The following is a 72,089-nucleotide window of genomic DNA, read 5'->3' on the forward strand; positions in this document are numbered from 1 at the left end:
GCGTCTCCTCTTCAGCGGCGAGAAACAGAAAAACAAAAAACACAAAGAGAAGACGGCCTCCTCTGCCTACTTTCATCGACGGAGATTTATTTATTTAGTTAAACACAGAACTTTACGGCAATAATTTAGGACCCAAACGTGTTCGGAGTTCGAGCATCGTTCTCTCAAGTCTCTGTCTCTGTCCCCTCTTCCTTCACCCGCACCAACCCCAGCGCCCCCCCCCTCCCCAAAAAATAATAAACTAAAATAATAATAATAAAAAATTATCATGAGATTGCAATGTTCACAGTGAATCTTTGTTTCGCTCTACCCATTTGTACGTCTTTTTTTTTACTTCTTGTTGTTGTTAAAGTGACAAGAGTTTTGAAAACACCTTGACCGTACCGCAGCTCCTCCTCTCGGCGTGACGGCAAGACAGTGAACGTGACGGCAAGATCGTGAACGTGACGGCAAGATCGTGAACGTGACGGCGAGATCGTGAGCCTGACGGCAAGATCGTGAACGTGACGGCAAGATCGTGAACGCGCGGCAAGATCGTGAACGTGACGGCAAGATCGTGAACGCGACGGCAAGATCGTGAGCGTGACGGCAAGATCGTGAACGTGACGGCAAGATCGTGAACGCGACGGCAAGATCGTGAACGCGACGGCAAGATCGTGAGCGTGACGGCAAGATCGTGAGCGTGACGGAAAGATCGTGAGCGCGACGGCAAGATCGTAAGCGTGACGGCAAGATCGTGAGCGTGACGGCAAGATCGTGAGCGCGACGGCAAGATCGTGAACGTGACGGCAAAATCGTGAACGTGACTGCAAGATCGTGAGCGTGACGGCAAGATCGTGAGCGCGACGGCAAGATCGTGAGCGTGACGGCAAGATCGTGAGCGTGACGGCAAGATCGTGAGCGCGACGGCAAGATCGTGAACGTGACGGCAAAATCGTGAACGTGACGGCAAGATCGTGAGCGTGACGGCAAGATCGTGAGCGTGACGGCAAGATCGTGAACGTGACGGGGCAAACTCGTGACGGTCGCCGGCATTGCACGGTTCCGTCCACGACCGACGACGAGAGGGGTCGCCCCCCCCCCCCGCGTGTCCCCACCGTGACGCAGCCATCGTGGGCGAGGTGCGCGCCCTCGTCACCCATCCCGCTACCGAAGCCACGGCCACGTTCCTGCTTCGTCTGTCCACAACCTCCTTCACAGCCGCCTCGCTTCATCTCACCCTTCCTCGCCTCTTCATATTGTCGCTTGAGTTATATATATTCCCCCCCCCCGCGCCGTCTTGCGATGAGCGCCTTTTGTTTTGTTCAGAATGCAAAACTCAACGTACACCACACAGCACCACACACACAGCTCTTCTCTCGTAGCCTACACACGCCGAGAGACTGCGTGTTCACGAGCCGTGTCCCCGCACTCCCCCACGCCAAGTGTGTGGAGCTTCCTTAATGAGAGGGATACAGAGAGCACGCTTCAGAGTCGCGAACAGGCGAGGGGGGGGGGGGGGGGCTGTGGGGGTCACGGCTTCCAAAGCGCTCCCGTGACACCGCGGGAGTGACGGATCACGGAGGCATGGCAGTCACGCTCGCGCGGCAGTTCAAAGGTTCACGTTCAAATATCGGTCGGGTCTCATCAGCGAAGCTTCAAACACCGCTGACTGACGGCGCGAGACTCACGTCCCGGACAGGTGGAGGGCGGAGACTCGGGATGGATGCCAGCTCTGTGTCCGATGCCGTCCTTTGACGGTCACGGGACTTGGGGATTTGTCTTCACGATTCCTTTCTCGCATTGAAGTTTGAACCAAGTCACTGTTGCTTTCTTTCTCTCTTTTTGATTTATTGTTTCGGGTGTTATGCCCTCTGTTCCATATCTTCTCGGTGCTATACTCACTGCGTGGCTTGTGTGTGTACAACCAATTACAACCTCGTCAATAATCGCCCTCCACTTCCTCCTACCGACCCTCCTCCTCGACCATCTCTCACCTTCTTCTTCTCGTGCCAACGTACAACAAGCAGGTCCATCCCTCCGTCTGTGCGTGTGTGTGTGTATATATACTATAGAGTAGAGGGCAGGCCATCCTACGAACGGTGCGAATCTTCTTCTTTGTCGGCTCCAACCCCTTCCACGCGTCCTCACAAGTTTCCACCTCGCCTCGTTTTCCACCCCCCACCCCCGCCCCCCCCACCCAGGAGTTCATCTCGTTGCGAGTCTCTCCGCAAGTCCACCGGAGACACAACCCACCCCCCCCCCCAAAAAAAAAAACCTATAAATATTGAAGCGCTCTGTGTTGCGCAATGACGCTGTCGCTTCCATCTGCAATGACGACCGCGCGAGACGCCCCCTCTCTCAATCGTCGGAGGTGACATCGATGTCCTCTGAGCTCGGCTGCTTCGTGGCCATGCGCCACCGATTCACGTGATGCGTGCCCTTCTTCTTCTGCTGCTCGTCGGGTCCCTCCTCCTCCAGCTTCTGCCGCTTGTGTTTCGTCCTCCTGTTCTGGAACCAGACTTTGACCTGCGGAAGAGCCGGAGGCATGGGGTCGGGGGGGTAACGAGTGAGAGAGAAAAAAGCAAGGTTAAGGGCGGAGATCGCTGCATTGCGTGGTTCACATAGACAAGGGGTCGGGAACCAATATAACAAAAAATAGAATTTGGTGAAAACAATAACTCAATATTTCAAGATCCGCAATGCCATGTGAAGACCAGACGGTGAGTCCTTGATAAATAGCTGTCACAAAGCCCTCCTTAAAGAGCCGCATGAGGCTCCGAAGCCACAGGTTTCCGGCTCCTGCCCATGCTAAACTGAACTGCCATGGTAAACGGGACTCCTATGGTAAACTAGACTTCCATAGTAAACTAGACTTTTCATAGTAAACTGAACTTCCATAGTAAACTAGACTTCCATAGTAATCTGAACTTCCATAGTAAACTCGACTTTCATAGTAAACTGAACTTCCATAGTAAACTAGACTTTCATAGTAAACTGAACTTCCATAGTAAACTGGACTTTCATAGTAAACTGGACTTTCATAGTAAACTGAACTTCCATAGTAAACTAGACTTTCATAGTAAACTGGACTTCCATAGTAAACTTGACTTCCATAGTAAACTAGACTTCCATAGTAAACTAGACTTCCATAGTAAACTGGACTTCCATAGTAAACTGAACTTCCATAGTAAACTTGACTTCCATAGTAAACTAGACTTTCATAGTAAACTGAACTTCCATAGTAAACTGGACTTCCATAGTAAACTGAACTTCCATAGTAAACTGGACTTCCGTAGTAAACTAGACTTTCATAGTAAACTGAACTTCCATAGTAAACTGGACTTCCATAGAAAAACTGAACTTCCATAGTAAATTGGACTTCCATAGTAAACTGGAATTCCATAGTAAGCTAGACTTCCATAGTAAACTAGACTTCCATAGTAAACTAGACTTCCATAGTAAACTGGACTTCCATAGTAAACGGGACTCCTATGGTAAACTAGACTTCCATAGTAAACTAGACTTCCATAGTAAACTGGACTTCCATAGTAAACTAGACTTCCATAGTAAACTGGACTTCCATAGCAAACTGGACTTCCATAGTAAACTGGACTTCCATAGTAAACTAGACTTCCATAGTAAACTAGACTTCCATAGTAAACTGGACTTCCATAGTAAACTAGACTTCCATAGTAAACTGGACTTCCATAGCAAACTGGACTTCCATAGTAAACTGGACTTCCATAGTAAACTAGACTTCCATAGTAAACTATACTTCCATAGTAAACTGGACTTCCATAGTAAACTGGACTTCCATAGTAAACTGAACTTCCATAGTAAACTGGACTTCCATGGTGCATGTGAAGACGAGACGGTGGGGTCCTTCATAAATAACGGTCACGAAGCGGTCACTTAAAGTGGCACCGCACGCGGCTCTGGAGCTGCAGGTAGCCAACCCCTGGGCACCGTTGGTGAGGCAAGTGCTGTTGAGCGAGCACCTGTGAAGGCGCTGCGTGGTCAGAATCACGCCCAGCCGCCTTTGTCTCCCGCAGTGCCGATTATAGAACGTTATTTTCTTTGGCCAGGTGATAATTCAAGAGACGGGATTAGCCTCGTACGCAATACTTATTTATGCGCTCTGAAGAAGGGCCATTCCCTGAAACGTCGGGCTATTATATTCATATGGTAGTGTTATTGAGGAATATGTTGAGTTTGTTTTATGTCATTTGCAAGAGTGTCCAGGTGTAAAAAAAAAAATAGCGACGAAGGTGGGATTCGAACCCACGCGTGCAGAGCACAATGGATTAGCAGTCCATCGCCTTAACCACTCGGCCACCTCGTCTTACGCACACACACGCACATACAACCAGAACCAGGATGAAGACTTGCACCCACCAACATACAAACAGACCCCCCCCCCCCACATAGCCATATCAGACTATTGGGGCAAGTGCAATTCGCGAGCACCTATTAAGGCTGGAGCGGCAGACGAGAGGATGGGTGGCCAGCATCACGCCCGGCCGTCTTTGTCTCCCCAGTGGCGAAGTTAACACATCGCACCAGGTACTCATTTGAGGCTGAGTCGACGTAAGGGAGGCCCAGGACCGGATCAGACAATCGTCACTGACGTTGGCCGTGAGCTTTAATCGAATTCGGGATGCGGGATTCGCAGTACAGCACGCTAACCACTGCGCCACCGCTCCCCATACAAAACAACAACTGCCGCTCGCCACAAAGTGGTGGTGACGTAACAACTGCGCTTGTGCCAGGCTAGGTACACACACGGGCACGCAGTCAGGGGCACACAAACACGTATACGGTGGAATAAAAAAAAATATATCCGGTATTACGTGCATTGTATGATAAGCCGCATGAAACAACAAGACGTGACGATTAATGCTTAAATTCGAACTTGACTGTTCTATAAAATGAGTCCTTCTGAGCCTTGTGGCTCGTATAGGTATCGCCTGAGTCAGAGAGGGAGTTTTGTATCCACTCCTCGAGGCTGTGTTCGTCAAGTGTCAACGTTGTGCGACTGCAAGGAGGAGGATCTGCACTCCCACGTCGCCCTTGACAAATGGACTCTCAATGGATGATTCGTTGACTGCATCACAGTTCGGTAAGTCCTCGCTTAACGCGGGCTCACACGACGCGTTCTCGCTATAACGCGGCCCCTTCCGTGAGAGGACACTTCGCACGACGCGGAAAGCGCCCCTTATAACGCGTTACAGTATGCCGCACGATACATTCGCGCGGATGCGGCGGCGTTCACCTCATTTATTTATTCGGCCATCTGACTGTGCGTGCACGTACATCGTATCTCGCTGAACTGTATCGTTACATTCAAGGCTGTCTCCCCAATACCCCCCACCGCAACCATGCCCCCCACATCTCCCCCCCCTCCCCCACCAACGCCCTTTCACAGCGAGAGGCGCGTCCCCTGCCTCGCTGCCGTCTCCCGTTCTCTCGCGATAATGAGGCCCGCAGGAAATAAAAAAAAACCTTAAAGACCCAATTAGCGGCATCCACGCATTTTGTTTCATCGTATTGTGTACTGTAGTCGCAGTAGTCGTCGTAGTGAGGTCATCCAATTCGCAGGTGTATTATCTAACCCGTGTTTGTCCGGAGTTGTGTTATTTAAAAAAAAAAGTCAACGGATTGTCGAATATTTTTGAGTCATAACATTTGCCGCTCGTTGTAGCGCCTCTAGTGGCCGCAGGGCACGCGCGTTAAACGACGACGAGTCGATAATAATAATGTAATCGATTCGTTCTCACTAATTACAGTGAGGGGAAAAAAAGTATTTGATCCCCTGCTGATTTTGTACGTTTGCCCACTGACGAAGAAATGATCAGTCTATAATTTTAATAATAGGTTTATTTGAACAGTGAGAGACAGAATAACAACAAAAAAATCCAGAAAAACGCATGTCAAAAATGTTATAAATTGATTTGCATTTTAGGAAATAAGTATTTGACCCCCTCTCAATCAGAAAGATTTCTGGCTCCCAGGTGTCTTTTATAGAGGTAACAAGCTGACATTAGGAGCACTCCCTTTAAGAGTGTGCTCGTAATCTCAGCTCGTTACCTGTATAAAAGACACCTGTTCACAGAAGCAAGCAATCAGATTCCAAACTCTCCACCATGACCAAGACCAAAGAGCTCTCCAAGGATGTCAGGGACAAGATTGTAGACCTACACAAGGCTGGAATGGGCTACAAGACCATTGCGAAGCAGCTTGGTGAGAAGGTGACAACAGTTGGTGCGATTATTCGAAAATGGAAGAAACACAAAAGAACTGTCAATCTCCCTCGGCCTGGGGCTCCATGCAAGATCTCACCTCGTGGAGTTGCAATGATCATGAGAACGGTGAGGAATCAGCCCAGAACTACACGGGAGCATCTTGTCAATGATCTCAAGGCAGCTGGGACCATAGTCACCAAGAAAACAATTGGTAACACACTATGCCGTGAAGGACTGAAATCCTGCAGCACCCGCAAGGTCCCCCTGCTCAAGAAAGCACATATACATGCCCGTCTGAAGTTTTGCCAATGAACATTTGAATGATTCAGAGGACAACTGAATGAAAGTGTTGTGGTCAGATGAGACCAAAATTGAGCTCTTTGGCATCAACTCTATTCGCCGTGTTTGGAGGAGGAGGAATGCTGCCTATGACCCCAAGAACACCATCCCCACCGTCAAACATGGAGGTGGAAACATTATGCTTTGAGGGTGTTTTTCTGCTAAGGGGACAGGACAACTTCACTGCATCAAAGGGACGATGGACGGGGCCATGTACCATCAAATATTGGGTGAGAACCTCCTTCCCTCAGCAAGGGCATTGAAAATGGGTCGTGGATGGGTATTCCAGCATGACAATGACCCAAAACACACGGCCAAGGCAACAAAGGAGTGGCTCAAGAAGAAGCACATTAAGTTCCTGGAGTGGCCTAGTCAGTCTCCAGACCTCAATCCCATAGAAAATCTGTGGAGGGAGCTGAAGATTCGAGTTGCCAAACGTCAGCCTCGAAACCTTAATGACTTGGAGAAGATCTGCAAAGAGGAGTGGGACAAAATCCCTCCTGAGATGTGTGCAAACCTGGTGGCCAACTACAAGAAACGTCTGACCTCTGTGATTGCCAACAAGGGTTTTGCCACCAAGTACTAAGTCATGTTTTGCAGAGGGGTCAAATACTTATTTCCCTCATTAAAAAGCAAATCAATTCATAACATTTTTGACATGCGTTTTTCTGGATTTTTTTGTTGTGATTCTGTCTCTCACTTGTTCAAATGAACCTACCATTAAAATTATAGACTGATCATTTCTTTGTCAGTGGGCAAACGTACAAAATCAGCAGGAGATCAAATACTTTCTTCCCTCACTGTATGTCGGGTGCTCAATTTACGCTCACGTATTGGACGAACGCCTCGCGAGCAGTGCCGGATGAAGCTAGTGCGGGGCCTGTAGCATATGTTATAAAGGGGCCCTACATAAAAACACACAAATTTCAAAACATAAATTTTAATTTGGAGCGGTGAAATCGGTTAATGTTGCTCGGTGGTGGATTGCATCCCAGGATGGTGAGAGGAGGAGGCGGCGGTGGCGACTCGAGGCGGCCTTCATCCAGCATGGCTGATGATGAGTCTAGTGATAATGACGATACACGTGTACATAAACACAAGATGCATTGCAATGCATTGTTATGCAATGATCCTTGGATCAATGTACATTGTGTAATTCGTTGTAATGCAGTGAACCTTGGATTTATTTACGTGGCGCATAATCCCAGGTTCATTGCACTGCAATTATGCAATGGACCTTGGATTTGCCTACATGTAGTAATGCGTTGCGATGCATTGAAATGCAATGCATCTTGGATTTACGAACATGTGCACGTGTGATGCATTGTAACGCAATGAATTTTCGATGTATGTACGTGTGCATCAACCCAAGGCTCGTTTGCATTGTAACAGTCGACAAGATGCGGTGGCAACCGCGCTGTGGATCGCAGCGGCGGCTACTCTCCTGCGATTTACAAACGCGGGTTCTTAGCTCGTGCCGCGGAGTCAGCGAGTTGGCCTTCGGGGCCTGTGTCATTATTACCCGCACTTCCAGAGAGATAGAGAGAGACAGAGGAAAAAAAAGGGAATTAAACTTTTTGCTGTTAGGACGCAAACAATCGCGACCGACAATGCCGCTGGATACGGCTCGTTCGAGCCGTCCGCACGAGCGACACCACGTGACACGCGCGCACGGCCGAGTCTTATGACGCTAATCAACACTCGCGCGTGCTATTATTCTATGCCCCCCCCCCCAGCCGCTATCCTTCCTCCCCCGAGCACAGACTTTTTGATTTATGCAGGAAGATAAGGGCGCAAATGCTCTTTTTAATGTATTTACTTGCTCACTTGCTTCATCGCCCATAATGTTAGACCACACGGTGTGTAATGATATTTGTGTTAAACGTCACACCACGTGTCACGTCATGTTTTTTTTTGGGGGGGGGGTCGCGTAAGTCAACTGTGTGTCGTAAGCCCTCCTCCAACCCCGACACAACCGATTAATAAAGTTGACAATGTGAACAAACGTGCCCATCATAACATTGGTCGCGAACGTCCGCGCGTTAACTTTTTACAATGCAGCGTTGCTATTCTTGGTTCTTTCGGTAAAGTCACGTAGAAGGGAAACAATAAAATAATACAAATACAAAACAATTAAATTCTCACGACGTTTCGACTGCAACACAAGCAATCATCATCAGATGATGACGTTTCGACTGCAACACAAGCAATCATCATCACCTGATGATGATTGCTTGTGCTGCAGTCGAAACGTTCCCTTCTACGTGACTTTACCGAAAGAACCAAGAATATGAATCCCTGCAGTCACGAAAGCTTTAAATAAAAAAATGCAGTGTTGGTTTATCATTGCCTGCGGGTGATCGGGGTTGAACGGGGCTTGTCACGGCCCCGGATGAAGCTTCAAATCCACCCAGCGCGTGCAGCGAAACTTGGAACAACACCCGGGTGCAAGCCGATATTGTTTCATTCATTGCGATGAAGAGCAACAGCGTCGCTTGGTGAGAGTGATCTCACGAACAACATTTGGGTCAATCAGCATTGGTCGCTTAACAGGCCCGACTCTGCTGATGAGACCCAAAAAAGGCAGAACTGGACGCAGAGTTTGCGAGCTCAAACAAATGCTGCTGACCAATTAAGTAAAACATGTGATCAAATAAAATCTATGCGGAGATACAGTAACACATATGCCATATTAATACGTGGAGTTTTTTTTTTATATAGACGATCGTGAGTGATGTGGGTGATATAACTAATAATGTTCTGGAGCGGCTAGAAAGCTGACACTTGCCACAAATATAAAGTACATATTTGGAATTAGAAAATGTTTGTAACTGATATTTTGGAACTTGCCCTTCTAGCACTTACGGTGGGTGGATCAATGTCACTCATCGGGCAGGGTCAGTCAGCCTAAACGTTCCACATTACTTCAACTCAAGTGCTAAACACTTAAGCCGGAATCAGATAGCCAAGCAAATGAATTGGTGATGCTGCTGCTGCGTTGGCAGTGTTGCACAAGCACAATTAATAACAACAACAACTTAACACACTCGTCAACAAACTGTCTTGAAAAGAAATGTTACTTACAATCGGCGAGGTTTCAGACAATAGCGCTTCCGAATAATCCAACAGGCAATGGCCTCTTCCTCACAGCATAACAAGCAAAGAGCTATTGCCAGAAACATCGTTGATTTTTTAAAATATATATTTTTTTATTTTACGACCGCTGTTTTTAACGAGTGTGTTGAGATCAGCAAGCGAGGTTCGTCTCCAGTGGAGTGTGACGCTATAGCCGTAAAAAGTGGGCTAAGCTCACTCCGCGGTTACTGTCGTGTTATACTCTGCATACTGTGAAAGGCGTACTGCGTTTTCTTTGTAAAGCGGATGTTAACCAATCTTCAACATCATTCGCAAAAATCATTATCTATAGTATATATATAGGCCACATCGCACACGCTATAAATAAGGGCCATTGCCTGAAACGTCGAGTATAATGTCTCTTTTAGGGCAGTGCTATTGACGAATGTGCCACAAATCACAAAATGCTTGATCGCACAGCAACACGTCGATCGGAGGGATCGTAGCCGGTGGTCGAGACCAACGATGGAGTTGCAGCCAAAGGAGGGAAGGGCACGTGGGATGGGACCACGCCGCGAAGATGGAGCGACGGTTCCATTGAGAGGCTGGTGGGATCGTTGCATCGCAGGCCCGTCGGGAATTGGATGGCGCGACGATTTGGTGAGAGGGAGTGGATCGATCATAGCTGCTGCTGCTGAACATCGTCATGCGCTTATGGTATTTGGTTGCTATAACATCTCCACGTGATGAGCCACTTTGTTGAGCTATCATTTGTGGCCAGGTCACTTTTGAAAAATAACCTAATAACTTAGTGGGCCTTACCTGGTATAATAGTAAAAAAATAAAGTTGTTTAATCGCTGTAATTGTTTAATGCTGATGACGACAGCGCAGACAATGGAACTTGCGGTATAATAAATAGACGCAGGTAATTTAATTTTAATGACGGCGGGCGGCGGCGGTGAGGGGGGGGGTGGTGGTGGTTAGTGGTTAATCCTGGCCGCAGTCGCCCTCTGCTCAGCTTACGACGGGCGGTAATTACGGGGCATTGGTGAGGCATGTCCCACGGCAGCGGGGCAATGCAATACGACGCAGTGGGCGGTGATGGGAGGGCGGACAGAGCAGCGCTCGGGATAGGGCAGCGGTAGCAGCAACAGCAGCGGGTGCGAGGAGGTGGCGACCCGCTGACTCAACGCAAATGAGAGAGAGGGAGAGCGAGCGCGCGCGTGTGTGTGTGTGCGCGCGTGTGTGTGCGTGTGTGTATGTGTGCGCGTGTGTGTGCGTGTGTGTGTGTACGTGCGTGTGTGTGCGCGCGTGCGTGCGTGTGTGTGTGCGTGCGTGTGCGTGTGTGTGGCCTCGTACAAGAAGTTGCAGAGTAGAAGAGCGGGGATGGGTGGGGTGGGTCAGGGTTCACAGTGGACGTGTTAGAGACACTGAGCCGTCGCCGCAGAGGCGCTGGGTTAGAAGCCAGGGTTCAGCCACCCACGCCCCCCTCTCTCCCGTGAATGGTGGTTACACTGGGGTTCTCGCGTTAGAGCGAGCGGATCGGAATGGGCCTCAATCCGGGCACCAAAATGAGTGCACGCAAAACAAAATTTCGTTAATAGCCTGGGATCTGCGACTTTACTTGGATAAATTCCAGCGCTGAGAATGAAACAACTTGCGACAGACGCGCGATGAACGCTGTTCCTCGGGCACATCTAGAAATGCGTGCCCTTAGTGTGGGAAAATCTCGAGTCATTTGTCAATCCACTGCTGGATGAAGGCATGCCACTAGTCAGTGTTGGGTTTGTGAATGGGAGTAGGGGGGGGGGGGAGGTCGGGGAGGGGGGGCAGGACCGGTGCAGTCACCGCTCTGCACTGAGACTGAAACTCAGGTTGTCTGTCGGGTTCATAGCGGAGGCGCGCTAACCACTGGCACCGTCGCTCCTCCAGTCGGGGGCTGAAGGGGGTCTATTATGGGATTTCAGAGAGTCCGTGTTTGTTTTTCTTGCGACTCAATCGTCCGGGTGCCCTTCTCTGCCACAGAGTGGTGCACAGCTCGCTTCGCGTAGGTGACGCCGCGCCAGGTGGACGGCAGTTCCGTGATGAACGACGGGGAAGAGGCTGCACGGGGCGAAGATAACTGGTCCCGTGCGCGCGCTCAAGAGCCCAAATGATGGGTCATATGAAACAAATTGTGTTTCACGTACAGCGATCGGCGCACACCGAGTCAGAAGGGCTGCGCCTCTTGTTGTCACGAATTATGTCAAAGTGCGCAACATTATCTTCATGAGTACTCGTGGAATATACGGTGGGGTTGGAGGGCAGAGCGTAGCTATTGGAGCGGTAGGACCAGTAGGCTAGCGCACTGCACTATGAACCTGGCGACCAACCCGCATTTTGACCTGTTTGGTGAAGTATTGTCCAGCACCCCCCCCCCTCCCCCGACAACTCGCAAGGCGTGGGGGTTGTGGATTGGCAAAGCGCTTCATCTGTGCAGTATAACGATGGAGCGCGTGGCCTTTGTGTGGTGGTACATCAAAGACGGCGTGTGCACGATGCGCGACGTGACGGCACGTATACAGTCGTGTACACATGTGAAGGTCGTGCTGGGGGTGCACGCTGAAGTTAGTTGGGGGGGGGGACACGCGGGGGACACGCGGGGACACGGGATGAACATCGGGGGGGGGGGACACGGGGTGGACATCGGGGGGGGGGGGACACGGGGACCGCACCCAAGTGGGCGGAGGGGTCACGCGGGGACACTGGACCACACCCAAGAGGAATAATGAAAGGGGACGGTGGTAACGAAGGCGCTTTAAAGGGGATAGGGGATTGGAGTAAACCCAAGGGGGGGGGGGGGGGAGAGATATATTTGGCGGGAAACAAGGAGAAGGAGGAGGGGTGGCGAAGAGGAACTTGTGTAAGGTTTCAGAAGGTGGGCAAGTGAGAGGGGATGGACACGGGGAGCGAGCGAGCGAGTCGAGCGCGCGGAGCTCCGTGAGAAGAAAGGGCTCGGTGCAGAGAGAGAGAGCTTCATACTGGGAGAGTTCTCTTCATGCTGGGTGAGAGCGCTTCATACTGGGAGACTTTGACTATTAATCAACTTTTATTGCCGCCAGCAGCAAAAGCACTGGAGGCGATTTCGATATGAAATACACAGACACCAGCAAACAAATGAAAATAAACGCTACAAATCCACGCGCTGTGGCGCTAAAAAGCACCGCGCACAACATGAAAGAAAAGTCACGTGGGGGAGAGAGCGCTTCATGCTGGGAGCGTGCGTTAGTGGGGAGCGGTAGTGCAGCGAAGCCGTCGACTCAAGTTCGATTCCCGCTCACGGTCAACGCCAGATACGATCATCTGAACCGGTCCTGGGCCTCCCCTAGGTTGACTCAGGCTCAAATGAGTACCTGGTGCGGTGTGTAAACATTGCCACTCGGGGAGACAAAGGTGGCCGGGCGTGGTGTTGGCCACCCGCACCCTCGTGTAACCGTGCCGGCCTTTGTTGGTGCTACTCGCTAAAAGCACTTGCCTCAAAAGTTGGTTAAGGCTATACGGGGGATCTCTGTCATTGTTCGTTGAACCAGGACGACTCATGCGGACTCCCTTTCACGTATATATATACAGATGGTATAGCACATTCCACGTATACCCACGCACACAATGTACTGTATCCGCGGGGTGCAACGGCGGAGCAGTGGTTCACGAACTGCGCTGTGAACCCACCAACCTAAGTTCATTCCCTGGCCACGGCTCACGTCATGAGTTGCGAGTTGACATTCGAACCGGTCCCGGGGCCCATACTTCGCTCACTGACTCAGCGCGCAGTTGTATGGTCAAATCCCGTGACCAACTCGACTTGGGCAGGCCTTTTTCCAGCAGTGGATGGTTAAAAGGCTGTAAATGATTGCCATCAATTGCTACCCGTATATAAAACGAGTAGCCGGTTTCCCCTTTGCTGCTCGGCTTTAACTTCAAACTCCACGCCGAGTTGGCTTAGTGGCAAGTTCATAACGCAAGACTTAAGCATAATATAGTTTTTTTGGACTAAGATCGCGTAAATATGAAAATGTGTCGTTAAACCCACCACCATCCGACGCAGCCAATTAGTAAGGGTTGTCACGTAAACAGAACGTGCCAATTCGTTACTAGTACAGCACACCGGTGTGTTGGAGAGTAAACCCACAACATTTACAATTAGAGTAGGACGTTTGGCCAGTAATTACAACTAGCTGCATCATGCAACAGCAGGATGTTGGCTGTCGCCTAATGATGCTATATTTACCTGATCTAACCCAAAAAAACCTCTATTGTGGATTATATTGGTCGCGAAAGCCTACGTGTTAAACAGACTTCAAGCCACATGAATGAAAGCAATCACTGCGGGTCTTAAATTCTTGGGGACCCAAATTAAGAAAATGTTGGCTTATTTCAGAGTTGAAGCAGAAACTTGACTATATTTCCGCCATAAAGCTTAACTATGAACTATAATTATAAATTTACACCACTCGCTCACTTGCTAGTGTGCGGGTAATCACATCTGTAAATTGCTTGAAAAAGACAAAACAAGAGAATGATAGTGCAGACAGGAAAACCATAGGGTTAAAACTGATTTGATTATTTTGGCATCAGCTAATGGGCCCACAGTGTGGGAGTGATGACTCCACACACTGTATGTGGTTCCCAGAGGAAGACTTTGCATCAGTGAGCGAGCACTTTGTGACTATAATGTGCTGATGAGTCCTAATGAGAACAAAACTGGTCCCCGGTTGTCTATTACGACTGTTGTCAGTCGATTATATGTGTTCATCATTACGTGAATATTGGACTAAGACAAGAGCACCACAATGCACTTCTTCAAGAAATGCCGACGGTTTTTCGATAATGCACAGAGGCGGTGTGAGCCGTTTTACTCACGTCTGCGTGTGCTGTTTTAAAGTCTGTGGGCGATTAGACGATGTGTTTTTAATGTTTGATACTGTAAGCCTCGCTCACAACTATTACCCAACAAACATGCCACACCTGCGGCTCGTGTTGAGTGTAGCTATAGTCGCCCCTGTATCGTCGTTCTCACGCCTTATCTTTGTTAACATCTCCCCACTGATAACCCTCTTGCCTCTGACCAAATCATCCGGAATGCGCGCGACGCCGTAAGATCTCGGAAGCCAATCTGGTGTGAGCCACACCCTCTGGTGCGCCTTGCTGACCTTAAGAGACGCTCGCTAACAGCACTTTGCCCCAACAGTCTGTTCCAGAGACTGTACGGGGGAACTTTTGCACTGTAGGGTATGTGTCCTCTGCGCCGTTGATCGCTGCTTCTCTTCACTCATTTTGAGGGGGGGGGGGGGTGGGAGGAGCGGGGCACTGTCGCCGATAAGACATCTTCAGTGCGAGGGGTCGCCGCACCGCCTACAAGGGGCGTTTTAACAAGTTGCGTATCGTCCGGGAGGCCGCACGTCAGGGGCAGTGCCGGATGATCCCAGTAGCACAAGTAGCTACCATATGTAGTAGCTACGGGCCCCGCACTTTCAAGGGCCCCGCGCTAAACGCTTTCAAGCTATCAATTACGGTTCAGTGATTCTGCACTTGCTCTATTACTATAGTACTATGCTGCCTTCAACTTCTATGAACGACTGGGTGTTTAAGGTTAGCGTTTTGCCGTATTATCTGGCTGTATAGCAAATGAATAAATACAATTACTTTACTATGCAATTTCAAATGCATGTGATTTAATATTTAAGTGTGTTTTTTTTATTAATTTAGGGCCCCTTAATAACATACGCTACAGGCCCCGCACGAGCTTAATCCGGCACTGGTAGGCAGGTGTCGCTATCAAGGCCACCAGCGGCCGCGGGCCATGCAATGAAGAACACCGCCCTATAGATTGAACGTTCAGGCGCACGATTAGGTGCACGCATTTTGTCTACGCAAGAACCGGAATGAGACCAATGAATGAGGCCTTGGGTTGTTTTGGGATGCCGCGCGTGCCAATGCTGTGTGAGGACGAGTAGGTGAGTGGGCGGGATGGTGAGTAGGCGAGTGAGTGCGCTGGTGGATGACTGAGTGGATGTGTGAGTGATTGGGTTGAGGGTAGTTGATTCAGCGGGTTAGTAGATGAGCGAGTGAACGGGTGTATGTTTGAGTAAGTGGATGCATGAGTGGATGGGTGGGTGGCAGGGTGAGTGAATGTATCGGTGGGCGAGTAGGTGAGCGGGTGTGTGTGAGTGAATTAGTGGATGGGTGGCAGGGTGAGTGAGCGTATCGGTGGGTGAGTTGGAGTGTGAGTAGGTGAGTGAGTGAACGGGTGTTTGTGTGAGTTAATGAGTGTATGGGTGGGCGGCAGAGTGAGTGAGTGTAGAGGTGAGCGAATTGGAGTGCGAGTAGGTGAGTGGGGGAGTGAGTGGATGGGCGAGTAGGCTGGTGGGTGGTGGGTGGGTAATTGAGTGTGATGGTTCGTGAGTAATTGACGGAGTGGTTGAGTGAATAGGTGGGCGAGCGAGCCAATGGTTGAGAGAATGTGTGAGTAAGCGTGTAAGAGAGCGAGCGATAGTGAGTGCGGTTGGGGGGGCGCTAAAGGAGGGGGCTCGGGGCGGGGTTAGAGGGTGGCGAGGAGGTGTCGGTGATAGCCGTAGAAGCGGTTAGATCCTTGGCAGCAACTGTCAACTGTCATCACAAAACTCATGCTGGTGCGGCCCCGCGTAGCCTTGTATCTCTACAACAAAAAGATCCCCCGTGTAGCCTTAACAGACTGTAGGGGCAAGTGCTATTAGCGAGCACCTATGAAGGCCGGAACGGTACACGAGGGGGTGGGTGGCCAGCACCACGCCCGACCGCCTTTGTCTCCCCAGTGGCGATGTATGCACACCGCGCCAGGCACTCATTTGAGGCCGAGTCGACCTAGGGGAGGCCCAGGACGGGTTCAGAAATCGTCACTGGTGTTGGTCGTGAGCGGGAATCGAAACCGGGTGGGCAGGTTCATAGCGCAGCGCGCTAACCGCTACACTACCGCTCCCCACACACTCACTAAACGCGCCTCCGAGTTCAAATCGAGGTCGGGAGTTTACCTGACCTTTCAAATCATCCGGGGGTCCATCAAATAAGTATCACTTTATCGGAAGCCGACAGCGTTTTAGTCGACTTAACTAGACTCGCTCTCGTCGCATGAATGTGGAATTTCCACAGCTGGCACGGTGCTGTAGAGAGGTGATTAGTGTCGCTTCCGCTGGCTCCGTTGTTCGAGGGCAACCGCTCCGATCGTAACTTGCAAGTCGCCACACCGCGTGGGAAGTATTTGACGTCGTCGCCGTGTTATTTTGTTGTTGACGCGTGCAAGGAGGCGCACATTACAAACGGAGACAACTCGAGTCGTTGCGCGCTGCCGCACGCGCATTGACGATTGATGAGCGACAAACCCCTTGCAACTGTTGTACCGACTGAGCTCTCTAAGCTTGCGTGGCATGGACACGTGCGTTGTTACAACACACGATTGGTCTGTAAACTATAAACCCGGACGAGAGTTGTACAACGCTCCGGTCTCCTCGACGCACCACTCTACGTACGTTTACAAATGCGCCTTCCGTCCGAGTTAGAAATGAACCCGTTCCACGCTGCACGCGCCCGATGCTTGCTAAACGCGTCCCGCGCGACGTGGAGAACAGCAGGTTCATTTGGAGCGTCGATATTACGTTTTGTATGGCGCAAAGGCAGAGATCTCCCGTGTAGCCTTGACAGACTGTTGGGGCAAGTGCTGTGAGCGAGCACCTATGAAGGCCGGCACGGCGCACGAGAGGGTCGGGGGCCAGTACCAGGCCCGGCCGCCTTTGTCTCCCTAGTGGCTACATTTACACATCGCACCAGGTACTTATTTGAGGCTGAGTCGACCTAGGGGAGGCCCAGGACCGGTTCAGATAATCGTCACTGGTGTTGGCCGTGAGCAGATATCTTACCCGGGTCGCCAGGTTCGTTGCGCAGCGCGCTAACCGCTGCACCACCGCTTCCCACACGCACTCACTTAACCACGCTATTCCCTCGACCTAAGTTCAAAACAGCGATCACTGCGTCCCGTGTTGAGCAATCATCAGACGCGTGCAGTGGCTTGCGACTTCATTTGCACTTTAAAGGTGGCGAATTGATCAAACTCGAAAATAAATCGCGAGGAACCGAGTTGGAAAAACTTCGGTCTGGAAAGCCGAGTCGGTCGTGTTCATTGCGTGAGAGGCGTAGCACTCATAACGCACTGCAGTGTACCTCTGGTATGAAATACACACGTGTGATTTTGTATCCAGCGTGGACTTTAAATCTCACCTGACATGCTTTCAAGAAAATCCGTAACGTCACCACCCACCACTGGTACGCTTAATATAGCCAATACAAAGTACACTCCAGCTGTCAAACCAACGAGGCAGAACTGAAATAGAGACGAAAAGCATTGCGCTCCGTCTTGGTCACAGCACTCTGCTCCATGTTTTATGATGAAATGAAGTCGATTGCATAAAAAAACAATATCTTTTGAAAATGTAACGTCCATTCTAGTTTACCGAAGATTAACTATACTGTGCGTTCACTTGCAGTGCGTGACGCAACAGGCGAGGCAAATGCAGAAGCAAATCATCCAGAGAGTAATGACGACCGATGCGCAATCAACAATCATCATCTTCATAATATTACCATGTCTCAGTATCATCGTGTATCGGGATAATAATCATCATCATCGCAGTCGCCTTTGTCTCCGGATATTAAACATCATCATCTGGTTATCATCATCATCATCATCTTCTTTTGAAGGGGGTTACAGAGCCACGAGCCACTCCCGTTACATCGCGACGACACGGAACTCGCGCGAGCATCACCCCTCCTCGTGCTCGCGACAGCAGAGTCCCTAGGCGATGATGTCACGACTCGCAGGATACCACAGCCCCGCCCCCCCCCCCCCCCATACAATCCCCCCAAGTCAGGTACTGCGCAAAATACGTGCAACTTTAAACTCTTTGTTTTATTATACCAGGTAAGGCCCACTGAGCTTTTGTTCAGAAGCGACCTGGCCACAAATGATAGCTCTACCAAGTTGGGTTATCGCGTGGAAATGTACAGCGGCCAAATTCTCTAAACGCGTGTTTCTCAACGTGGAGGGAAAACCCGGAGGGAAAAAAAAACACAAACACGCGACCACGGGGAGAGAGAGACACGCAAACCCCAAATATACAGCAGGCGTTAGGGGTCGGAATGCGAACCCACGACCTCCCGTGCACCGAGCGAGGTAGTTAACATCACCCCCAGCCGCCACTTTACACCGCTCCCTGCCCCCATTTCAATACCCCCGCAATCCCAACAACTCCTCTCCACTATCGCCATCTCCCCGTGAGTGAGCGATGCATAGCGCCTTGAGGCCACGAGGTTTGTTACCACCATGGCCGCCACGGACGGTGTGAAACAGAAAGATTGATCATAGCCACCCAGAGGATTCGATTCTGTAGATTTGATTCAGATTCGCGAATCGATTCCTTATCCTCTCGTTTGTATTGTTTTGAGGTTTGTTTGTGTGTTTAATTCTCCCCCGGTATCGTTCTTAAAAGTTGCGTTCATCGCCTTTTCCGTGAGCGTAAACGCAATCGGAGCATGATCTCAAACAAACTTCCACCTCGCGCTATTGATTAATTTATGTTTATAATTCCGTACATATATGAGTGTCTTTCGTAAAGCAAGTGCGATCACATTGAGATAGCGACTCCTTCATCGGGGGATAGGTTGCCGTGCTTCCTCCGCACCGCCGATTAGCACGGCTGGCTACGTACGGTGCGAAAGAAGTTCAACGTACATACACCCACGGATTTACATTACCAAGAGAGATTCATTGCTCAGCCAGAATCGCCGTCTATAAAGGGAAGTGTCTTATCCGCGTCAAGTCAGGGATTCGTCTCCCGCCATATCTCCTGGTCCACTGGAAGATTGAGAGGAGGCACGTGACTACTAGCTTGCAGACAGAGCAAGGTGCATACTGGATGTGGTGTGCCGGGTATGGTATATTTACCTTCCGGTAGCCCACCTGGCAGGGCCGGGTATAATTAAGCCCCCCCCCCCCACCCCATCACCTGCGGGAGATTATATCCAATTTTGTTTAACTTTTGACCACATGTCGCATGTTGGAGCCAAATCGTTCACGCGATGTCTCCTTTGCACGCCTTTCACTCTCTGTGCTGTAAAAGCTCGACTGGCTTTAGCAATGCCAAGACACTTGTACAACGGGGTACTTATCGGCTTAGCCACCACATCATCGGCACCGCTTAAGGAGAGAGGGGGGAGTCAATGTTTAGTTTGCATGCGTGGAGATGTCTTTACACAGCAGTGGAGAGATCATGGCTGATGACGACGATGATGGTGATGACGACGATGATGACAAGTGAGACTTGGATAAATATATATTTTTTTAATTTACAGTTTCACAACAAGTAGCCTACTCCCACGGAAACGTGCGAATTCGGATCGGCGATGCTAAGTCTCAGAGAGGGTGAAGCTCGCTACGCCCTCCGCACCATCCACACCGACTTCGTAACCAGCGCAAGTGGGCACGAGAAACGCGCAGAGGGCACCTGTTGGCTTCCCCGGAAGCATCCATTTACGCGTCACAAGTAACGACGTCACAAGTAACGACGTCACAAGTAACGACGTCACAAGTAACGACGTCACAAGTAACGACGTCACAAGTAACGACGGCGCAAGTAACGACGTCGCAAGTAAAGACGTCGCGCGCGTGCCCACCACGCACGCGCTAACAAACACACGTGGCGGTGCCCAGCGCGCGTGTACGGCCCTTCGTCAATCCACTGCTGGATGAATGATCTCCCTATGACCGTGTCGGTAATGGGAGGGAGGGGAGTATGGAGGGTGGTGTTTGTTTGACTTCAACCGCGCTGGTCAGTAAGTTTCAAGTTTAATTGGTTTCACCACTGGATAACTCAAGAGACCAGGATGCGTCTCATGTGCAAGAGTAATCCGGGGTATGAGTCCACCAATAGAGGGCAATGAATGGTATCGATATACTGAACGCTATTATGGCTGTATAAACTGTAATCTTGATTTGAAGCTTTCGTGACTGCAGGAACCCATACTCTTTGCTTCTTTCGGTAACACAAGCGTCCTTCATCAAGCGATGACGGACGCTTGTGTTGCGCCCGAAACGTCGTAATTTATTTTATTTTATACCTTCGTGACTTTACCGAGAGAACCAACGAGTATGTACTGTAATCCCAATTGAGCAATTACTCGCCGACACAAAATGGCCTGCTTACTCCTGCGAATGACGTCGGGAGGATCTTTAACGTTGTCTGTGAAGCAGACCGCTTGCCGTCCGCCCAGTAGCACCATTACTGGCTATCGCATGGGCAAGTATTAATCGGGGTGGCCGTTTGGTTTTGAACCGCGAACACCTGCAACGGACGGCGAACGCGAGGCCACGCCCCACACTCGCGCGCCCATACGGTCGGTGGCGGGTTGGTGAAGACGGGGAGCATATATGCGGTCACGGGAGCGTAGGACGTGCTGCAACAATGAATATCGTATCCACATCGGCCGGTGGGAAGAAGTACGGAGTGTCCCGGGTGAACGTGGCGTGAGCGCGGGTTTGCTGCACGTCTGCAGCGTCAGCCAGAAGCGAGCGGCTGTTCACGAGTTCTCGTTTCCCAGAGACTCAGATGCAAGGCACCGCGTTCATGTACCCTCGGACGCAGGCGTGCTGTGTGGTTATTATTAAAATCATAATTAACAAAACAATGCAGCGCATTGTTGCCTTTGAAATATAATATTGGCCGTAGGGACCTCTCTCTCTCACACACACACACAAAACAAAGATCCCCCGTGTAGCCTTAACAAACTGTTGGGGCAAGTGCTGTTAGCGAGCAGCACCTATGAAGATCGGCACGGCACAAGAGGGGGTGGGTGGCCGGCACCACGCCCGGCCGCCTTTGTCTCCTTAGTGGCGATGTTTACACACCGCACAAGGCACGCGTTTGAGGCTGAGTCGACCTAGTGGAGGCCCAGGACCGGTTAAAATTATCGTCACCGGTGTTGGCCGTAGCGCAGCGTAGCGCTAACCGCTACACCACCGCTGCCCACCTACACTCACACATGCACGCACACCCACACACCCTCCCCTGTCTACATACTTGTGCCTCTCACACTCCCTTCTCTGTCTCTCCGTGTATCTCTCTCACACAAACAATCCTTCTATCTGTGTCTCCGTCACACACGCACGCGCACACGCACAGACTTCTCTCCGTGTCTCTGTCTCTCTCTTCCCATTAGCCCCGCGCTTTGTTGAGAAGCCTCGCCTACCCCTCTGGCATGCATCGTCCGCAAGGCCGATCGGTGAATTGATGTCTATTAACCCCTTAATTGCCAGGGACAGAGCCCTATTCAAGGAGAATTTTGTCAATCGCAGCGGAGCAGGGCGGAGGAGTATGAGGAGGAGGCGGCGGTTGCGGAGGAGGAAGGATGGAGAGAGACAGAGGCTGGCTGGAAGAGTGCAGATGGAGGGAGAGTGGAGAGAGTGGTGGTGGTGGTGTTGTGAGTGCGAGTGGTTGGGAGGGTGAGCAATTGTTCAGCTCCCAGGTTAAATCTCCCGCGGTTAATCTCCCTGGGTCCAATGGTCAAAGCTCGTGGGGGGAGGGGTAGGTTAAATGCTTAGGGGCCATCCATTGAGTATCTGTCAAAACCTGACCCCTCCCTTTTTATCCCCCCCCCCCCACCTGCGTACGTACGGACGCTTGACGCACCCTCCCCGAATCCTATAGAACGGCCGATATTTAATCCAGGCAGAAACGATAATGGATAAATAATGTTAACGTGTTTAAGCAAACAGATAGTCCACCGCCGGACGGTCTAACTCATTTGAAGGCCAATGTAGACAAATTATTATCGAGGCTTCACCCCCCCCCCCCCCACGTTTCCTATGCGTACGCACATTGTCAGTAGATCCACCATACGCAAGCGTACGCATTTGGGTTAACCCCCCCTCCATGCGCACGTCCTAAATGGATGGTCCCTCACTCACATCCCCTGGTCGGGGACCCCGCGTGGAGCTCGCAAGAGGCGCTGGGTCCTGGGCTCCCACCCCTCCTTCACAACCCCCAGCCACACTCACTACAAAAACACAAAGATCCCCCGTATAGCCTTAACAGGCTGTAAGGGGCAAGTGCCGTTAGGGAGCACCCATGAAGGTCGGCACGGCACACGAGGAGGTGGGTGGCTAGTACGCCCGGCCGCCTTTGTCTCCCCAGTGGTGAGGCCGAGTCGAGCTAGGGGAGACCCCGGACCGGTTCAGATGACCGTTTCACTACCCCACACATACGCAACCATGCCCGACTCACACAAAGCCACACACACAGACACACACACAGGCACACACACAGACACACACACAGACACACACACACAGACACACACACAGACACACAGACACGGTTCCCAACACCCACCACCCCCTTTCACATCTCGGTCTGGCTAATCCGCCCACAGCTCTCTCTCTCTCTCTCGCTCGCCAGATTCCATGCCATTATATCCATACCATTATATCATAATTGGCCAATATGGTCTGGATTCCCGTTCGTCTCTAATTGCCGATTTCACAATTAGTGGGGCGTTTATTTCAACATAAAAGCATTCTCTTTAAACTATACACATATATATACACACATAGCCTAGCCTATGAGTTGTGCTCATTGCGTTGAACGGGCGTCCCATATTCCGTATGGAGTGCTCTTGCCGATAATATAACATGCGGTAAGCTATCATCAGCATTTGTTTAACAGGCCTGCCTCTGCTGATGGCATCCAATAATGACGCAACTTTTCCAGAGTTTGCTAGCTGAAACATATGCTGCGTGATAATATTTGTCCATACATGCCAATAAGCCGATGGGTGAAGAATGTGTTCTGTTCACACGTGGATACTTTGAACTCTCTTAAACGGTAGATTCAATGTACATCGAACTTTTTGTCACGCCGTACGTAGCCAACCGTGCTAATCGGAGTTGCGGGGGAAGGACAACAAACACAAAAAAACGGCTCTCAAGAAACGAGTTCTCAATCGAGATGGTGAAAAAGTGCACAGCTCCAGTGGCTTCCTCATATCGGAAGGAAGAACGTTCCAGACGGCCGCAGAAGCGCATCTGAAAGCGCGAGCGATGCGGCCGATCCGTCGATCAAAGCTGTGTACATCAACACCCGCCGTTGTGAGATCGCGTGATATGCAGGGCATTACGGGAGGACGGATCCGAGGGTCTCTCACAAATTTACCTGTTTCCAAAAAAATCCCCGGTGCGCTTGAATAATGACTCCGACATTCCGTGCGCGTGTGTGCGCGTGTGTGCTTGTGGTGAATGCGGTTTGCGTGTACACGAACATCATACACCCCACTGTCAGCCTCGTTTATACAGCCTATATGCTGTGCAGTATACAGACTGTCGGGACAAGTGCAGTGTATGGTACGGTTACAAGTACACTCGGCCGCCTTTGTCTCCCAAGTGCCGCCGTCAACACTGGGCCCGATGTATTTTGCTTCTGCGGCGTAGTCGACCTAAGGGGGAGCCAGCATCGGTTCAGCTACCACTCAAGTACGCGTCTCCACGTGTGCGATGAGAGACAATGTGTGTATGTGTTTGAGTGTGTGAGAGTGTGTGTGTGAGTGTGTGTATGTGTTCGAGTGTGTAAGAGTGTGTGTGAGTGTGTATGTGTTTGAGTGTGTGAGAGTGTGTGTGTGAGTGTGTGTGTGAGTGTGTGTATGCGTTTGAGTGTGTGTGTGTGAGTGTATGTGTGTGAGTGTGTGTGTATGTGTGTGAGTGTGTGTGAGTGTATGTGTTTGAGTGTGTGAGAGTGTATGTGTGTGTGTGAGTGTGTGTATGTGTAGCGGTTAGCGCGCTGCGCTATGAACCTGGCGACCCGGGTTCGATTCCCGCTCACGGCCAACACCAGTGACGATTATCTGAACCGGTCCCGGGCCTCCCCTAGGTCGACTCAGCCTCAATTGAGTACCTGGTGCGGTGTGTAAACATCGCCACTAGGGAGACAAAGGCGGTCGGGCGTGGTGCTGGCCACCCACCCCCTCGTGTACCGTTCCGGCCTTCATAGGTGCTCGCTAACAGCACTTGCCCCTACAGTCTGTTAAGGCTATATGGGGGATCTTTGATGTATTTGAGTGTGTGAGAGTGTGTGTGTGAGTGTGTGTATGTGAGCATGTGTATGTGTGTGTGTGAGCATGTGTGTGAGTGTGTGTGTGAGTGTGTGTGACGCTGCTGCTGAGACTGCTGAGACTGGAGCGTGCCACTAAGAGATGGGGCCTTACCATCAGCCCCACCAAAACTAAGCACCTGTCTGGGTATTTTGTGCCATCGGACACTCCACCCCCACAACTCCCAGTCGTTGATGGGGTAGTTGTAGAGAGAGTGGAGAGTTTCCCATACCTGGGCAGTGTGCTTATGACCGGCTCCAGTTTAACAGCAGAGGTTTCACTCCGAATCAGTCGAGCGGCAATATATTTTCTTCGGTTGCATAACGCTGTGTGGAAGCTACCTGGTCTGTCGCTCCGCACTAAGCTTCAGGTCTTCTCGACCACGGTCATTCCCTCCCTTCTCTACGCTTGCGAAACGTGGTCCCCCTAATGGAACATCTTCGCCGGTTAGAAACATTTAGGCTGGCCTGCCTACGATCCATCCTGGGTTTAACCAGGCTGGATTGTGTGAGGAGCTCACAAATCCTTGAAAGATCTGGGCACGGTCCCATCGGTGAGCTCCTCCGGCAGGCAAGGCTGCGTTGGCTGGGTCATGTAGCCCGCAAGCCCAGCCGCCGCATGCCGAAACAGCTTTTGTTCGGCCGGATCGAGGGGGCTAAACGGGCGCGGCACGGGCTAGAGAAGAGATGGAGTGATGTGGTACAGGAGGACGTGGAGCTGAGTGGACTTGCCGATGACTGGTACCAGCGGAGGAGGCTCGTGAAGGACGCTACTGGGCAGTTGGAGGCAGTCGCCCTCCAACAACAACGGAGGGCGGAGGAGCGACGCTCACAACAACGAGCGGAGCACCGGGCGGCTAAGGCACAGCAGGTTGGCACAGTAGCCAGTCATCTCAGTCAGTCGACCCGTGGCACCTGGGTCTGCCCCGTGACCTCCTGCCAGCGGGCGTTCGACACTCCACGTAGCCTCAAGGTGCACATGGCCTGGCACAAGCGTCGTGGTGACGTCACCGCCACTTAGTGGCGAATGGCGGTTGTTGTTGTGTGTGAGTGTGTGGGCGCCGGCGGTTGCAGTGATTCGTGCGAAGCTCCAATAACCCATCAGTAGCGAGTGGTGTCATAAAAACCGGCACCGGGCATCGCCTAAGTCCGCTTAGGTGCGGTGGATACAAAGACGGCCACGCGTTGTTGCCACATCCACAGCGCTCCATCGTGCGCCGTTTTGACCAATCAACATCGCGCCTGCTCACGGCACTTTCCCCAACACTCGAGGCGCCCGAGTCTTTAACGTTCCACGCCGGGGGGCCCTACAACTGCATTGGGTGACTCGTAATGAGTAGATGGCTCCAGGGGGGAGCAGGAGGAGGAGGCGTCGGCGTTGGGACCCACAGCTGCAGCGAGTGGGGGGCGAGATAAAGACCCCCCCACCGACAGCGCACGAGAGGACTCGGTAGTCCGATCAGCCCCCGGGGGCGAACCGCCGCTCACTCGCGAGCTTGCGGGGGCTCACCACGCGGCTTGACCGCGTGTGTCCGGCTCGCTCTCTCTCTTCCCTGTCGTGCGCTGGAGACCGATTTTAACTCGGAATGGCTTTTTTTTTGTTCTTCCGAATCGTAAATCGCGAGAGAATAACCGCGCCGAGGGCGATTGCGGAGCGGGGGGGGGGGGAGTTTGGGGGGAGGGCTTTCATCCAGCAGTGAATTGATCATGCCGGATGGTGAATACGCGGGTAAACGATTTCGCAATGCAAGATAGTTTTTTTTTTGCTACGGATATTTACGGAGCGCAAAAGTAAAAAAAAAAGAGCGTGGAAAACACGGCTGAGAATTCATTTCATTTGAGTCGTACAATAAAATAACAACAAATCATTGCGGTGTGTTTCAGCGGCGACGCAGCGATTAGCGCATCGCGTTATAAACCCGGCCGTCTCGGTTCAATTCCAGGCCACGGCCAATTTCGCTCGGCGGTGAGTGATATCTGAACCAGTCCTGGGTTACCTACCCCTTTCGTCAACCCGCGCTTACCAGCGTGGTGAAGTATGGTCAAAACAACCCCGTGTCTGACGCGGCGTGGGGGAGGCCTTCATCCAGCAGTGGAATGACAAATATAACTTTAATTAGTATTCTCATTATGCTGAATAATTTCAAATTTGTTAGTGGAACGGACAGAAATCTTCACAAATGTCCTCAATTAGCGGCGACCTCCCGCTACCACTAAATCCTTCATCCCGCCACAAACTGAAGCTGCCGTTGTCATTTAATTAATCCCAGCGCTCGTGTCTCTGTGATTAAACGGTGCGAACTCGCAGATCAGAGCTCTGTAAGACGCGCAAAGATATCCGAGTGGTAACCTCCGATCGACAGTCCTACGATGAGTGGTCCGCACTTGATGATTTTATCTATGATCGACATTCCTGTGACGAGTCATCCACAGTTGATGAGTCGTACACAGTGCACAATAGCTCCGTGTGCTGTAGGTATTGGGCACATGATGGGTACCAGCAAGCATGCTATTCTGCGTAGATATGCGTTCAGTTATTAATTGTAATACTGGATACCGGTGTGTGAGTGTGTGTGTATATATACTAACGCGAGTATATATGCGCGTGCATTTATGTGAGTACTGTCGTACTGCATATGTGTCTGTGTGAGTACGTACTCATATGCCTGCTTAACACTACTCGCTTAGTACCCTAGGCTGATGACGGACGTTATTGTATACTGCAGCAGCAGCAGTAACTCGGGGGAGGGCAAGCGATTGTCAAAATTTGCAGAGCGCTAAAGCCCCTATTTGATCGAACAAAGACGGTCACTGCACCGCGCGCTTTCAGATGCGCTTCTGCGGCCGTCTGGAACGCCCTCCCTCCCGACATTAGGACGCCACTGGAGTTCGGCACTTGTAAATTTAAAACGAACTCTCTGCTTGTTGCGTTTAGTTTGTTGCCCTCCGATTTGCACAGTTGGCTACGTACGGCGTTGAATAAGTTCAACATACTCAACATCCATTTCCAAATACGATCCACGAGTTTCCTCCTGATGGAGAGCATCTGTCTCCAATGTGGAGGGGCAGAGGTGGGTGATGAAAACAAATATTTGTATTTATTTATCCAGGAGAGCCACGCTGAGTCGGAGGACTATTTTTCTGGATGGTCCTGAATTGGGTTTTTATTTTCAAAGTGTTTTTTTTTTTCAAATCAAAATAATGGGGGGGGGGGGGGTATAGACTCGAGCGAGCGAACAGGCCCGGGGCCACCCAGCCAACTACTGGACCACTGTTAAAAAAAGAGCTTCATAGCTCATCGGATTCCTCCAGTATGAATACATATTCTGATTCTGAATTGTACGTGCGAAGATAAAGCCATATTCCCCCGTGTAGCCTTAACACAAACTGCAGGAACAAGTGCTGTTCGCGAGCAGTACCTATGCACAAGGCCGGCACTACACACACGAGGGGGTGGGTGGCCAGAAGTGACGATGTGAACACATCGCACCAGGCACTCATTGGAGGTTGCGTCGACCGAGGCGAGGCCCGGGACAGGTTCAGATCATCGTCACATGTGCACACACGTATGCATTTTACATACGTACATAATGTACGTATGTTGAACTCCTTTCCGTACGTAGCCAACGGTGCAATGCAAATTTTCAAATTTCGCCCACCCCCTCCCCCCCCCCCCAATTCACGGCCGACGGAGGCGTGGGGGAGGTCATCGTCCAGCAGTGGACTGATTGACGAAAGAGGCAATCGGTGTACAAATTGTGAAATGCATCACCCACTCGAGCCGCAGGGCCGGGTACAACAGGGCAATGAGCAGGACACGCGTGGTAATTACTTTGGCTGACCGAGCTATAGATTTCTAAAGTTAGCGCATTCGCGATTTCCAGCACTGCGTGTGTGTGATGCGCTCACTCGATGTTACTGAGAAGAAGAAGAAAAAAAACACGACTCTCCATGCTTAGGACTAAGTGGATTTTCCGTAAGTGCTGTGTGTGTGTGCGCGCGCCTGTGGGGAGCGGTCGTGTAGTGGTTAGCGCTGTGCTGCGAACTCGGCGACCCGAGTTCGATTCCCGCTCACGGCCAACACCGGTGGCGATTATCTAAAGGCGTTCCTGGGCCTCCCCTAGGTCGACTCAGCCTCAAATTAATACCTTGTGCGGCGTGTATACATCGCCACTAGGGAGACAAAGGCGGCCGGGCGTGGTGTTGGCCACCCACCCCCTCGTGTGCTGTGGCGGACTTTATAGGTGCTCGCTAACACCACTTGCCCCAACAGCCTGTTAATGGCTATACGGGGGATATTTGTGTTTGTGAGTGCGTTAAGTTTACGAAGTGAATCACAATAATCCCCCTGAATAACGCGACCAAGAACATGCTCTCTCTACCGCTGCATACAATACGCATTCGACCTATTAATGCGTCACCGTAACAAAATATACAACTATTAAACTGTACGTATATATATAGCTCTCCTCTTCCAAGACGTCCGAAAATAGAGTAAGCCAAAACGATGGAAGTATTATCCAGAGTTCCCTCTGTAGTAGAGGCTCTTCCGGCAGCAGTGGCGTTTGCAATACACTTTAGGCTTGCACCATGACCATGTTTATAAATCTAAGTTTGGACCTGCATACGTGTGCCGGATATCACGTTTAGCTTTAAACTTGCCCTGTATAGGTGTAGAACACATTTCCGTCTCCCCTTTGATGGTATATCATTAGTAGCTTGTATTGTTGTTATCGGCTCGCTCCAGCCATAGGAATGTGGAATTAACACCAATATCTCATAGTTGTAAGCTTGCTACGAGCGTTTTTTTCACGCTCATTTAACGAGCAAACCACGTGTACTATATATATACACTGCAGTGTATACAATTAATGTGCGGGCGTGAATGTCTGTGTACGGCTTTCCGCCACAATCCCGAATAGCCTCGGTTCAATCCCCGGCCATGGATAAAAACGAATATTGGTCATGCATTATCGGATGAAGTTCAAAGTAGTTTGAGTGAAACGTCCTCGATATTGATGTCAAATTCAGTGGAGGAAAGTCTTAAGCTACAGGTAAGCTGGAGCTTTATCGATGAGAATTGGATCAACACATTTGGCTGAGTAAAAATAATACTCTCTGTGTAAACGTGACAATCTCGCCGGGTGGTGGAGGGTTCACAAAAATATTTGTTGGTATAAAGCTACTCACCACGTGTGGCCTAGTCCGAATAAAACATGGATAAATAATGGCAAGTGGTATCTAACCCTGCCCTGGCTCTCCCCTAGATCGACCCAGCCTTAAGCGGGTTACCCAGTGTTTGCTCGTTGCGCTCACTATTTAGGCGTGGAATCGCGTGAGAACCGATTGATTCACGAGTTACACAAAATGTGTCCGAATGTTACATCTAGAGCTAACGGCGCCAACACGAGACAGCGCGAGATATTGAATCGAATCGTCGCCCCTAAACTGCAACCCCCCCCCCCCCACATTTAATAAACCCGCTGTGGATCAACGGGCGGGGGGTTCGCGGTGAGGATGGGGGTGAGTCATCTGTGTTTATTATTTTCACAAATGACTGTGGTAAATGATGCCGCTGTTGCCGCTGTTGCCGCTGTTGCCGCTGCTTCGTTGGCACAATTCACAATGAGACATCGACCCAATGCTCAACGGTGCCCTTTCATCACAGCGCATGCGCCATGCAGAAGGACCGTTTCCCAAAACGTCGTCTATCCTACACTTTATTATTATTTTCAAGGCCGCACGGCTGTTATTGACGAATGCGTTCAGTTGCATCGCTATTGTTTGGTATCTCGCGACTAGGCCGCTCGTACGTTACGAGTCGAGAATGTAAAAAAAAACGAACGCTAAAAACTCCCCCCATAAATACGCCATCGTTTGTCTCTCTGAGCCTGTGGCATTAAAACTGAACCCCGCGAATCACGAAACAAGCGCCAGCCTCGCTCTGTAAGCCCCGGGCGTTGAGATTAAACCCTAACGATCCTAAATCTGCCTTAGTCCGCCTCTCTCTGGATTATTGCGTGAAAGGGTACGTGCGTGTATGTGTGAATTAGGGTTTCGGGGGGTGAGGTGGGTTGGGAGTAGTGGGTGGTGCAGCGGTTAGCGTACTGCGCATTGAACCGGGTGAGCTGAGTTCGATTCCCGGCCACGGATAGAAACGTCGTTGCCGAATTATATCGCAATGTGAGCCTCTCCTAGGTCGACTCACACTTCTTAGTCGTTGAAAGACGTTAGCTTAAAAGCACTTTCCCCAGCAGTCTTTTTGGCTACACGCGGTTCTTTATGTATATACAGTATATGTGTATGCTATGGAGTATATACGTGTGCTCATTGACTGCGTATGTGGATCATTATTGTGAATGTATGATTATTAGTGTTACGTTTGTTGGCCGAGTCTCGTGATAATATAAATTAGACACGAACAGCTTCGGGGTCGTCTGCTCATCTCAGCGCTGCGCCTGGAAGGCGCTGATCCTCGGGCAACATTTGATTCGCTATTTAAACGCGAAATGAATGGCCAAATGCCTTTCAATATACCGACGGTGGTATTGTAAAGATAATGCTTAGTCAGTCGGAAGATGATGAGCTTACAACACCTTGTGGTTAAGTGGTCTGCCAATAAGGCATCTCTAGCGATCAAATCACAACCAACCAATCAATCGGTGTGTTCTTAGACGTTTTTCCCGCTCTCCAGATCAGACAACCGTTTACATTTCGGGAATTAACTCATTGTGTTAGTGCTGCTGCTGCCGCTGCTGCGTTAGCATTGGTGCACAAGCGCAATTAACAATAACAACAATAAACACAATCGGTGACGTTTCGGGCAATGGCCCGTCTTCATAGCACATCACATTTCGAGGAACGTTGCTGCTGATTTCCCTGTTTGTCGCTCATCCACATGCAACTTGCTTTGTTTCTCGAATCACCGACCGTATGGTGATGATGATAATGACGACGATGATGATGACGGCGATGATGATGATGATGGCGATGATGATGATGGGTGTAGTTGCGATGATGATGGGTGTAGTTGCGATAAATTGGGCCCTCATTTCAGCCCGGTCTGTCGGTTTCAGTGACCTGGGAATTATGTATGCACCCAGCACACCACATTCAGTATACCTCTCGCTCCGGATGTGTCAACTCTAGGGACGTGCCCATCTAGAGTCTTCCAGCGATCCGGTAAAAAAAAACTCAGTGAGAAATCAAGGCCCCCGTGATAATCACTTGCCCGTGACCTAATTACCCCGAATATGCCGATCCCATCACGCATTATTATCACCTATTTATTTATTTAAAGAAATCCTCACCGAGTGTCATGACTCGTTTTCAGGAAGGTGCTGCCATGTTTTCGCAGTAGGAGTCATTCGCGGGCGATTCTTTTCATATTTGGTGAATTTGCGTTCAGACGCCTGCACACAAGGGCCCTACTCCTGCACATTACATCAGGGATCTTTAACGTCCATTGCGGAGTAGAGGGCGCGTATTTATACGGGCAGTACACCTGCAGTAATAATCAGGGTGGCCGCTGGAATCGAACCGCGAAACCTCTAGGACAAAGAGGCGAACGCACCACCGCTGGGCCCAATCACCGACCTGGATAGCGCTTGGATGAGTGGCAACCGCCACCACACAAAGAAACCACAGGTGTAGTTGTTAGGTGTCGAAGAACCCCACCTGCCAAGGTCCAACCAGCAGTGACCAGCGTGCTCCACAAGTGTGCGTTCAATCGACCCCTTTTGCCAAACCAGCAGCGGATTGGCAAAAGGGGACTGGCGCGTACGTGGTAGTAGTCACGATGGCGAGATGTTATCTCCCTCGCCTGGTGTACAGGAGCGCATGGGTTCCATCACGACCCTGACGCCTGCTACATATGTCTGGAGTCTGTTTTTCCATCCACATTTAAAATCAACATCACGCGTTTCAGGTATTTGGCTGCTGTAAATTTCCACGTGATAAGCCACTTCGTTGAGCTGTCATTTGTAATAGCCAGGTCGCTACTAAAAAAAGCTATCTAGCTCAGTGGGCCTTACCCGGTAAAATAATATAGCTAAATAATTAAATAATTCCCGTGCGTTACGTGTATAGTTTGGAGCGTGATGATCACGAGTCGGCTGATCGAGTTGTGCACATCGCAGACGATGCAGTCATAATAATACTGTAGTAGTTCTTTACAGCCCTTTGTTAATCCACTGCTGGATGAAGGCCTTCCTAGGGAATGTAGGCACGATGCTAGTTTCCCTATAATTCAACCACGCTCGTCGGCACAAGCTGCAGAAGGTGGGTGGCGCGGCAGGGACAGGTTCAGATACCGCTCGCCGCCACTGATGTGAGGCGCGGCCCGGGAATCGAACTCGGGTTTATATTCCGCTTCAGATCAAATCGCGTGCAAAGCTACAAACAAAACACAAAACAAAACGAGGCCAAGGCAGGGCACCTGCGTCTCGGTGAGGCTGAGGCTGCTGGCGAGCTGCTTGCGCTCGCTGCCCACCACGTAGTGGTTCTTCTCGAACGCGTGCTCCAGGCGCAGCAGCTGCGACGGCGAGAACGCCGTGCGGATGCGCTTCGGCTTGCGGGCGAACGGACCCGGAAAGAGCAGCCCCTCGTGGCCGGTCTCGGGCCCTGAGTTGTGCGCAATGCGCGGGGAGGGAGAGGATGGAGGGAGGGGGGGAGGGGAGGGAGGGAGGTGTATGGTCGGGGTAGAGGGGTGGGGGAAGGCGGAGGGAGAGAGAAACAGAGTTGGTCCACGCAATGGTTATTGAATATTGCATGGACAGACATGATTCGGGCTAAGGTATGAGAACGTGAATTTGTTCTGTGTGTGTGTGTGTGAGAGAGAGAGAGAGAGCTATCGCCTGTCCATCGCACGCACCGTTCACGTGAGTAATTTCCGTCTTACAGCGATCGAATGAGAGCTCATTCTGAGCGGGAGCAATCGGTGGCCAATGGCCGAGTACTCCTCAACCTCGTTCATTCCACGGCACGCGACACGTTGGAGCTTGCTCGATCTTCCAGGCTCACCGAATCAACACACATCCCAAATGTGGGTGGCTGGGTGGGAGGTAATGCGGGGCTGGGGGCTTCTGCCGCACTGCGCGTGCACGGCCAATGGAGTGGGGAGGGCGAGAGATGAGAGGTCGGGGCCTGGATCGGCCACTGCACAGCCCGGTGGGTTCGTTCATCCCGAGCTTGCGAACAGCGAGGTGAGCTCCGTTCGTATGAATTTTGAAAATACCACGGACCACCTGTCGGTATTTTATCTGAGACGCACCGACTACGAAGCACTGGCCTGTGGTGTCGATGATGATGATGATGAAGAAAATGACACGACCTAGGAACTTTAACCTACGTAAAACAAACTGTGACCGGATGTTTTCTACATGATAATAGTTAATGTATTTACTGTTCCAGGAAAGTCACGTTGAATCCTATAACTATTTTTAGGAGGGTCCTGCTTCGGGTTTTTTTTATTTTAAGATGCCTTCTTAAAACATTAATGGTGAGTGCTTATAAAAGTGAGCAGAAACCGGGGTATCCGGAGAAAATCCCACGCGCGTGAGGGGGAAACGCTCAATCCCCCGCGCAATTGTAAACAGATGGAGACGTGTCAACTTGCTGTACTGCCTTCTCCTGGTGAGCCAGGGTATGGCACGTCGATACCCACACGAAGGCGTGTTTCGTGATATTATCGGGAGGGGTTTAAGCCTCAAGGAGGCTGCAGGTCACTCGTGACACTCAGTTTGTTTGATTGTTATTTCCTCTAATTAAGGGCTGTATTTTAGAAATGTAAGTTTCGTACCGTCCGTGGGACGGTCTGGTACGAGCTAGTAAGGACGTAGGGCTGACTATACAAGCAGACGTCAACTATTACCACTCCTGGCCTGCGGGTGGGCGATGTCGGGGGATAAGTAAGACGATCTCTTGGGATCGCAAGACCATGAGGACCTTCATTGCGAATCGTTGAAGGCGTAATTGTGTAACGTTGCATAACGGGTGCGTGCACACACGCGCACAGATATTCTGTGTGACGTTGCGAAGCTGACGAAGATTCGAGATAATTCTGATGACCGCAGGAATCGCGAAATTCGCGGAAAGGAAATGGAAGCGGCACTTACATAGAGTATAACGCACCATTTACACATTAGATCGCATCCGTTTGTCTGCGTGCGTATATGTGCGCGTAAACATACAATTACACTACTTTCCCGATCACCAGGCTCAGTTGCAAGCCACCATAAACGACACCATTGATATATGAACGTGGTCTGGGCCTCCCCTAGGTCGACATAGCCATGGACGAGGTGCGCTAAATTGACTGCGTGAACTTCGGCAGCAGAGAGAATATCCGACGGTCGTGTGAGCGTGGCGCTGGCCACACAATCCCCGAGCGCGCATCGGTGCCCTTAATAGGTGCTCGCGAACAACACTTTCCGCAACACTCTCTAAGGCCATGTACAATTAGTCTTGCCTTTTTATTTAATGCGTATGCCTGTAATGCGTGCCCGTGTGTGTGTGTGTGGTGTGTCTGTAGTTGTGGTTGCCATTAGTAGTTGCGTGTTCCGACGTGTACGTTTGTGTGTGTGTGTATTTGTACGTTTATTTCCGTGTGCACGCGCGTTTTGATATGTTGCGGTGTGTACGTGTTCTTGCGGAGAGACAAAGGCGGTCGGGCGCAGTGTTCGTGGTGCTGGCCACCCCTCGTGTACCGTTACACAGCCTTTATAGGTGCTCCCTAACAGCAGGAGCATGATCAGGCAATAACGGGAGATCTTCGTTTGTTGTGTGGTAAGAGTGCGTGTTTAGTGTGGGGAGCGGTGGGGCAACGGTTAGCACGTCGCGTTAATCCCGCTCACAACCAATGACAGTGGCGAATAGCTTTCACCGGTATCCTCAACCGGTTATAGATAAGCATCATTACCTGTTTCATCCTCGTGCATTTACCTGGCCGCGCATATGTCACCGCTAATTCGAGCGCATTGAGACATTTGAATGAACTAGTTGTGGTTATAATTACATTTCGTTTCAATTATATAACTCAACTGATCTGTAAAATATTATATCCCAGTACGACAGTTTTTTTTTGGGATTAGATCGTTTAAATATAAATGTGTCGCTAAACCTTTCACCACCCGACACAGCCAATTAGTAAGGTATGGGACGTAAACAGAGCATGCCGATTCGTAACTAGTACAGCACACCGGTGTGTTGGAAAACAAATCCCCAACAAGTAATGAATTGGAACGTTCTGTTTACGTGACAACCCTTACTAATTGGCTGTGTCGGGTGGTGGCGGGTTTAACGGCACATTTAAATATTTACTCGATCTAACCCCCCTCCCCCCCCCAAAAAAAAACCTGTATTATGGATGATATTGGTCGCGAAAGCCTGCTACTCGTTAAACTATACAACTACGTTGTATATGCGGAGCGGTGACGCAGCGGTTAAACGCGATTTGATCTGAAGCTCAATCAACCCGAGTTCGATTCCCGCGGTCACCTCTATCGACGGTGGCGACGAGCGGTATCTGAACATGTACTGCCGTCTTGGCTTGCAACGACTCGCGTGGCTGACGTATATGGTCGAACAACCCTCGTGCTGACACGCCGCAGGATGGATGGCCTTCATCCAGCAGTGGAATAACATGGGGCTGTCAACAACGACCGCGGTATTATTGCGACTGCATCGTTCGAGAAGCGCGGAATTCAAGCGCCCGGCTCGAAATCACCACGCACCGCACTCCACGTGTCATTCACGGAAACTATTTTCACTCTTTTTGTTTGACCTGGTAAGGCCCACTGATCTATGTATATATCGCTTTTTCATAAGCGTCCGAGCTAAAATGATGGCTCAACAAAATGGCTTATCAAGTGGAAATTTACAGCAGCCAAATACGCTAATGTTCATTATAAATAGCGTAACAACCATCTACGATATCTTAATATTGATTACAAAACGGTGTAGAAATATTACACAGTCTTCTGCCTCCACGGCAAAGACAAAGAGCACCCGAATAACCTCACTGGACTGTTGGGGCAAGTGCTGTTAGCGAGCATATTTGAAGGCCGGCACGGCACACGCCCGGTCGCCTTTGTCTCCCCAGTGGCACATCACCAGGTACTTATTTAAGACTGAGTAAACCTACGAGAGGCCCAGGACCGGTTCAGATAATCGTCAGCGGTGTTGGGCCGTGAGCGGGAATCGAACTCGGGTGGCCCAGGTTCGTAGCGCGGCGCCCTAACCACCGCGCCACCGCTCCCAACTTTACAGCGCGCGCACGCACACACAAACACACGCACGCGCGCACGCACGCGCACGCACGCGCACGCAGGCTGTGCCCCCACGCAAGTGACGTAGCGGGGGTCGTATTTAGCGACAGCGGCGAGCAACATTCAGACAGCAGCGATGATTTAGACGACGCATTGATAAGCCCATCAGACCAAAAGACAGTCGACGCCGAGATTAATGACTACCCCCCCCGCCCCATGGCACCCACGTCCTTCCCAGCTTCGCACGACGGCCGCAAAAGGCACCTAGCCTGGCACAAGCGCCGTGGTGACTTCGCCGCCACTCCGTGACGAGTGGCGGATACGTTGTTGTCGTTGCTGTTGAACACGCGTTCGCGTCCGCGTGCATTCCCGCGTGTGACGTTGCCATACATCAGTCCGCCTGTTGTGTGCAATACAACGAAGCCGTTAGCAATGCGCATTGTTGTTCTGCCGTCGTTACTATTGTTGTTGTTCTTTTTTTTGCGAAGTCCTCGTTCCCTATAACCGTGCGTCCCCCAGCTCGTACGTAGCCGTTTGCGGTGCTGGAGGAGGATGCGTGGTAGGGGGGGTGGCCGTGGATCGCGGGTTGTGTGAAAGCAAAGCAAGCAAAGCAAGGCGAGATAACAGCCGTGAGAGCCCAGGGGCGATCGGCTCGCACAGAGAAAGAGAGGGAGGAGAGAGATTGCAGTCGTTGATCGCCGCCCGTACAGATCGACGAGCGCGCGCGCTTACACACCTACAGACAAAGATTCCCCACCCCCCATATATAGAAGCTACACGGGACTGTTTGGGGTAAGCGCTGCTTCGCGAGCACCTATGAAGACTGGGACGCCGTACGAGGAGTTAGGTTTGGTGTGGGTGGTGGGTGGCCAGCACCACGCGCCACCCACGCCCGGCCGCCTTTGTCTCCCGGGGTGGCGATGTTTACACACCGCACAAGGTTGCTCGTTTGAGGCCGAGTCAACCTAGAGGGGGGAGACCCTCGACCGGTGCATATAAGCAACGTTGATGTTAGCCGTGGTCGGGTTCGTAGCGCAGGGCGCTAACACCACCGCTGCTTACGCTATATACTCAACACACACACACACTCGCTCGCTCGCGGGTCATGCGTTCTGCTGTACGGAGACTGGTGATGTGACTACGACTCAGCAATGGGTGGCGAGGTTGTTTTTCTCTCTCTCTCGCCGTCCTTGGGCTTTAGCGTCACACTCCACGGAATCGACTTGACGGCGATGGGAACGCACGCGCATGAGCACGGAGCGTTCTAGCGCGAGACTCGGAGCAACGTGGAACTTTCGGGTTGAGCCGTGAGTTCGAGCACTTCAGTCTCGGAGTCGCACATTTTGGAGGGGGTTGGTACAAGGTCCAGCAATGGATCAACCACGGTTGAGTTTCGGGTGTTTATTTTCCTTCCAGTTATACGAATGGTCTGGACCGCATTCGTTACAATGTTCAGCCGTCCGGCCCTGAAATAACTAATTTGGAAGTTGGATAACTCAACTCGTCAGCAGTCGTGTTTGCGCGCTGGTCATGTTGTACGCGCCCATTTGTGTCTCACTGTGATTCCGCATTTCACAGGCTGCGTCTCGTCTAGCTACCGCATCTCGTGTTATTTTTTTTTTTTACGGATTCACAAACACTCCTCAATTACAGTTCCTGACTCGTTGCGCATCAAGCATCAAGCGTCAAGCGTGCGGCGATCCGAGTTAGATTCCTGCTCACGACCAATAATAGCGGCGAATATTTAAAATTCTCCCTGGGACTCCCCTAGGTCGACTCAGTCTTAAATTACGACCCGGTGCGGTGCGTCAACGTTACCACTGGAGGGACAAAGGCGTTCGGGAGTGGTTTGTGACGACAACCGCACACCTTAGTAGGTGCTCGTGTACAGCACTCGCCGCCAGAGGCTGTTGCAGTCTTACGGGGGGGGGGGGGGGGGAGAGGATCATTGCCTTCGTAATTAGAAGTTCGCGAGTTCAGATTCTGGTCTGGGAGAAGGGTCGATAAATGAGGTACTACGTTGTTATTGTTCTATGGGTATCACGCGGCCTCCTCATAGGGACGTGGTAATTGTTACAACGGGACTCGGGATTTAAACTCACTCGAGCGCAGTGGTGGACGAACACAATTATAAGAAGAGTAATTTTTGTTTGCGAATTCTGTAAAAAATATAAAACCCTCAGTAGTTCAAGAGACGCAATGCAATGTGTATTACGAAGAAAGTCCTTCATGAAAAAAAACGTCACGAAGGAGTCCTTAAAGAGCCGCTTGCGGTTCCGGAGCCTCAGGTTGTTAGTCTCATCTACGTGTCCTACACTGGTCTGTGGACACTTTGTTAATCTCTAGGTGTCGTGTTAGTGTCATCCATGTGTCCTACACTGGTCTGTGGACACTTTGTTAATCTCTAGGTGTCGTGTTAGTGTCATCCATGTGTCCTACACTGGTCTGTGGACACTTTGTTAAGCTCTAGGTGTCGTGTTAGTGTCATCCATGTGTCCTACACTGGTCTGTGGACACTTTTTTAATCTCTAGGTGTCGTGTTAGTGTCATCCCTGTGTCCTACACTAGTCTGTGGATACTTTGTTAATCTCTAGGTGTCGTGTTAGTGTCATCTACGTGTCCTACACTGGTCTGTGGACACTTTGTTAATCTCTAGGTGTCGTGTTAGTGTCATCAATGTGTCCTACACTGGTCTGTGGACACTTTGTTAATCTCTAGGTGTCGTGTTAGTGTCATCAATGTGTCCTACACTGGTCTGTGGACACTTTGTTAATCTCTAGGTGTCGTGTTAGTGTCATCTACGTGTCCTACACTGGTCTGTGGACACTATGTTAATCTCTAGGTGTCGTGTTAGTGTCATCAATGTGTCCTACACTGGTCTGTGGACACTTTGTTAATCTCTAGGTGTCGTGTTAGTGTCATCTACGTGTCCTACACTGGTCTGTGGACACTTTGTTAATCTCTAGGTCGCCGACCCCTGCTCTAGCGCGAAGTCGCTTTGAATTTGCTAATAAATATTTAACTTACATCTGAGCGAGTGCCACTCTGTACCGGTCCTGGTGTATACACCCCATGTGAGCAGACCACGGTCGTGGTGAAATAATCTGTGCACGAAGCCCCTTGCATGTCTGGTATGTCGCACATCATACTACGAACTAATTAATTCACAAGCTATCGTTAAAAAAATATTTCATCAATAAACCTTCGTATTTATTTCTCTTCAGGGGCGTTATATTAATAACAACAATAATTACGATCATCTCGCCACTCGTGTTTAAATAAAGCTTAGCCCTATCGAAAAAGCGTCGCTCTTTGCGAGAACCGACATCGCCCCCCGCGCGAGCCGATCGATGTCCCTTCCTTCCTTCCCCCTCCATTCGTTCGCGCGGGATCCGTCACGTCCGCGAGCGCTGTGCCCATCGCCTGGATTCGGTCGACGCTCAACGTCACCGACAACTTTGCGGAACAGTCGCCGGTTGCGCGGCGTGACGGCTTCAGCGGGCGTCGTTGATACGTTGCAGCCGCTCCGTCTCGTCGTGCGCTCGTCATGGAAAAAATAAAACGGCACGCCCCGACGAAATGCTGACATTGACTCGGGGGTGTGACGCTGTGTATTGTTCATACGTGTGATCAGCTGTGCGTATGCACGTTTAACTTCTTTCGCACCGTACGTAGTCAACGGAGCCAATCGGAGGTACGTGCGTGGGGGGGGGGGTGGATAACAAACTAAAACACAACAAGCAGTTCTAAAGAAAGTCATTTTCAGTCTAGTTTTAAAAGTGCACAGCTCCAGTTGCTTATTAATATCGGAAGAGAGAGCGTTCCAGACGGCCGCAGAAGCGCATACAAAAGCGCGCGATGCAGTGCCATTCTCTATCAAACAGTTACAATTCCACTGGTGGAAGCGTTGCAAAATGTAAACGATTATTATTATTATTTTAGGAGGGGCGGTGGCGCAGTGGTTAGCGCACTTGCGCTCCGAACCTGGTCAACAGAGTTCGATTCCCGGAAACGATAAAATCGATGGCGCGTGGTAGCTTCCTAAACACTTCACACAAACAACCCGCAATGACGAGCGTGGTGAAGTATGGTCAAACATGGGGAGGCCCTCACCCAGCAGTGGATTGGCAAAAGTTTTTCAAATTTTTTTTAAACCATCGTGATGTAGAGACGTGGTTTAAATAGTTGTGTATATATTGCATACGCTCTATCCTCATACTATACGTTCAAATACAACTTGAAAGTGTAGAGCGTAGAAATACGACGCAATGCCAATAACGCTGCACGTAAAGAGTGTACACGTGTATATTGTAGCGAGAGACAGCGAGTCGGTTGTGGCTCTGCGTAAAAAGGAAGTTTTCTGAACCTGGACTTGAACATTGGCAGGGAGTCGACAGCACCGACTGCAGGGGAAATGAGTTCCAGACTATGCGGGAGAGAAGAGGGGGCAGCAGAGCAGAATGGAAATAATTTGACAACGGCCCTCTGTCTGACACAAAGACAAATATCCCCCATATAGCCTTAACAGGCTGTTTGGGGAAAGTGCTGTTAGTAAGCACTGTGAAGGCCGGTGTGGCACACGAGGGGGGTGTGATGGCCAGAGCCACGCGCGGCCGTCTTTGTCTCTCCTAGTGGCGATGGTTAACGCATCACACTAGGCATTCGTTTGATAACGAGTCGACCTAAGGGAAGCCTGGGACCGGTGCAGATAATCATCGCTGTTATTGGCCGTAAGGGGTACTCGAACTCGTGATCGCTGAATTCGTAGCGCAGCGTTCCCCAAACTCGAACTCAAAAACCAAAGATCCCCCGCATAGCCTTAACAGACTGTTGGGGCAAGTGCTGTATAGCGAGCACCTATGAAGACCAGAACGGCACACGGGGGCGGGGGGGGGGGTGGCCAGCACCACGCCCAGCCGCCTTTGTCTCCCCAGTGTCGATGTTTTTACGCAGCGCACCAGGCACTCGTTTGAGGCTGACGAACTCTCGCTCACACACACAGACACACACAGACACACACAGGCACTCGGGGAGTGGAAAGTTCTGAACAACATATCCCCGTGATTGACAATTCATAAAAAAAGGTGTCGCATAGATAATTCGGCAAAGACGCAGCAACCAACCGCTCTGTGATGGACAGCTCGCGCCGTCTGTAATGACTGCTCGCTGACGGACGGGCGGGCTAAGATAATTAATTAGACGCTCATTAAGAGGCACCTGCAGGTGCTCGCAAATTAGGGCGGCGAAGCTACGGCGTTGAGGCTAAATAGCGATCATTATGCGGGCATGTCACCGGCGTGTACATTTTGACATCGCTTTGTGTAACATGCCAGGCGAGTTGCGAGAGAGAGGCGCGGGGTTACAGCGTGACGCGGTGGAAAATTAGTTAGCGCTCCGCGAGTAGGATTTGCACACTACACCGTGTGTCATCGCGATCATCACCATCAGCAGTAACCATGATCAATCCACTGCTGGATGAATTACCCCCCCTCTCTCGTCCCTCCTTCCCCCACCACACACACACACAGATCCGGGATTGCGATGTAACAATCCACCTCGGGGGAACGCCTTCCCGACGCGCTGTCCTGCCGAACCCCCCCCGCCCACGACGTTTCTCTGTCACGGCACGAACCATCGTCTTGTGAACCGGGGCCTCGGGCACCTATCGAACGCGGAACGGAATCAACTCGAGGTAGCGAAGCGCGCCAAGATTGGCGATACAAAATTAATACAAAATAAGCGCCGAGGTCGTCCATCGACATTTACGGAATGGCCTGAGTTTGTTTCTGTTTTGTATGCATCAGCCGGACGAATGATTGTTTATTTATTATTATTATTATGCGTCTCAAATAATTTTTAAATGTTCACAAAACGGCCTTCATGTATTTTGTTACTTTCATTATTATCAGTGTGGAGTGGCCTGGCCACCACCCCGGCAATGATGACTTTCTACCACTCACTCGGAACTGATCACCAACTCAATTGCTCGTGTTTTGCCTGATTTGAATGTTGCGTACAAACACCATATACGTACAAACAGTATTTGTATAATGCCCTTAAACACAAAACATTTATATGTTACGATATAAGTTCAGTTCGTAGACGATCGCAGCTGACGAATGTAAATGCTGATGTTGCAGAAGAGTTCTAAAAATTACAAATGGCACAAATAAGGTTTGGTGTTTTTGAAGGAGTTATAACTTTGGGGTTTGGCACAGAACAGTCAAACCCTTGCTTAACATCTAAAACTCGGAATTGAGCCCATAAAAATTACAGTCCGGATTATTTATTGGGTTTTGATCATAGGGCAGAGTCAGAATAAAGTCACACATTGTTACGTGTCTCGGGGCAAAACACTGACAAATATATAAAAAATAAAACAACGCCGACCATTAGTTAACCAAGTAACTCGCCTCCCGTTGAGCGTGACGCTGAAGCAGATGAAAAGCGGTTACAACATGCAGTATGTATAGTACTATATAAAAAAACACGCACATCCTACTAGTATTTACTGTATAAAAAGTATTATCTCCACCCACTCGTACTGAACCAGCGTGGTGAAGCATGGCTAAATAAAGCAGGTTAACTTTAAGACTGTACTTGTACACACACAGCACACAAACAGATTTTAAAATATATTACAGTATAAAACATGTAGTGCATAGCGGCAACACAAACATGTGGTCCCAACTCGCGCTGATTATCCGGCTGTAGACATCACGGATAACACTGCAGGGCCACGTCGCGCGTGGCCTGCACTTGAACCTGAGATCTGTTTAATGGGATACGGCGATTGGTCATCGGTGTGAACTGACGCACGGAAAAAAATGGGCACACAGAGACAAAGGACCCCCGTGCAGCCTTCAACTGTTAGCGAGTAGTGGCTTTGAAGCCCTGATGCGGCACACGAGGGATTATGTGGCCAGAACCGCCTTTGTCTCCCCAGTGATGACGTTAACACGTACATACAACGCACAAGGCACTCGTTTGAGATTGAGTTGACATGTTAGACGACCAGGACCGGTTCAATCATTCGTCAACCTGTGTCGTTGGCTGTGAGCGGGATTCGAACTCGGGTCTCCTGGTTCGTAGTGCCGTGCGCTAACCACTATGCCACCCAACAACCACAAACACCCTTCACTTTCGTTGTTGTTATTGTCTAGTATTTATATACTGTATAGACTGTCGGGGCAAGTGCTGTTTGCGAGCAGCTGTTAAGGCCGGTACGGCACACGAACATATACATTTGTGTATACATATACATACGCGCATATATACACACAGTAACACAAATATACACATACAGGCACGTGTACGCAGATAAATAGAAGCATGCATACTCGCAGATCCCTCATATAGCCTTGAACAGACTGTTAGGGCAATTGCTGTTGGCGAGCACACGAGGAGCTGGGTGGCCAGCACCACGCCTGGCCGCCTTTGTCTCTCCAGTGCAGATATTTTAACACCCCGCACCAGGTACTCATTTGAGGCTGAGTCGACCTAGGGGAAGGCCAGGACCGGTTCAGATAATCGTCACTGGCCTTGACCGTAAGCGGGAATCGAACCCGGGTGGCCTGGTTCGTAGCGCAACGTGCTCACGGCTGCACTACCGCTCCCTACGATACATACACACTTACGAACATATGCCAGGACACAAACAAGTACACAAAACGCGCACCCGCGACACGCATGAACACGCATGAACACACAAATACAGAAGGATAAAGGCACACACCCCACACATGCATCCGTATATACGCGATCAAACAAAGTTAGTCGACCGACCAAAATTATCAAATCGTTTCAAGATTAATGTTTGGACTTTCTGGCCTCCCTTATGTGCTCCTCTATGTGCTGTGAAGAAGGGCCATTGTCCGAAACGTCGATTGTTACTTTTTTTAAGGGCCCCCAGGGTTGTTATTCACGAATGCGTTACGTTGTTTGCTTGTGTGTGCGTTCGTCACTGCCAACGCACCAAGCGTCATCACCTTCACCGCGTGAAACCATCTGCTGACGATGTGTATCCCTCCTCGATTCTACACTCATGGCAAGTGTCGGTTCAACATTCCCCCTCAATGCATCAAGAGATAGATATATATAATACAAGCACTCATCACACGAAGGCCCATGCGTACTTTTTTAAACACCACGGGCTTTCAGAATTCCGCTGGCACGACCCCTCATGGGCGCACGCAAGCACAGACTAAAATAACTAAATATATGTTCATACAGAATCCCCTAATTTCTGACACTCGCCCCGCGCAGCGCGCAGCACCGATGGGCGGTTTAGCTCCACCACCACCCCCCCCCCCCCAAATCGCATCCCAACAATTCTACAGCGCATCGTGCTCGAATCACTCGCCGATTATTTTTTTTGTAACTTTCTCCAAATTAAGTTTGTCTGGGAATGCGAAAGGCACGGGGTTCCTATTGGGTAACATTGCCAAAGTTGTGTGTCACCCCCCCCCCCCGATTGAACACGTGGCGAGTCATTCAGACATCGAAATAATTTTATTCATAAGCGCGGCGATAATTTAGAAAGCGGTCACCCCCCCCGCCCCCCATCAAACCAACACCGCGTGATGCAAGTCCCCCCCCCCCCTCCTCCTACTTCCGCCACCAGCACTGGGAGTGAGCGCGGCGATTGTGATGATGATGGAGGGGGTCCGGGCAGAGGCACACGGACACATTTCGGATATTTTTGTTGTTGTTGTTGCCAGAAATCTCGCGCCACGCTCGTACCATCAACCCGCGTCGCGCAATGCGTTGCCTTCGGTTACAGGCGCCCGCCAGCGTGTGCGTCTCTGTGTGGATGTGTGCCTGCGTGTGTGTCCGAGTTGGATGTGTGCCTGCGCGTGTCTGAGTGCGTACGTGCGCGTGTGTGTTTATCCGTGTCTGAGTTTCAGTGTGTGTTTGCCGTTCTGACGTGCCCGTGCGTATGTGTCCTTGCGTGTACGCGCGTGGTTGCCTATGCTGGATCTCTGCCTGTGTGTGTCCGAGTGTGTGTGCGTATCCGTGTCTGTCCGTGTGTCTGTCCCTGCGTGCGGTTTTCCTGTGTGTCTCTGTGGGTGCCTATGTGTATCCGTGTACGTGGATTGTATACATAAAATCTGTCCCTGTGTGTGTGCGTCTCCGTACGTGTGCACGTACCTATATGCTGCGCGTTTACCTGCGTCTGTGTTTGTATGCCGCGTCTGATCGTCCTCGTCTGGATGCACCCGTGTTATTGCTCAGCGCTCGGTGCGACGAAACCCCGCGACGCGAGTTCGATTCCCACTCACAAGCCAACATCGGTGACCAGATACATGAACTCCTAGGTCGACTCAGCCGCAAATGAGTACCTGGTACAAGTGTGCAAACAAAGGCGGCCGTGCGTGGGGTGCTGGCCACCCACCTCCGCGCTTCGTCGCGCCGGCCTTCATAGGCGCTCGCTAAGAGCACTTGCCCCAACAGTCTGCTAAAACGAAGCTATACGGGGCATCTCTGCCTTTGTTTTTGCGTGCAAGCAAATCAGTTATTGGCTATGGGGAGCGGTGGCGCACCGCACTGCGAGCCAGGCGAGCCGGGTCCGAACCCCGCACCCTGCACACCGCCCCCACCTCCCCCCATCGCTCGTGCACGACATCGGCAGCTCGCTCGATCCGCACCCGTCACGGGCCTCCCTCGGGTTGACTCAGCCTTAAGTGAGCGTCCGATGCCGTCTGTGAAGTGGGAACGTCCGGCCCCATAGGCTGCGCGCAGTAGCTGCACAGGACCATGCGCCTCGATAGGTTGCTCGCCAACGTCAAGTGTCCGCCAGGCATCAATCACGGCCTGGCGTGGCTGTCGTCGTGGTGATAACGCATCGCGACTTTAATGATTCGATCGCTAACTCTCGAATTCCTTGCTCGCCACGAGTTTTGCCGTAACAGTCGAGCGGCCGGCCAGTGGTTCAGGCGTAGACGACGCAGCGCGCGCACACAGCAGCCCCCCTTGACTCTGACGCTCGCGAACGGCAAGGTGTATAACAGCACCGCATCCTCCGGAATATGACGGACTTTCTGTTTATATATATTTTTTCATTCTTTTAAAGAAAAAATAAAAACCAGGATGCGTGTTATAATCCGGTGTGTGTGTGAGAGAGAGAGAGATTTGTACAACTTTATTGACACCGGCCACACGTTTTTGCGTGTGCGTGTTACAAACGGGAGCAGCTATGCCCCCCCGCCAACCAATGCCCCTGATATGCTCATTAACGGGCAGCTATGTCACACGAATCATAGCCCGAAGAGCAATCAACTTCGATTGAAAATACATTAAACGTTCGAGTTGTGCGGCGTATGTGTCGTGCATCGTGAGCCAATTACGTAGAGGCTCATTCTACGATGGAGGAAAAAAAAACGATTCGCCGTTGCCCGTGCTGCGCATTGTTTAGCGAGCATGACTGTGAAAGCAAATCCCTTTAACTCAAACACGCGTCCACATAAATTAGCGCACAACCACAAGTGTGTTGTTGTTGTTGTTGTGCTTGAGTGTGGAGCGGTTAGCACGCCGGCAGAAACCCGGGTTCGATTCCCGCTCACGGCCAACACGAGTGACGATTGTCTGAAATGGTCGTGGGCCTCCCCTAGGTCGACTCAGCCGCAAATTAGTATCTGGTGTAGCGGCGTGTAAACATCGCGACTAGGAGAGACGACGGTGGCTGGGCGTGGTGCTGGTCGCCCACCCCCTCGTGTGCCGTGCCAGCCTTCATTAGGTGCTGCTCGCTAACAGCGCTTGCTCCTATTGCCTGTTAAGGAGAAACGGGAGATTTTCGTCTTCGTGTCTGCGTGCTAGGTTCGGTGTGGGTAGCGGTGGTGTAATTGTTAGCGCACCGCGGTTCGAACCCGATGACCCGAGTTTGGTTCCCACACCAGATCCAACATATGGCGAATATTTGAACCGGTCCTGGGCCTCACCATGGGTCGACTCAGCCTCGAATGAGTACCTGGTGATATGTGTAAACATTAGCATTGGGGGAGACAAGGTGGTCGGGAGTGGTTATTGGTCACTAACCCCCTCGAGTGCCATGCCGATATTCATAGGTACTCGTTAACGGCCCCAAGAGACTGTTATAGGTTATACAGGGGATCTTTGTCTTTGTTAAAGTTCGGGTGAAATCATAGAACGGCACATTGTGTCCTAACGCGCGCAACCAACCAAATTATATAATAGGCAACGTGTCAGGCAATGAGCCTTCTTCGTCGCACATTGAAAAAAAAACACTCAAATATTTTACATTGCCCAAAACTCCCGGTTACATTTTTTTTGTTTAAACTTTTGAAGGCGGCAGGGTAATTGAGTTGTTGGTCCCCCTCCTATGGTCACATCGTTCCTGTGCGCACCGCTGCCAATGCAGCAGCATTCCCAAAACGATTGCTGACATCCTCATGAAGCAAGCCTGGCTCTGCCGATGAGGCACTCGGTGTCGAAGTCGGTCCAGAGTTTGCTTGCGCGTATCGATGGCTCCTAAAATGGTGCACTCCAATAAGGGATGGTCTGTTTGTGTGGACATATATATACACACACGTATTGGAATGAGACGTATCGTCTGGTTATGTATTTTGTTTCGTATTCTGTGTTATCAATACAACTGCCAGTGGGCTATGGGAGGAGTGTCTATCACGAGTCTACAAACACAAACCAACAACCCGAAATAAAGACAACCAGTGTTCGTGATACCAAGCGGTGGACAAAGTAGAACAAGAACCCCCTGCGGATTCGTAAAAAAAAACACTGCCCTAGACAGGAACAACTATACACGTTACAGGCGACGTTTTGGGCAATGTCCCTTCTTCATAGCAGAGAGAATGTAACCCAATTGTCTAAAACGCGTGTCCATTAGCGTACACTTCAATCCCTGCGCTCCGTGCAGACAGACGCGTGTAATTCTCTCCGTGCACGCGTGCAGACGGAACCTTTGGTAAGCCACCACTAACCCGCACTTGACCAGCGTGGTGAAGTATGGTCAAACACCCCCCCCCCCGCCTCCTCGACCCGCACAGTGTGGGGAGACCTTCATTGATGTCATGCATACATATATTGAACTACAAAGCAATGTCTGTTCGCTATCCAAAAAGGCAAATATCCCCTTCATAGCCTTAACAGACTGTTTGAGCAAGTGCTGTTAGCGAGCACATATTTTAAGGCCGGAACGGCACACGGGGAGGTCGGTGGCCAGCACCACGGCCGACCGTCTTCGCCTCCCTAGTCACAATGTTTACACACCACACCAGGTATTCATTGCAGGCCGAGTTGATCTAGGCGAGGCCCAGGACCGGTTCAGACAATCGTAGCGCAGTGCGCTATCCACTGCACTTCCACTCCCCACGTTCATTTTCCAGCCGTCCCCGACATTGGACAGCTATGAAGGTAATTGTCTTATATATGTTACATTTTCATTCATGGGCAGGGCAGGGTCTCTAAGTTTGTCAATCGCGCTGCGCTACAATGTAATGCATGATATGTGACTTACGCTGCGTTATAGGGCCATGTACATGACGTACGCTGCGTTATAGCGCTATGTACATAACGCACACCACGTACAGTACCTAACGCACGCTATGTATAAAATGTACGCTGCGTTCTAACGCTGTACGTATATAATGCCACGCTGCGTTGCAACGCTATGAAGCAAGTATGTGCGCGCTGTATTATACTATATGTGGAGTGGTGGTGCATCGGTTAGCACACTGTGCTAGGAACCCGGCGACCCGAGTTCGATTCCCGCTCACGGTCAACACCGGCGACGATTGTCGGAACCGGTCATGGGCCTCCCCTAGGTCGACTCAGCCTCAACTGAGTACGTACCCGGCGCAGTGCGTAAATATCGCCAGTCGGGCACGACGCTGACCACCCACCACCATCACCACCACCACCATCACCACCACCCTCCACCCGGCCGCCGTGTGCCGTACCGGCCTTCATGGGTGCTCACCCACAGAACTTGCCCCGAAAGTCCGTTAAGGCTATACGGGGGATCTTTGCCTTTGTGTATACGATGCGCAGCCGAGTTGAGCGCCGCCGTTGTGCGAGAGTGATTACGGAGCGAGAGGCACCGCGCCTCTGGGCGCAATAGGAGGGAGCGAGGGGGCGCCAACCCCTCCCCCTTGTATTTAGGCGCAAAAAGCCGAACAAATTAGATAATTTGTTTCATGATCGATGCGATTTCCCCGTAATTAGTTGCGAGAGGAAAGCGGTAAACAGCGACTAAATGCTCAAAACTTTATTAATTAAAATTATCTCTCATTGCGCGCACCCAAGTGCTTTATCTAATTTGCCATCACGGTGAGCAGAAATTTTTAAATATTTCGAATATCCAGCATGCCCCCCCCCCCCCCACAACATCTCCCACGTTGCCCCCCCCCCCGCGTTGTACGGGAGGCATAGCCTTGAGTGAAATATTTCATTTTCTCAATTACCAAGATAACATCGGGCCCAGAACTATGACTTTAATGTGCCAAGCTACCAATTATCGCCCCGCAAAAAAGGGGGGGGGGCTATTGCACCCACCCCGAACAAATTGTCGCGGCTTTTTTTTGGGCGGGGGGGGGGGAGAGGGGGATGTGTTAGTTCCGTCTCTTACCGGCAACCCCTCCTGAATTCCGAAATCCAATTTAAATCCCAGACTTTCACCCAAGGCCCTGTACTTTGTTTAAGATTGTAAATTTTCGGTCGCCGCGACCGCTTGGGCGATATACATTTGCATGTTAAGTGGCATCCCCCTCCCCCCCCCCCGTTAATCTGTCTATGACGTTCAATTGGCGATAAGCGACGCACCCCATTTGCTAACACGCACGGGCGCATTTGCACATCAAACCTCTACGTTTGCACGCTCCCTACGTGATTCGTAATCTAGTAGCGCCCTCCCCGTTATCATCAACGCGGCGTGCGCAAAAGACACAAACAGATACACGGACACACTTATACATGTATATGCATTTTTGTTCAACAAAAAATGAATGAGAGAGATCCATCAGAGGGAGTCTGATAGTTGGGGGAAGGCGTAGTGGGGGGGGGGGGGCGAGATTGGGGGGGGGGGTGAAGGAGGAGGTGGAGGAGATTCTGGAGGACTCGGCCAAGAGTAGATGGAGTTTTTATTCGGAGATGTTTAGAATATTGCGAGAGCACTCTTGCTGTAAGGGGAATCTTTTGTTTGAATGCACACAAAATACAGATTATCTGCGGACGCGTAACAATAAATTGTCGTGGTCATCTTCAGGTGAGCGAATGGATGGGAACCCCCCTCGTGATTGATTTGTACTCGCCTGACTACTCACCTGAGTACTACAGCAGTGAGCGTGCACTGCGGTAGTACTCACCTAGTCCTCATGTGAGTACTACAGGTGAGTACTACAGGTGAGTACTACCACAGTGAGCGTGCACTGCGGTAGTCCTCATGTGAGTACTACAGGTGAGTACTACCACAGTGAGCGTGCACTGCGGTAGTCCTCATGTGAGTACTACAGGTGAGTACTACCACAGTGAGCGTGCACTGCGGTAATCCTCATGTGAGTACTACATGTGAGTACTACAGGTGAGTACTACAGGTGAGTACTACAGGTGAGTACTACAGCACTGCGGTAGTCCTCATGTGAGTACTACATGTGAGTACTACAGGTGAGTACTACAGGTGAGTACTACCACAGTGAGCGTGCACTGCGGTAGTCCTCATGTGAGTACTACAGGTGAGTACTACAGCAGTGAGCGTGCACTGCGGTAGTCCTCATGTGAGTACTACAGGTGAGTACTACAGGTGAGTACTACAGGTGAGTACTACAGGTGAGTACTACCGCAGTGAGCGTGCACTGCGGCAGTCCTCATGTGAGTACTACAGGTGAGTACTACAGGTGAGTACTACAGGTGAGTACTACAGCAGTGAGCGTGCACTACGGTAGTGCTCATGTGAGTACTACAGGTGAGTACTACAGGTGAGTACTACAGGTGAGTACTACAGGTGAGTACTACCACAGTGAGCGTGCACTGCGGCAGTCCTCATGTGAGTACTACAGGTGAGTACTACAGGTGAGTACTACAGGTGAGTACTACAGGTGAGTACTACCGCAGTGAGCGTGCACTGCGTTGCTATCCACGTGCGTGGGCTGGGCTTGGCACATCTGTGCGAGGTCCAAAACAAACGAGACTTTGTTACCCGAGGAATTATTATTATTTTTACGATAATAATTACCAATGTTTTCAGTTATCATACACATATGGTTGGGTTGTCTCGTGCACAAACACTCGGCGACGATGGGAGCTAAGTTCTGGAGCTATCGGCGTGTTGTTGATGGGGTTGCTATACGTGGTGGCGAATTTAGTTCACACCGCCTGTGGATCACGAGTCCCTGCATCTGCGTGCTGTGTTAATTCTCTGAGAAAATACTCTCGAATGCGTAACTCAATTCGCGTGCTTAGATACAGGAGCTCGCTGAGTAAGCCGGCGTTCCCTATGTTTCACAAAGGAAAGTACACACTCGTATATAATAGTAGTAATAATGACGATACACACGCTCACATTAACGTGTGTAGACAAACGCAACACGATTTATGCAACGTTAACGTTCAGCGTTCTAATACAAATGCATGACAGGAAGCTGCCTGCGATAATTCATCCTCGACTCCGATGAAAATCCACGAAGTGGCAGCAACAGCAAAGGAATGGAACTCGTGACCGAGACAAACGCCCACCGGTGATGAGATGTAGCGATGAAATCAGCTGCCGTGTGCAGTGGGATTATTATTAACATCGAGTGTAGGGCGTAGCGAGAGATACGACCGGTGGTTTGGGATGAGCCATTCATCCAGCAGTGCATTGACCATGGCTGATGATGACGATGATGATGATGATGGTGCTGATGATGATGACGATGACTTTTGAAGATGACCCTTGGTGGCACGTGAATGAATCCCCGTGGCACCAGTCGGTACCACGGGGATTTACGGTTTTAGTTGCAGCGTTGAGCCCTTAAATAAAAAAGAATTACGCGATTAAATTGTGGAATCATTGCAAGCGATCATATTGTTTGTTTTTTGCCAAATGGAAACCGCGTGATTCGCGAGCTTCTGTGCCTGTGTGTTTGACAACTCGCTTTAAACGTGGGAAGTAAGGAGGGGGGGGGGGCTCTTTTGCTTTAAGCCGCAAAAGGCCTCCTACCAATTTGACAGTGATGAGCACAAAACCACCGGGGTACATCCGTCGCTCTGGCGGTCGTCGATGACGTACAAAGACGAAGATCCCCCGCGTGGGCTGGTGCGGCAAGCAAACTATTTTAAAAGGCCCGAACGGCACGCGAGCGGGTGGGTGGGTAGGCAGACCCACGCCCGGCCGCCTTTGTCTCACCCACAGTGTTGATGTTTACACACCGCACCAGGTACTCATTTAAGGCTGAGTCGGTATACGCACATGTATATATATACTCTACATACACATACGCACGCATACTTTCACGTGTTTAGAGCAAAGACAAAGCGAACGATCTCCATTATAGCCTTTTGAGACGCTTGAGGCAAGTGCGGTTATCGTTCACATTCGTAAACAAAGACACAAACTTACACCGCCACATACACAATGCACTTATGCACACACACATATATATACAGACGAATACACGCACGAGTAAGTATACATACCCACATTCACATACACACAAAACACACAAGTGTTCTTATGCATACGTACACACGCAAAAACAAGTAGACACAGTTACGCACATACATCGCATATCCACGTACACACATCCAATGCACTTTTACACATGCACATATATACACCTATACACATGCATGTACACAAGTAAATTATTACTTTTCTTGATATAACGCCATTTACTCATACAAAGACACCCCATGTAGCCGTGAGCAGACTGTTGGGGCAAGTGCTGTTAGCGAGCACCTACGAAGGCCGGCACGGCACACGAGGGGGTGGGTGGCGAGATACACACCGTGCCGCCTTTGGCTCCCCAGTGGCGAAGTTTACGAATCGTATCAGGTACTCATTTTTACGCTAAGTCGACCTAGGGGAGGCCCACGACCGGTTCAGATAATCGTCACTGGTCTGGGCCGTGAGCGGGAATCGAACTCCGAGCCCCAGGTGCATAGCGCTCACTAATACACACGTACAAAGACAAAGATCCCCCGTAAATCCTTAACAGACTGTTGGGGCAAGTGCTGTTAGCGAGCACCTATGAAGACCGGAACAGCACACGAAGGGGTATGTGGCCAGCACCACGCCCGGCCGCCTTTGTCTCCCCAGTGGCGATGTATACACACCGCACCAGGTACTCGTTTGAGACACATACACACACACTCACTCACATGCACACTAACCATACATACATTACGGACGCGTATACATGCATACATATACATACACACACGTATGCACACGTACGCACACGCGCGCATACGCGGCGTGGCGATTAAAAACATCCACATGAAGCGTAAAAGCACGAGAGTGGATCAGTCGTGGACAACCTCACTCTCACGCACACCAAGACAAATATCCCACGTGTGGCCTCATACGCTGTTGGGGAAAGGTGCCGCTCGTGAGCACAGATTGCCACTCACACATACAAAACACAAAATTGCCCCGTAGAGTCTCATCGAAAGTGCTGTTAGCGAGCACAAATTTCCACTCACACAAATGACATGAGAAGACGTTTCATTGGCATTGTGTTTGTAGCCATTTCCGAAATAATTTGTATTCAAATAACCTGTCTATTATGTTTCATATATATACACACAAATGTTATACGCGCGTGACTTTACAGAGTTAACCACGCGTAATAATTAATTTATGGACATCTGATTTGTAAACCACAGCAAAAGTCGGAGATTGTTTTTTTTCTAGTTTAGCTTCCTAAACTAAACTCAACTTTATTATTTCACCAGGTAAGGCCCACTGAGCTGTATGGCTCTTTTTCAGAAGCGACCTGGCCACAAATGATAGCTCCACGAAGTGGCTCATCAAGTGGAACTTTATTGCACCCAAATACTCCAAACGCGCGTTTCCCTGCAGAGCACGGGCGCGAAGCGGTGCCGCAGGGATCGGCGCGTTGCGCTATGCAACGCGGGCACACACGGAGTTCGATTCCCGGTCACAGCTGGCCTTTCGCCAGCTCTCTCCACCAACCCGCAACTCACCGACGATGTATGGCCAAACAACCGCCACGGCCAACACGGCTTGCGGGAGGAGGGGGGGGGGGTGATTCGTTCGGATTTCATTCACCAAGTAGTTTGACACATGGTTCTGAATGACAATTGTTGTTGTACAGCACAGGACGAGAGAGATATCATCCTCGTCCATCCTCCACGATTCATCTCCCAGCTGCAGCTCGCAACGCGTTCGCGCGGCACGACTCGGCGAGACGGAGGTGGATGGAGTTGAGCGGGAAGGGTCTTTTTGTGTGGCGAGTCACGGCGCGCGTCAGCGGTGACAGCGCACCATGTAAATAACTGTACACACAGCGCGTGTACACACGTGTACACACACACACAACGCGTGTACACACACACAACGCGTGTACACACACAACGGGTGTACACACACACACGCGCGCGCGCACACAGTCGCTCGGATGCAGTCCGCTGCTGTATGTGAGCGTCTCGCGGGTTGGAGAACGGCGGTGTTTGATGGTGTTTCTCACAATAATAATAATCATAATGCTTGTCTTTCTCGTGTTAGCTCTTGTCAATTTGTTATCCCATTTCTCCACGCTGCCGGCGTTATTGAGATCCGGTTGTGATCGTCCTTGTAACACGGAGCTGCTTTAGCTCAACGGGGGGACTTACCCACAGAAAGAATATCGTCTGAAATGTAAATTGTCGTCGTTCAACCCCCCCCCCCCACGCCGATGAGCGCCGCGTTTAACGAAGGCGACATCGGCGTATAACGCGGTGACACATGTGGTGCCGACACTTCTGGAACTGTACGCGCAGGTATTGGAAAGATGTATTAGGCTCCTCACACGCTTCGGTGACATTCAACAAAAATGCGAAATGTCAGTGAACGCGATGAATGTGTTTTGTGTGTGTGCGCGCGTGGAGATGCGGTGTAGTTGTTTCATTCGGGGGAGAGGTAGCGCAGTCGCGCAATGCCTAATTAGCCGGCTTGTATCGATACTGCGGTGTCAATGTATTTCTCGTACTCGTTGGTTCTTTCGGTAAGGTGACTTTACCGAAAGAACCAAAGAGTATGGATTCCTGCAGTCACGAAAGCTTTACAAATCAAGATTGTATTTATCGTATCCATGACATCTAACACGTGGGCATAGCCCGTGTACACGTACGAAACGAGTACATGATTAAGCGACACTCTTCACAGTATGTATACGAGTATTCAAAGACGCACATTCCTCCGTATGGCAAATGATGTTAGAGAGCACCTATTAAGACCGTCACGGCGCACGAATGTGTGGCGTGGCCTCCACCAAGACCGGGACGCCTTTGTCTCTTCCCAGGCAGTTCTGACTTCACACACCGTAGCGGGTACACAATTGGAGTCGACCTATAATAGGGGGGGAGGCCTAGGGCAGGTTTTTGCTGCTCGCCACTTGCCACTGATGTTAGCCGTGGCCAGTCATCGGACGCGTCCGGTTGGTTTATAGCACAGTGTGCAAACGAGTGCGCCACCGCTCCCCCCCCTCCCCCCCACGATGTACATCGAGTCAAGTACTGCACGCGAGGCAGAGACGCACGGCACGCCGCAGATTGTGCGCGTTATATACACCCGCAACTCCCGACTAGCACGGTTGGCTACGTACGGCGCGAAGAAAGTTCCACATACATCCGTATGCACACGGTATTAAGGCTACACGTACACGCATAGAAAATGTTCACATTAAACGTTCGGCTCGGTGTGTGCGCGTGTGTATACACGTCCTCTATAATTGCACAGTGCCTCGTAGCGGATATAGTTCGTACACAGCACACACACAGAGCATATGTCGTATGACATACAGGATGCGCATTGTGTACATCGCATCGACACACGCACACGCGCACAGACTCCAACCCCACAGCACCGGCGACAATGACCGCACGTGTGCCGCAAAGCGACAACGTCCTGACACCCCCGACACAACCCCGGGCCTCGGCTCTCACCTGGGTATCTGTGGCCGAGGTATCTGTGTCGGTTCAGCAGCCACGGGTAGAAAGTCATGGGGTCTCGCTGCGGGGGTCCGAACAGAGGATGAGAATGCTGCAGGTGATGGTGCGGAGGCAGCGCGGGGACTTGAAGGGGACCCCCGGCCGAGCCGGGGTGGTGGCCGGGGTCCGAGTAGAGCAACTCGGCAGGGTGAGGGTAGAGTGCCCGTGCCGTGGGCTGCGGGAACGCCGGCACGAAGGCGGCGGCTGCCGCCGCGGCTGCCGCCGCCGCTGCGGCTGCCGATACGGACGCCGAGCTGTGGTGATGGTGCTGCTGGTGCTGGTGGTGCTGATGATTATGAGTCCCGGCGAAGCTCAGAGCTGCCGGCCGTAGCGGCGCTTCGTGTTGCTGCTGCTGTTGCTGCTGCTGTTGCTGCTCTGATCGACTGGTGGGTGCCGGGCAGTCCTTGGCCACCAGAGACTCGATGGTAAAGCAGCGCTTGGTGGTCGCCGGTTGGAACATGTTTGGTGCAGGGCGAGACGGGGCTGGAGGAGGAGGAGGAGGCGAGTCGCTCGCTGCCTCCTTTCCCTCGCCACGTCTGTTCGGCGCTGGTGCAGAGGAGGAGGATTGGTTGGGGGGTGATGCAAAGACGCAAGACGGCCCCGGCGCAGTTTCTATCTCATGTCAACCACGGCGAGCTTGACGATGTCTCCCTGCGGCGCGCGTGTCTCTGGCCGTGCGCGTCGTCTGCGAGCTGCGCACACATGCGTCAGCCCGACTTGAGGAGGAGGAGGAGGAGAAGAAGAGCCCAATCGATGAAATACTTTTTGTTGATCGATGAAACAACACTCTTCTTGTTGCCGGCGCGCTCGCTAGCGCGACGAGCGAGCGCGCTGCCAGTTCGCCGTTCGCACCCCTTGAGGAGTGCGGCTCCCTTTTTATACGTAGCCGAAGCAGCGCCCTCGGCTGCTGTCACTGTGAGTGTTAGAGTAGTCGTAGTAGTGATAATGTATCGGCGACTTTGCGTGTGTATGTATGCACACGTACTTTACAAGCGATGGAGTACTCGAGTGATGTGGACTGCAGCAGCAGGGAACGCGCCTGACTCCGTCTGTTTGTGTGTGTCTGCAAAGATCTCTGTGTATGCGTGTGTGTCTACGCGCGCGCGTGCGTCTACGTGCGCGCGCGTGTATCTCTGTGTGCCTAAGAGTGTGAGCGCATGTAACCCGCAGTATACCTTCGCGTATCTCCGTGTGCAGTATGCGTGTGTGCGTCTCTCTTCGTATGTGTATCGTTGCGCGTCACTCTGTGTATGTGTAAGTACGTGTGCGCGTGTACCTATCTCTGCACGTGTACGTGTGTATCAGTATATGCCTGAGAGTGTGCGCGCGTGTGTGTCTTCGCGCGCGCGCGTATAACGCGCACGACAAGTCCCAAGTACGCAGGCTTCGCTCACACCGCTACCAACAACAACCACCACCAACCAACCACCGCCACTGCTACGAAGCACTTGAGCATTTAGTCCGACTACTGCTCACGAGAGACTCGCTGCCGAACCGCGAACCGACCTCTCGCCGCCGGGCCGCGCACAACTGAAGCCGAGCGCGGTGGCGATTTCAGAGGGGAGTGAGCGAACCTCTTCCTTCCATATCTGTGCGGTCGCCTCTCGCCCGAGTCGGGGGGGGGAGAAAAGTTGCGCGCGCACAAGGCACGGAAGGCGGGTCCCTACCCCCCCCCTCTCCTCCTACTCCTTCCCCCCCTCTCTCTCTCTCTCAAAGCATGATCTCATTAAGCGAGGCCAGGGCGGTTCTGAGCATAGATTAGTGCGCTGATTGGTCACTATTACGAGGGCCGGTCGTGGGAGGGAGCGTGGCGCGGGGAAGCGGAGGGGGCGGAGAGTTTGAGGGAGGAGAGAAAGGGGATAGGAGAGACAGAGAGGGAGGGAATGGGGGGAGGAGAGGGAGGGAAGGGGAGGTGGGAGCGTGGCTAGAAGAGCAGAGAGGAAGGAGGTTTTTGGATGAAGAGAGAGAGAGAAGGGAGGGACTAGGAGTCGGAGTGTCTGTGTGAGGTTTGGGAGAGCGGGAGAGAGAAAAAGAGAGAGGAGCGGAGCGGAGAGATAAAAGTGGAGGGAGTAGAGAGGGGAGAGAGCGTTTGGAGTGGGAAGTTGTTTGGGGAGAAAGCCGTCTCGGTCCCGAATCGCGCTAGCCGCACTTTTATGTGCGCACAATGAACGGGCAACTTCAAAGCCGCACGTTGTTCCGCGGTTGTTGTCGCTGTTTTCTCCGCAACTCGGAGAGGCAGTGGTTATTTGTTGTTGTTTGTTTGTTAAATCCATTCCCGGGGTGTTTCTTTTTATTTGTTTATCTTTCGTGTTGTGTTTTTTTTTTGGAGGAGGGGTGTTTTGTTTATCCTGCACGGGTGAGTGAGCAATGCCTCTTAGTTGTGCCGCTCGCTGAGTGTACGAGATCCCTCGCGGATTCCGGGGTTTGTCTGAGGCTTTCAAAGTGAGTAACTCACACGAGTAATTCGCTCGTGGTTTTGACCGTAACCACCGCCACCCCCCCCCCTCGCCACCGCCGCGACTGCTTGCCACGGGGTCTCGCACAGCTGCGATGGGACGCGTAACCACATCGCGGTGAAAGCAAATAGCTGAAGTCTGTTGAACAATCAGTTGTCCTGTACTCTTGTCACGCGTTCACTCTACTTGTGACTTCATAAGTTGCCTTCTTAAGTGCGGATAAACAGGCGGGCGCATCGAAGCGGCGTCACGACTGAGTTATTTGACGTCACGTTTACGAGGGCCCTATTCCGACACACGGCGATGCACTGCTCGCTGCTGGAATTCTGAGCGGACAATTCCTTCGCGTCGTGGCCACACAACGCCGACGGCAAAACACGCGTGGCGCAAGCGGCGCCTAATCCCAGTCGGAGCACCCAAGGAACGCGGTTCCGCGAATCATTTTGATTCAATGCCACATCCGTCTCGCCTCGTCTTGTTTGCGTGATTCCGCGGTGGTTTGTGTGTGCGGTGGTGTGTGTGCGGTGGTGTGTGTGTGTGTGTGCGGTGGTGTGTGTGTGTGTGTAAGGTGGTGTGTGTGTGCGGTGGTGTGTGTAAGGTGGTGTGTAAGGTGGTGTGTGTGTGCGGTGGTGTGTGTAAGGTGGTGTGTGTGGTAGTGTGTGTGGTGGTGTGTGTGTGCTCCTCCGGCGGGCAAGGCTGCGATGGCTGGGTCATGTAGCCCGCATGCCCAGCCACCGCATGCCGAAACAGCTTTTGTTCGGCCGGATTGAGGGGGCTAAACGGGCGCGGCACGGGCTAGAGAAGAGATGGAGTGATGTGGTACAGGAGGACGTGGAGCTGAGTGGACTTGCCCATGACTGGTACCAGCAGTGTCAAGATCGGCCTCTGTGGAGGAGGCTCGTGAAGGACGCTACTGGGCAGTTGGAGGTGGTCGCCCTCCAACAACAACGGAGGGCGGAGGAGCGACGCTCACAACAACGAGCGGAGCGCCGGGTGGCTAAAGCACAGCAGGTTGGCACAGTAGGGGGCACAGGTGGTGCATCAGCCAGTCATCTCAGTCAGTCCACCCATGGCACCTGGGTCTGCCCCGTGACCTCCTGCCAGCGGGCGTTCGACACTTCACGTGGCCTCAGGGTGCACATAGCCTGGCACAAGCGTCGTGGTGACGTCACCGCCACTTAGTGGTGAATGGCGGTTGTTGTTGTGTGCGGTAATGTGTGTCTGGTGGTGTATGTGTGCGGTGGTGTGTGTGCGGTGATGTGTAAGGTAGCGTGTGTGTAAGGTAGTGTGTGGTGGTGTGTGTGTGTGTATGCGGTAGTGTGTGTGTAAGGTTGTGTGTGTGTGGTGTGTGTGTGCGGTGGTGTGTGTGTGCGGTGGTGTGTGTCAGGTGGTGTGTGTGTAAGGTAGTGTGTGGTGGTGTGTATGCGGTAGTGTGTGTGTGTAAGGTTGTGTGTGTAAGGTTGTGTGTGTGTGGTGTGTGTGTGCGGTGGTGTGTGTCAGGTTGTGTGTGTCATGTGGTGTGTGTGTAAGGTAGTGTGTGGTGGTGTGTGTGTGTATGCGGTAGTGTGTGTGTAAGATTGTGTGTGTGTGGTGTGTGTGTGCGGTGGTGTGTGTGTGCGGTGGTGTGTGTCAGGTGGTGTGTGTGTAAGGTAGTGTGTGGTGGTGTGTGTGTAAGGTAGTGTGCAACAACGTGCATGAAAAGTGCTTAGCGTTACCAGATGCCCTTAAAGAAAGTTGCTCTTGTGCTATTGCCGACAAGGCAACCTTAGCGGCGTTGCTGAAAGTAACCGGTGGCATTTATTTGCGTTTAATATCGGGTGAGAAATTGTTTAAAAGCAAAATAATAATAATAAACCACGACGATAATAGCGACGATCTCTTAAAAGACCACAAGAGTTGGGATTGACGGCGCTAGGGGTGAAGTGCACGGGAGACGGGAGACGACAATAATCGGACGCATCAGGCGCGCTCTTCACGACTCGCTGCGGGATGGAAGAGGAGTCCCGAGAACCCCGTAGCCCCGCAGCAGCAGCGGCAGCAGCGGCAGCAGCGACATTGAGCGAGCGTGCCTCCATGCACGAGTGAAACGAAAACACAACAAATATTCCCCCGTGTGGCCCGAACAGACCTTTGGGGCAAGTGCAGTTAGCGAGCGCCTATGAATGGGCGGCACGGTACACGAGGGGGTGGGTGGGTTTGTTGCACCACGCCCGGTCGCCTTTGTCTCCCCAGTGGCGATGTTTGCACACCGCACCAGGTACCCACGTGAGGCTGAGTCGACCTAGGGGATGGCCATCACCTGTTCAGATAATAATCACCGGTGTTGGCGGTCGTGAGCGGGAATCGAACTCGGATGGCCGGGCTCGTAGCGCAGCTCGCTAACCACTGCACGGCACACAGAGAGAGAGACACACACACACACACTACCCATTGTCTCTCGTTTCAAGCGGCCGCGTAATGAAGCTGTAATTTTAATGAGTGGTTATAATTAAGTGCATTCATAATGCTCCTTCCTCCTGCAATCTAATCCACAGCGGTGTCGTACACGCGCGCGCGTGCACGCGCACGTTTAGATATAGACGCGGAGTGTTGTGTGTCAACACGCCGGGCACAATGCGATGCAGTGGTAACTTTACCTCCACTCAAATAGAACGCGAATAGGTGACGCGTTGCTGTACTGCGCGAGCAGCACTTTTGTTTGTGTGTGTGTGTGTGTTACCAGAGTTCGATTCCAGCTCACGGTCAACACCAGTGAGGGTTATCTGAACCGGTCCTGTGCCTTCAATTTGTTCACTCAAATGAGTACCTGCTGGGGTGTGTAAACATCGCCATTGGGGAGACAAAGGCGGTCGGGTGTGGTGCTGGCCACCCACCCGCTTGTGTAGCGTGCCGGCCTTCATAGGTGCTGTCGAACAGCAACGTCTGTTCAGGCTGTACGGGAGATATTTGTATGATTTCTAATCCCCCTATTATATTCTAGAGGCATTGGTGTTTGGGACATAAATCACTTGCACAGCTATATAGTACAGCACCTCTGTGTGTGTGTATGTATATGTCAAACGGAACTGAGCCTCATCTAGGTCGACTCAGCCTTAAATGAATTACCCATGTACCGTGTGTAGGCATGAGCAGCGGGGAGACAACGATGCTCGCTCCTCGTGCGCCGCTTCGGGTCGTTACAGATGCTCGCTAACAACCGTCTGTGTGAGGTTACACGGGGGATCTTTGTCTTTGCGTCGGGAAGCTACGCGGCCTCTCTTAAGCGCACTGGCTCCTTGTTGTAAACGTGCTCGCCGAGAGCAAATATGACCACCGGTTACGTGAAATGAAATTGACTACACGTGACCAATTGCAGGAATCCTGCGGAAAACGAGCACTTGACACTCCGAGAGAGGCCTTTCCGAGGTGAGTTATTATTACACGAGGTATCATTGCATCGTTATTGCTTGGATGATGAATAGTAAACACAACGTTGCCGCATGCGCGATGCCTGTCAACGCAGAAGAAAGTCAGCCGGCAAAAGCGTCCATATCTGTATTGTCAGTTATCACACGAATCATTACGTTCAATTAACACTTATTACGTATACACTGCATATAGCGAAGCAGCAAATGCACATTTGACACGCGTGCACTCGTCGGAGGTGTGTGCACGGCAATGGGATCGTGCAGCTGTGTCAGACACGCGGATGAGGTCGGCTCACTTGTCCCGTGTAACCTGTAACAGACTGTTGGGGCAAGTGCTGTTGGCGAGCACCTATGAACGGCACACGAGGGGGTGGGTGGCCAGCACAATACCCGGCCGCATTTGTCTCCCCAGTGGCGATGTTTACACACCGCACCAGGTACTCATTTGAGGCTGGGTCGACCTAGGAGAAGGCCCAGGACCGGTTAAAATAAATCGTCACTGATTTTGGCCGTGAGCGGGAATCGAACTCGGTTCGCCAGGTTCGTAGCGCAGCGCGCTAGCCGCTACACTATCGCTCACACACACTCACACACATATACACACACACACGCACGCACCTCCAGCAACCGCATGTGTCAGAACAGTCAGATACACCGTGAGTCCTCTCTACCTCTCTCGCCTCGCTATGTGCTTTGAAGAAGGGCCATTCTCCGAAACGTCGCCTATTATTTTTTTCTCTTTAAGGCCACGCGAATACGTTAAGTTGTTGATGTTTTGTTATATTTTGAGTCCTGACGACGCTTTTGTATTCGTCACATTTTGTAATAACGAGGGTTCTGTTCCGTATTTCCATTACCTAGCTCTGGGTATGTGTAATAATTAGACTGTTGCTGCTGTTGTAGTGTAGGATGTGTACTTAGCTCGGGAGCTTTAAATCAACTTGCAAAGTGATCCATTTACCACCGTAAAAGACGTCGGTTATCTTTTTGAACTCACAGCGCTCGATATTGTTTCGGCGTGAATGCTTTTTGTTCAAAGCAACTGTCAACCATCGCGCCGTGTACTTTTTCCGAGACATTGTATTCGCACTCGGGGATGCGTGCTGTTTCGGTGGCTACACGAAATCGGTCGGCAGCGGTGAGCGAGCGATTTACGGCGCTCGGTTTAGTTTATCACTGTGGAAGATGCCCGTGACTCTTCACGATTAAGACCACCCCCTCACCCTCCAGCCCTCAGCTCCGAGACCCCCAAGTCTCAATTTATCCCAACAATCTACCCCCCACAGCCTTACTAACACGCGTACACAGTACTGACACGCGCGCACAACAAAGATTTCCGTATAGCCTTAACAGACTGTTGGGGCAAGTGCTGTTAGGGAGTAACACCTATGAAGGGCGGCACGGCACACGAGATGGTGGGTGGCCAGCACCACGTCCGACAACCTTTGACTCCCCAGCGGCGATGTTTACACACCGCGCCAGGTACTCATTTGAGGCTGAGTCGATCTATGGGAGTCCCAGAACGGGTTCAAATAACCGTCACGGGTGATGGCGGCCGTGAACGGGAATCGAACTCGGATCGCCGAGTTTCGTTACGCAGCGCCCTAACCACTACACTACCGCTCCCCACACACACAAAACACAGTCGCACAAAGTAACAAACTAGCATTACGCATTTTCAGACAGAGTTCATCTACTGTCTGTTGATTAAGGCCGCCTCGGTCATGATGGCTGTTTGACCATACTGCACCACGCTGGTCAGTGCGGGAGGTTTGCGAATGGCCGAGCCCTGGACCGGTTCCGATATCACACTCGCCACTGATACGTTACATGTGGCCACACATGTAACTTATATCGGGAGGTGTTCGGAGTGCAATGCGTGCCGTGGAACCTCGTGAGAAGCGACGCTTGCTATTAAAGATAACTTATTGAAACGTAAAAGGTGACTGCATACTATAGTTATATCACAATGGTATTTAACACGTAGAGTTAAGTGTGCAACCTCCAATACAATGCATACACGTATACTTGTACACACATTACCCACACTACAATTACAAATGTACACACGATACACACGTCCACGTGCATACACGCTACCACTACAAACCCGTACACTAAAGTGTTCGTAGGTATCTGCACGTACACACGATTATAACAATGGCACGTGACTTTACACATCATACGCACACACAAAGTACGATTACAAATACGTGCATACACTCATACACAACATGCAATGAAAAATAACTATACCTACAGTTATATATAAATGTGGTCAAGAGTTAAATGTCAACGTCAAGGTCTGAGCGCCACGAGAGGGCTTCAAGAGAGAGAGAGAGAGTTCGTGTTGTCGTTTTGCTATTCCTTGTGCATTGAAGGAGTGCAGCCGACCGTTATTTACTCTCTAGTCCATATATATACACGCACGTGCATCCCTATAAATACGTGCACACGCAATGCCGTCACCGATCCGAACATATACATGAGCACATACACACTGGGGACTGAACAATACAAAAGCCATAAAACACATACGTAGAAAAGACAATGATCTTCCGGGTCGCCTACATCGTCTGTTTGGGCACGTGCTTTTTTTGCGAAGACCTATGAAGGTCTTTAGAACCGCTTTTAGTGATTAGTTTGTTGTCCTTCCCCGCACCTTCGATTAGCACGGTTGGATACGTACGGTGTGAAAGAAGTTCAACAAACAAACATTCCAAGGTCTCCGACACCACACCCGGCCCCCTTTGTCTCTCCAGTGCACACTGCTGCACCAAGAACTCAATTGACTAATTTAAGGCTGAGTCGACCTAGTTGAGGCCCAGGACCGGCCAGCACCACGTGCAAATACATGCAGAAATACACACACAGCACAATTACGTCTGCGTACATACACACACACAACAACAACAGCCGCTATTCGCCACTAAGTGGCGGCAACGTCACGACGGCACTTGTGCCAGGCTAGGTGCACTTGTGCCAGGCTCGGTGCACTTTGAGGTCACGTTGAAGTGTCGAAGGCTGACGCGTTTACACACACACACCTACACACAGAGAGAATACCCCCCAACCCACGGAACGTTGTGCGTCTTCACCGCGCTCTGTTCACCGTGACAGAGCTCCGTGGGAGGCAGCGTGCGAGCGTTGCCCATCCCGTGCTCGTGACACGAAGAAGAGGAGCGGTGGCGCAGTGGTTGGCACGCTGCGTTGTAAACCCGATGACCTGAGTTCGATTCCCGACCCATGGGCTAACGCCCCTGAGCGGGTGTCAACCGATGAACCGGTCACCCACCCTCCCCAGCCCCATTGGTCCATTCATCGAGTCTCGCTGACCACCTTGGGGAAGTATGGTCAATCAACATCTCGTGGGGAGGTCTTCATGCGGCAGCATTGAAAGAAACGTCTTCTAACGATGTTATTAATGACACCAACTATGATCGTGCGGATATAGGGGTTGAGGGTCCGTGGTGGGGGGGGGGGGGGTATGGGACATGTAATGTAATCTTATGCAGGACAGTAACATGCGAAGGGAGATCACGTTAACGCGCCACGATTAGAGCGAATAGCGGTCGCTTTCGTCGAGTTCTCTTGAATTACAAAGCGCACCTTTAGCTTCCTTGCATGCGGGAACATCCAACAGATGATAGATCATGATAGCGATGTTAATCATTCTACTTAATACTCCGAGATACGATTGCTATCATGCTGATGATCACGAAATATGATGATGAAGGTGACGATGATCCCTAGACGATGTTGGTGATTAATGACTAATATCTCCGAATCATTATAATGGTGATTGATGATCGTGTTGAGTGACCTCGAGACGTAATGATTCACGATGATCGCAAGACATGATTATTGATGACGATGATGATGGTAGCCAGACATGATGATCATGATTATGATGATTGATCATGGTGTTGAATGACCTCGAGACACGATGATATAAATGATCCCGAGACATGATGACAACGCTGATGCTGATGATGAGAATCAAACATGATAATGATGTTTGTTTTTTTTTTTTTTTACCCTGCCACGTGTGTTAAACCTGCGGTACATTTGCCAGCTAAACAAAGAAACCTTAACATTTTATTGCGCGTGTCGAGCCACGAATCCTACGCCGTGATCTCGCGCTGAGGATGCCGACTATAATAACCCACCATTCATCTCGAGCTGCTCTCGTAATTAAGCGGCCAAAGTAGCATAATAATATATATATTTTTTAAACCAACCCTCATCGGACTACTTAGAGAAGACGGCCGCGCACGTTACTGAGTTTATCTGATGTAAGCTCCTTAAATCACGGGAATTACGAATCTTTTTTTTTTGCGGGACTTACGCCTTTCTCGGCTCTCGAGAGCAATCACAGGGTGTTAGGAGAATCAAGGGACGCCGTCGTGAGCTTCATGTGTCACTGCGTGAGTAAAGGATTATTAATATAATTATTATTATCGTCAGCTCAATGATAATGGTATGAAAAATAAGAAGGGGGTTTACTCTTTCTGGCAAAAAAAACCCCACAGGTGTTAAGATGTTTAAACACCAAAGATATTTTTTTGCGAAGATTAACCACGCGTGATTGTGGTGAACATGCAAACAAACATGTTCGGATAATTATATATGGGGCATTGTCTTTGCAAACTGATTGGCCTACACCAGAGACAGTCTTCGAAAGGCGTTTGAACATCTTAACACCTCCTGTTTGATTGCCAGGAAGGGTAAAACCTTTTCTTATTTTTCATCCTTTGATACTGCCAAAAAGGTCCCGTGATAATAATAATAATGATTGCGGTGGTGTACACGAGGTGCGATATGAGCATTTGGTGGGCTGGCGAGTGGCCGTGCAATGCCAACGAGGATAACTTCGTTCGTCCCATCACGCTAATCGCTCACCCATGAGGGTTTTGTTTTTTAATTCAATCCACGCAACGTGATGTGATGTTATATAATTAAGCTCGTTAGCGGATTAGTATAACTGTTCGAATAAAATATGTGTATATTGTTGCAGGTTCCCCCATCATTGCATACACGGACTATTTTTTTTGTATGTTTGTGTGATTTTGTGTTTTCGTATGTCGAACTTCTTTCGCACTGTACGTAGCCAACAATGCTTATCGGAGGTCTACATATCTATATAACACGCTGTTATTAAGCTAGTCGTCGGATTTTTTTCAAGTCTAAATTCTTTTCATACAGTTCACTTGTTGGTTTTCGACGTGACTGCTTCATTGCATGCGCTATGTATGTTTGTAATGTATGTGTGCGTGTGTAATGTATATATGTGTCGTATGTGTGTGTGTAATGTATATATGTGTGTGTGTGTGTGTAATGTATATATGTGTGTCGTATGTGTGTGTGTAATGTATATATGTGTGTGTGTAATGTATATGTGTGTGTGTGTAATGTATATATGTGTGTGTGTAATGTATATGTGTGTGTAATGTATATGTGGGTGTATTGTATATGTGTGTGTGTGTAATGTATATATGTGGTATATATGTGTGTGTGTGTAATGTATATGTGTGTGTGTATGTAATGTATATGGGGAGCGGTAGTGGACAGCGCTACGAACTCGGGGACCCGAATTCGATTTCCGATCACGATCAATAATGGTGATGAATATTTAAACCGGTCCTGGACCTGCCCTAGGTCGACTCAGCCATAAACGAGTACACTGGGGAGACAAAGGCAGCCGGGTGCGGTGGTGGCCATCCACCACTCATCTGCCATATCGGCCTTCATAGGTGCTCGCTAACAGCACTTGCCCTAACAGTTTGTTAAAGGCTATATGGGTGATATTTGTCTTTGCTGTATCATGTACTGTATGTATATGCGGTGTGACTTTTTTGTTTTTAGAAATACGACACATTATATAACGCGATGAACGATGGCACAAATGAGAATGTGGAAACATATCAGGCGTCTCATGAACATCATCTCATTTGCAGTTATTGTACAAAATGGAGGATGCATAAATATTTATCCTGCTTTTGAACGACATATACGGTGCATTTAACTGTATATTTTAAATATATACTCAAGTAATATATATTTTTTGTACTCAACAAAGCATTAAAGCTCGGGCAACTTGCCTGGAAACCAAACGGTGTTGTGTATGGGTGGCGAGCGGTGGCGCAGCGGTTAGCGCACTGCGTTACGAATCCGGCGAACTCGAAAAAAGTTCTCGGCCACGGCTCACGCTCGTGTCGAGTGATGTCTGGAGGTGGTTCTGAGCCTCGCCTCGGTCGACTCGGCCTCAAATGCTCGTTCGTGGGAACAGTCTGCAAGAGGTTGGACGAGATCCAGGCCACGCTCTCAGCTCGCCGTGAATTTCCCGTCTCCAACGGGCGCTCGCCAACAACGCGCACGGCTAATCTCGGCCGGCAGGTACCACTTCGAACGTGCTCTGGGCGTCACCTAGGTCGACTCAGCCTCAAAACGCGTACCTGGTGCGGGGATCGTAATGGACATCGGACAATAAATGCGACCGAGCGTTGCGCTGGTTACACCCCCCTTCCACCACTACCACCACCTCCCCTCCATCCATCCATAACTTGACCCTACAGTCTATCCACCCCACGAGGGTAATCTTTGTCTCGGTGGGTGCTGTTCCGTGTGCCCTGCCGCGCGTGTGCGCGGCTCGGGCTGTCGCCGCGCGGCCGTGCTGAGCGAGTGCGCCTCGCCGAACCTCATCGCGGCGCACTCGCTCAGCGAACTACAGGCGAGTCACTTGCATTTGCGAGCCCTTCGTCGATCCACCGCTGGATGAATGGTTGGTGAAGAAGGGGAGGCGGGTTTCGCTCGCCACTTATGTTGAGCGTGACCGGGAATCGAACTCGTAGTTGGCAAGTGAGATAACCACCGCGCCTCTCCGCCACAGAACTAACACACACACACACATTGTAGCAGTGCTGTAGTATTATTGTTGTTGTTGTTGCTATATCTGAGAATTGAGAAGAACAAAAGCAAACAACATTCGGGGCTGTAGAGGGTGAGGGAGTGGGATGAGCGATCCCGATTACGACGCAGCGAGCGAGGCAACTCGCACGTTGTGACTCGCTCATCCGGCCCATACCGGGCACCTTTAGAGAAGAGCTTCATAGCTCATCGGATTCCTCCTCCGGTCTACATTCTGATTCTGAAGCATACAAGCGCCTACCTATTGAGTGACTAAATCACGTGTTTTTTTATTATTTGTTACTATAGTTCAGATCAACGATCGAGGCGAGACTCAGATCCGGTTCAGATATTCAGCTGTGAGCGGTCGAGCTAACAACTGTAACAATACACACAAACACATGCACAGATAACATATACATACACACACATCACATACATTCATGTCCTTCACTCTCGCACGCATACATATGTGTGTACGTATGTATAGGTGCCCGCTAGCAACACTTGCCCCAACAGTCTGTTAAAGGCTATACGGGGGGTCTTTGTGTATTTTCTTCTGCGTATATGTGTGTGAGGATATGTGCACGTAGATATGATACACATGCGTACTTTATGAAGGCGCACATATACAAACACACATATACATACACACATATACATACACACATACATACACACATATACATACACACATGTACATACACACATATACACAAACTCCGTACACAGCAAACACAGCCTACACAACGACCCCCCCCCCCCCAGTATAGCCTTAACAGACTGCTGGGGCAAGTGCTGTTAGCGAACGCCTATGAAGGTCGGCACGCACCACGCCCGACCGCCTTTGTCTCCCCAGTGGCGATGTTTACACACCGCGCCACGGATCGCCGGGTTCGTAGCGCAGCGCGCTAACCGCTACACGACCGCTTCCCACACACACACACACACCCACAAACACCGTATACACCACACAGAGCGCACATGCACACACATGTACACCACACACACACGCGCAACCAATATACTGGAATGTCTGAACGGTAATAAAGTCGCGTTTATACGTTTAGAACAAAGCAGCAGTTTAGACAATCCGAGTTGTCCGCTAACTGCACCGAGTGATGGAGCGATAAGGGAGACCGAGTGATGGGGTGATAAGGAAACAGCAGATAAAGAGAGTTGCCTTTTCCCATAAACAGCTGATAGGGAGAACCCATTAAGCGGCCAGCTGACTCGGCGGTCGAGCGAGCACACCGCAATGAAAACGTTGCGAGTTCAATTCCCTGGTTCGGGGCTTGACTTTGCCTCATCATCCCCCCGGGGGTGGATAAAATAAGAACCACGTTGCGGGGAAGGCACCGGCGGTTTTCCTGACGCCAGGGATCGGCAAGCAACATAACGAGAAGAGGCATTTCAGAGCTCCATTGCCCCCCCCCCCCCCCACCGCTGGGTTAAGTCAATCGGAGACCTGGGAGAGAAACGTAAAAAAAACGTACGGTCAAGTAATTAAGCGTTTGTAGTCACGTGAAGTGTCGGAATCTCCTCCGGGGGCGGGAGGCGGGTGATGGATTCGTTACACAAGCGGGATGGGACGGCCGGTATGCAACCACACAAGACAAAGATACCCCGTATAACCTTAACGGACGGTTGGGGCAAGTGCTGTTAGCGAGCACCTATGAAGACCGGAACGGTATACGAGGGGATGGGTGCCCAGCACCACGATCGACCGCCTTTGTCTCCCCTATTGGCGATGTTTACAAACCGCACCAGGTACTCATTTGAAGCTGAGTTGACCTAGGGGAGGCCCAGGACCGGTTCAGATACATCGTCACTGGTGGTGATAGCCGTGAGCGGGAATCGAACTCGGGTCGCCGGGTTCATTGCGCAGCGCACTGACCGCTGCACTGCCGCTCCCTACAATATGCAACCGCACACACACTTCACACACACACACCACACACACACACCACACAGAGTGTCACACACACACCACACACACACCACACACACCACACACCACACACACCACACACACACCACACACACCACACA

The 72,089-nt window shown here is 50.8% G+C and overlaps 1 protein-coding gene and 1 non-coding gene across 2 annotated transcripts; both read right to left on the minus strand.

The window, feature by feature from the left end:
- Nucleotides 1-2,226: 2,226 nt before the first annotated feature.
- On the minus strand, nucleotides 2,227-58,942 carry LOC103091691 (homeobox protein EMX1). The gene is made up of 3 exons (XM_032950525.2): nucleotides 57,224-58,942; nucleotides 33,277-33,461; nucleotides 2,227-2,508 (listed from the first exon to the last, which is right to left on the minus strand). Exons 1-3 carry the CDS (start codon nucleotides 57,726-57,728, stop codon nucleotides 2,341-2,343), a joined length of 858 nt encoding a protein of 285 aa, XP_032806416.1. The 5' UTR covers nucleotides 57,729-58,942; the 3' UTR covers nucleotides 2,227-2,340.
- On the minus strand, nucleotides 4,243-4,324 carry TRNAS-GCU (transfer RNA serine (anticodon GCU)). The gene has a single exon. It is a non-coding gene; the product is annotated as a tRNA-Ser (tRNA).
- Nucleotides 58,943-72,089: the final 13,147 nt, after the last annotated feature.

Source organism: Petromyzon marinus, chromosome 9, assembly GCF_048934315.1.
Source record: "Petromyzon marinus isolate PM22_M1 ecotype Great Lakes invasive population chromosome 9, UKy_Petmar_22M1.pri1.0, whole genome shotgun sequence".
NCBI classification, from domain to species: domain Eukaryota; kingdom Metazoa; phylum Chordata; class Hyperoartia; order Petromyzontiformes; family Petromyzontidae; genus Petromyzon; species Petromyzon marinus.

Excerpts from the sequence above, each read along its gene's own strand:
- LOC103091691 (XM_032950525.2), bottom strand. The coding sequence starts at position 57,728 with ATGTTCCAACCGGCGACCACCAAGCGCTGCTTTACCATCGAGTCTCTG. Across the intron at positions 33,462-57,223 it reads CCTCGGCCACAGATACCCAG|GGCCCGAGACCGGCCACGAG; the intron begins GTGAGAGCCGAG and ends CGCACAACTCAG. Across the intron at positions 2,509-33,276 it reads TCAGCCTCACCGAGACGCAG|GTCAAAGTCTGGTTCCAGAA; the intron begins GTGCCCTGCCTT and ends GCTCTTCCGCAG.